General features: G+C 42.3%; 1 protein-coding gene across 1 annotated transcript; it reads left to right on the forward strand.

Annotated features, from left to right (window-relative positions):
- The first annotated feature begins 8,519 nt into the window (after window positions 1-8,519).
- Window positions 8,520-55,732, forward strand: LOC143375245 (uncharacterized). Its single transcript, XM_076824172.1, has 4 exons — window positions 8,520-9,990; window positions 45,009-45,181; window positions 52,981-53,184; window positions 53,813-55,732. The coding sequence occupies exons 1-4, from the start codon at window positions 9,618-9,620 to the stop codon at window positions 54,548-54,550; spliced, it is 1,488 nt and encodes a 495-aa protein (XP_076680287.1). The 5' UTR covers window positions 8,520-9,617; the 3' UTR covers window positions 54,551-55,732.
- Window positions 55,733-72,089: the final 16,357 nt, after the last annotated feature.

The raw sequence follows: 72,089 nt of genomic DNA on the forward strand, positions 1-72,089 counted from the left end.
CCACTTCATCGGGTTCCGCGCTGATTTCCGCACATCGTACACGGCCGGGCCACGCTTGTGCAGTCGCCGCAGATCCCCCTAAATAAATTCCCATAAAGCAGCACCGGTGGCTTGGTCACGTTGGCCTGGTCTCGCCACCGGCAGCCGTGCGCACTCTGCTATCGTATTCTCGACACGAGATCCTGCCAGTGGTACGTCATTCGCCCTGTCGCTAATCAGAACTAACCGCCGACGCGTGACTCGAATCCTCCGCGGCCCGGCGAAGTGAAGAGGAAGAACGGGGCCGCGAGGAAAAGCGGGGCGGACAGGGAGCAGACGGGACGTGGACGCGGGAAAAAGGGACGGAGGAAACGTATAAGACACGTCGTTTCGCCGCAGCCATCTTTGCATCTCCCTTTCACCAGCAACCCCATTTTTGCGCTCCTGTTATGGCCGTTCCCTCGCGAACTACCAGCTAAGTCTCCTCCTCGGCGTTCTCCTGCAACACATTTCCCCCCCTCGCCTTTCGAAGCTGTTCTTCCCCCCCAAGACTTTCCCCCCCGTCGCCCTTCGAAGCTGCTCTTCCTCCAAGACTTTCCCTCCCGCCTTCCACGCTGTTCTTCCTCGAGGATTTCCCTCCCTCGCCCCTCTTTCGCGCGCTTCATTGTGCCGGCAATTAGACTTGCAAAGCGACCGCGAATTCACCGCGATCCTCGACTTCCGCGGTGCTCGGGGTGGGAAGAAAGATTTTCCTCGGGTCCTCGAGTTACACCTGGATGCTGCGTGGCTTGGGGCTTGGTGCTGTTTGCCTCGAGATGACCGAGTTTTTGTGGTCGTTTTAGAAGTTAGCGGAGGGTTCGTGAGGGGGTTGATGTTAAATGTAATTTCGTGGAATTTCGAGGCTTTAGTCATTTTGTGTGAATATTTTTTCTGGCATGATGCTGAGAGTCTTTTATATTCATCTTGATTTTCAGATATTGAAATCACCCTTGTTGAACTTACTCAGCGGCGAATGACGCTTGTGGATTGGTCTAATACTTTTCTGTACGTGAATTCTGTAATTCATTCATTGCATCGCACTGGAGATTTCATTCCAAGTAGATAGGCCTTTCTCAATATCATAGTATTACGAACTACGATATCGTACACATGTTCTGATTAATGTAATTTAATTAGCGTTTTATCTGTGTCAGATATAAGCAAACGCTCCTTCTTATCGTCTACCAACTTTGTCCAAGTATATCGCGAGCTTCATTTCGAACGTATACAAGTTTCTTTTCCTGAGATAATATACTGTCAATCCTCCACTCATTGGAAAGTTTACTTTCAAATCTTCTGTCACCTCTGGAAACATAAAACTCGTTGTCAGAGGACAACTATTGGCTCCGGAATTTTCACTGACATAAAATATTTTCAATATACAATAATAATTCTTCGAAACGTTATATTGCTCCTGTTTATTATTTAGGCAATATCACCTCGAATGACAGTTCGAACAGTTTTCCAGAAAACTTAATAGGATAAAGAAGTTTCTGGGTTAGAAGAGCCGTGATTCATAACGAGTACTGAACGAGGACGAAAGAGCGTCTCGATGACTAGACGCGATTTAATGATCGCGCTTTAAACCCCATTCTTAGCCCCTGCGATGGTCTAATCAGCCCACTTCTTTTTTCGCTCCGTCGATCCTGTTTTTTTTCTCGGTGGCAGCACGCGATAAAGACGTCAAACGTCAGTTAACGAGCAACGAGGTCGCGACGGAACTTGCATTGAGAAATTTCAATTCATAAGCTCGCCAGGGCAACACTGATCCATTGATCGCGAGAACCATTATACCGCGCTATCACGCTTACGTAATATTTCATGAACGGGGATCGATTCAGGAAACACGAAACTGCTAATGCGCGCTTCAATTTCCATCGTTTACGGCAATTATCTCTGATCAGGTGTATCAAATGATAATCTTAAAAAATACTTCGCTGAAATTCGGAAGAATACTTGTTACATAATAGACATTATCCCCTCTTCGAATCAATTACGATTCTCAGTTCAAATATATTTTCATACCTTGAACACTTTACATTTTAGATTTCTCCGCTCCTTAAGTTTATAACGTATGCCATTATGTGGCAATTCTATGTAAATGGCACAGGATTTTCACATTCTTTTATGATTGTAATATCGTCTACCAATTTCTTTAATTTTCAAAAATGGTAGGATCAATTTGGAGGTGAGTTTAGAGAGATTTATGAACTTATTAAAAATGTAACATAAGGTTCTTATGATACGTATAAATAAGAAGAAAAAACAATTTTTTCAGATTTTTTTAACAAACATTCGAATTTTCTCATCGTCTTGAATTTTCTAGCAAAAAGAAGGAGAGTTTCGAAATGTTCGCCATTCCTCCAAAAATCAATATTTCCCCGATATCTTGGGTACTTTCCTAGTATTTATAGTGTAGATTGTTTTTATCCAACACGGTGTGGACGTGAAAAATAAAAAATACGTACCACCTGTGCGGTTATTGTGCCATCATTTTTTTCCAAAAAATCTGGAAAAAATGTTATTTCTTCTTCTTCTTTATACGTACCATAAGATCCTTACGTTACATTTTTAATACAGTTCATCAGTTTCTTTAAAATCACCGCCAAAGTTACCCTACTATTTTTGGCCTACCATCGTGGCATTACCCTTTATAAATTGAATTGGAAAATAAATGAGAAGAAGACAGCTCTGGTGCCGGATGAGTCAACATGATTGTTTATGGGTACCCTTAACGAACCGATATAATTCCGTTTTTCTCTTCGTTTCACTTTCCTTGAATTACCTACCTCTGTGATTTGCCTACACTTCCCTCTTCCCAGCTCTTCCTTCGACTCTGATATTGCACGGAGTATTGCACACAGAAGGCTCCGTGTATCCGAGCACACTAACGGAGCAACTATGTAGCACGATAAAGTCTCGAAGTAATTAGCCCGATGTTTACACAGTTTAACGTTTCCCTCGTATCTTCGGTTCTCCTCCTACGCGGCTCAATTAACTTACGGCGCACTTAATTAGTCGTCCTGACTCTTGGCACGCGGCAACAAACTGGCGAGCCGCTTTCGATTTGCCAGCGCCTGCTGAATTCTTCCCGGACTTATCAGCGAAATAATTATCCCGCCAAACGAGCGTAGAATTTTTATCGAAGTCCGCCTGCAAATTGACTAACGAGATACTTTTCATCGCAATGGAGGCTAAAAGAAGAGCGCCAGATCTGGTCTGCAATTGAATGTAACGGATAAATTGTGCGAAGTAAAGTAAGAGGAAGGTGTCGTATTTTATTAAGCGATATGAATGAATTTACATTGATCGTAATTGGCCGGACCTTGATTAGGAACCTGTATCACTGTACTATACGTAACACGAAGCTCCGGGATTTGTAGTCACGGTGAATTAAACGTACTACAAGCCCAAATAAGGGGAACGGGATGGGAGGAGAATGGAGAATTTATTGGGACTTTACTTTATTAGTTAGACGGTAATTAGCGCGAACAGCAACATGTTAATCTAAATTGAATTTATTTGTTCCTGTTCTTGTACGCCCCTGGGCAAGAAAACACCAAGCATAACAGTTGCATACACGAGCTGTATCGTTATCTACGCTGCTCGTGTACGTGTTTAGAATTTTTAAGATCGATAATGTCGGGCAATAACCTTCTCAGATAACTTTGAAGCGGAAATAGAGCCGTGAAAGGAGGAAGTAACAATTTAGAATTAGGGTGCTAATTAAAATCATTTCTCAAACGAACTTAATACACTCGCGATATGTACGGGCCTCGTTTTTGCATCGTTATTAAAAGTTCCATGTACAAATAGTGCACGGGCAAGCAGAAACCGGGGAAACATTTAACAATCAGAGAATCTCCAGTATTTCTTTGCGAATTTGCGCGGTCCTCGGATCTTCGGAGGCACAATGAAAAATCTAGGAAAAGGGAATAATTCATGTGTGCGATGGGGAATGATTTACGTTAAGAACTTGACTCCATTTCTTGACCAGAAACCACTCCCCAACGTTACATTGAAAATTTTGCTGAAAGATCCTGAAGCCTCTAAAGGGGTATGCCTATCAAGGGACCAGACGCGATGCGTCAAAAGTGGCGCAGTAAAGTTTGCAAACTGAACGGAGCGACCGGAAGACAGGAATTAATCGGTGGCTGGTGCAGAGGCGACGATCATGTAGAGGTAATTTGTAAAATCGCGGGGGGTTCTCAAATTTGCCGGGATCTCCCGGCGAGCCAGCTGAGCCAAGCACGCCCCGGGGAAGGACTTATTCATAAGATTATTTCCCATTTTCGTCATGACGCCGTTGTATCGTCATTTAAGTTTTATATTAAAGCACGGCTTGGAGAGCAGCCGGCTTTTTGATGTATGGGCCGCGCGTGTCCTGCTTCCTTCACCGGATTCGCCTAAACGTGAGATATCGCGGTCGATCAATTTTTCATGGCCCCAAACCCCTGTTCGCTCCTTTCACGGAATTTTCTACGGCGTCATGGAAATTCCCGTCGGCGGCGCCGTTTTTCTTTATTACCAGGATCGGGAGAGTCGACGAGCTTCGTTCTCTCACCGGCTACGCGATCGCCTCGCGTTACCTAGGCGATCTTCGGACACATATCTGTGTGAATCCTTTCTACATAATTGGGAGGGGTACGTAGAAACCTGAGGACAAATAATTTCTATCCAGTACCACGAGTTTTTGATCGCCGAATTGTTCTTCGGTATAGTTCGTTGACATCTTGGAGATCTTCAGTCTAATTTATCACAGCGTTGGAACTTCTCCAGAGGGGACATTTTTGTAGCCCGTTACTAGAACATAGAAAGGTCTCATGCGAACAGATCCACAGTTTTCTTAAACACAGCCCATTGCTCTTCAATTCCCCATTCATGGTTATTCGGGGACAGTTTTCTGCGCCGAAAGAAGCGTCAATCGCAAGCGTCTCTGGAGGCGATTTGAAATTTCTCAGAGCGTTCCCGCGGAAAGGCTCAGCTAGCAGTGGGGACGATATCCAGTGGAAACGTTCCGTACGAAGCCAGACTCGGCTTTAATCAAGGCCGAATGTTCATTCTCCGCGTCCACGGCCGGGCTATCAAATACAATCACCGAACGTGCGGCATCTTTTCCCTCGCACCACCCCGGGGGCCTAAGGGCAGCGTGGCTGCGCCCCTTTCCACTCGCGAGTCGATTCGTTCTCGCTCTCACGAATTGAATCTGCCCGTGCCCGCGGATGGTGACCGGGAGGGAAGATGAAGGAGAGGAGAAGGTTGCCCTGGTAACGACAGAGGGCTTCTCGACGTGGTTGCCCGGGCAACCTCTAACCGGCGATCCCTAAATATGCGCCAGCAGGCCAGAAGTGGCGCGAAAGGGGGAGGCGAAAGAGGGTGAGAAGGAAGGGAAGGAGGAACGGAGAGAGACGCTTTCTCGCCACTGGTTGGTAGAAGGAGGCCGCTGGTGGGTTGGTAACTGTTACCGCGGAAGGTGAGGAGACCCAGTTAATTACTAAAGCGTTTTAATCGTCGGCGAAGTTCCGACGGCACTCTGGAGCCTGGGCCAAAAGGGCTTCGGAGAATGTGGCGGCTGTGTAAATTAGGAACTCGCCAGTTTCCTCTTCGCGCCGCTCCGTGTGTGTACATGTACACCAGCTCGAGGGCCCTCCACTGAACGGGGGATGGTGTGAAACGTTTTCGCTAAGAACTTTCAGGTTCTTCCTCAGTTTGGCGTAACCATTCTTTCTCGACGGATTATTGGTGGCGTAGGGTTGCGCGAAGGACTGGGATTTGTTTGGAGCTCGAAAGGAGATATCTGTCTCTGATATTCTTAGGGTCATTCTAGTCCGATGGGCCGAAAAATTATGCGATTTCTAAAGATTTTGTTCTGAGTAAATACAACATATAGTGAAATAAATCTTTTTGGTATTTATTAAGCTAGTTTTATATTGTACAAAAAAAATTTAAAAGAATTTTTGCAATTTGTTTTAATTGTTTTTTTACAGTGTCAATATGGCACCTAAAAAAAGGTATGTTCGCGGCGTAGGCCGATACAACAAATTTGGAAAGATTATTAATCTGCACGAGTGTCGCTATAGCCCCTAGCTCAATTAACAATTTTTGTCGAGAAATAACCGAGAGTTTTCTCATGGAACACCCGAGAATACATCCTTTTGGGTGTTTTGTGAAACTTTTTTTTCAAACCGGAGCCATTTTCTTACTTTTCGACAAATATTGTTAATTGAGCCAGGCTATAGCGACACTCATACAGATTAAGAATCTTTACAAATTTTTTGTTTCGGATAAGCCTGAGCCGGGAAATCACCTACGCCGTGAACATACCTTTTTTTTTAGGTGCCATATTGACACTGTAAAAAAACAATTAAAACAAATTGCAAAAATTCTTTTTATTTTTTTTTTTGTATAATATGAGAGTAGTTTAATAAATACCAAAAAGATTTATTTCATTACATGTTACGTTTACTGAGAAAAATATCTTTAAAAATCAAAGTAGGATAACCCCTTAAGAGCTTAGGGTTATTTTATAAATAGCAATTGTATTGGTATAGGCGAACGCGAATGAAAAGTGTACATAGGAATTCAAATAGGTAATAATGTAATGAGAAGTAGCCACCATGTTGCTGTTGATAGCAAACGATATTAAATGGATAATAGGGAAATTAATTGTGGTATTAAATGAATTACAATTTTCCTCTGCCTTCTACAAATACAGACAGTGTTACCTGTATTACCAATTTCTTAAAAAATCTATTCCTGTTGGCACCACCTATTTGCGTATCCACGCTGGGTGCACAAAGAATGAGCGACACTGTATAACAGATAATAGAAACGCATCTGTTACTAGGCAAATTGACTGCAAACGCGTTTGTCAGCAGATAACGTCTCCCTCGACACGCGCACGTTGCTCGAGCATAAATTCTGCAAACTGGAGTTGCGCGACAAATAGGATGCAGCGAATTTTTAATTTCAGGAGGACGTCACGACTCTGTTGATCTATCAATTCGTAACAAAGTGACGTATGAAAATAGGAATTCGAGATGACTGACAATTGTTTATCGTAGACATACCCTTCTGACAGGGCTGTAATTTTTAATTAAACGAATATTCCTCTGTATCTATTATTAAAAATATTCCCATAAGTGGTAACGTGATCAGTGAGATGTAATTTTTCAACTCAGTGTACATCTTTGTGAATTGTACACGTGATCATCAAATTGTCAAATTTGCCATCTGAAAAACAAAGCCACAAGCGGCAGTAACTAAGAATTTCTGGAAATGGGGCATCGTGGAATGGAGCAGAAGAAGTTCCTCGGCCAAAGCGAAGCAGATGGATCATTGGAATCTTTGAGAATCGCAAGATGGAACCTCATGATCGAGATTGTTTGGCCGAATATATGGGGGCAGAGTAGTTTCCGAGCGAAATAGATGGGGACACGCCGGCAACTGGGCTAAGCCGGCGTCACGCGCTAAATAACTTTGCTTAACAAGGTGCTGCCGCCACTGTAAAAAGATTACGTAAGCGGTAATGGCCGCCGGCTCCTCCTAAATTCGAGAACGAAGAGTTCCAGCGGAGTGCGCGAGGCTGAGGGGCAGAGAGAAAGCGGGAGGAAGGAGGACAGGAATGGCAAGAGAGGAGAGAAGAGGGAGGGGTCGGCCGGGCGCTGGTGGCGGGGGTTAATTTTAATTTCCTAATTTTTCCCACCCCGAGGCGCAGGTAATTTCCTCCCCAGAAGAGAATAGATGTAATTACTTAACGCCTCCGAGCTCTGAGCTCCTCTTATTAAAAGAGGATCGTGCCCCCGAGGGCTGGAGGGGTGGAAGATACGCCTCTGGTGGGGGTTGCGCGGAGTGGTGGAAGCAAAACAATCGTCGGAGAACGACCGCGAAGAAAGGGAAACGTTGTCGTGCTCCTTCTTTGGAAGACGAGCAAACGAAGCTGACTCATAGATCGTCTCAGACGGTCACCGAAGTCTGACCATCGGTTCCGCGAGCATATATTCAAGCCTCCGCGGAACCACCCTCGCAAAATTGTGGTGCGAAAGAAACGGAGGAAAAAAGAGGACCGCGAAGGACCCAGTAACTGTTTCCCCGTTTGAAAATTTCGACTCGAGGACAGAGCGAGTCTATCTCGTGGCGCGAATTAAAGGCTAAGGTCGACGGTGCCGGGTCCACGGCAGGGGTGATTTTCCGAATGCTGTGGGGTAGGGAGGAGCCATCTTGCGGCCGGTTTCAGGGCAGCCACCAATTGATTCATCCCCACCAGGCTGCTGTTACTGGAAGGAAGGGGCGTCGATTCAATTCCAGGGCAAAAAAACCGTGCATGAGGCGGAGTTCCCTTCGTAATCCATCCGCTCTCATTGGCCAGGAATGGAGTGGCACCGGTGAACCCACCATCTGCTCAGCCAATCCAAGGCCGCTGGGTGGCGACCGAAACCAGTTTGGTGTTCATGGACAGAGGGGAGCCGTTGACTTGACTCTCCAGGCAGATAGTGCTGTGCCGTTGGCTCGTGCCGTAGTGGTCCTAACACTAACAGGACCTTCCAACCAAGGAATCCCTGGAATCCGTTTGTTACGCCGCCGAATTCACCGCACCGAGCTGCCCGTGTTTCCGATCACGTCAGCTGATCAGTGTTTTCGTCGTTAACGGTTGCGTAACCCAGCGCCCAGGTGCAACGACACATCGTCGAGTCCTGACCCTGTTCAGAAAGTGCGAATCCTTCAGTGTTCCGGGACCGGTGTTTTCCCCGATGGTCCAGTTCGCTCGGTGACATTCATTCCGTTCGATGTGCTGACTCCACGGCAGAGGATGGACATACGGTGCAGACAGCGATACCTGGACTGAGCGTCAAGCAGAATCGAAGACCGATCGAGGCGAGAAATTTTTGGAGTGGCTGGAGTGACGTTTTCCAGAGACTGTATTCGTGGATGAGACTGAAGGACCCGTCAGACTGACTCACGTCCGTCGTGTTCATCAAATTGGTGTTCCTTTAGCTTGACAGTTCTATAGTTTCATAAATCTAGGAGGAAATTATTCAGACATTCGCTATCAGACAGTATATCCCGCGGTGCGTTGATGCAGCGCATAAGAGGATAGTAGAAAGTCACATTTTTACTCAGCGCAGAAGAGAAATCGACTGGAAACGACAAGGGTCTTAAATCACGCTTTCCGACGGCTACCTGCCGCAGCTCCCTTCGAGCAGACAGGTCCCACCAGTCGCTCATACTCGCTACACCCTTTCCTTTCGGCGTCATTAAACTCCAATGAACCCCGGCAGTGAACGTCATCGCGGGAAGCATTTTATGAGCCTCGAATAACGCGAATCTGCAGGTTGAAAAGATGTAAACAAACAGCACAGTTCGCAGCAGCAACGACAAAACTTCTTCCCCACCGATCAATCCATGCTCTTCCGACTCACCATTCCAAGTGACGCGACTTGAGAGGACTGTTCTCCAGGGATAGTCAGTTCCAATGGTCACGAAGAGACTACAGATACCTGAGGAGTAGCGTCGATCGTAGCCAGGAGAGTGTCCATAAATGCAAAGGAAGTGAGGCCTCTCCGACGGAGAGACAGATAGTCAGCAAGTTGGTACCAAACATGGTCCTGGAACCAGGAGGTGGTCTGTCCTTCCCACTGCCTCCTGGTAGCGGCTCCACTGGTTCCGGTGGTTCTCTCCTGACGCCGGCCAGGCTGTTCCAGAGGGCGACACCAGTGTTTCCGTTTCACCTGACAGGATGGCCACCGCATCATCCGGTTCTCGGGCAGGTTCAAAGTCAGGTACAGCAGACGATGCAGGCGCAGCATCAGGCGGCCGCCGCTGCTGTCAGGTTCCTCAGTCATCATCATCCTCATCATCAGCATCCGGCGTTGGGGAACCACCCCCTGGTGCCGACGATAACTAGCCACCATCCTGCCGCCCATCATCTTCATCACGGTGCCGATCACGCCGACGAGGATGACGAGAAGAAAGGTAAGGCTGCTTTTCCAGGTTACTTCACCGTTAAGTCGCGCGATGGCTCCAATAATCGGTGCAGCTGCGCTATATATCGCGGCGAGGAAAATGGCAGTTGCACACCTTCCTTTTTGCTCCGGTTTGCGAACGATTTCATGGGGACACCTGGGCTTCGAGTCGAGGGATCCTTTTCTTTTGTTTCTTTGTGCAGTTTATTTTGCTTCGTGACTGAGGTACATATGTATAGAGGATTGAGTACTGTAGAAGGCTTCATCTGAGATATAATTGAGGCGTTGTTGTTGGTATTTGGAGTACAGTTTAAGCGAGTGCTGTTATTGGAAACGATACCTTAAAAGGGCTTTTAGATGTAGCGGAGATTGAAATTACAATGTGTATACAGAGCTTGTTTTGAGAAAATGGAGTATGGGAAGGGATTAGAGAGGAAGATAAAAATTAAATGCTTCTTAATTTGTTGGAATAATGTTTCTAAATGGAGAGCAGGGTGTTTGAAATTTGTAAGTTAGATAAACGAATTGAGGAAGACTAAAACTTTGTGAGAAACTGAATGAATTACGGAATTGCTGATAATATCACGAATTGCTGTAGAGTATAGTTGATAGTTATGTGAAGAAGAAACACTTTGCTTTTTAGATTCACCTGAAAGGCAGTTCTGTATTTGTAGCCACGTTCCTTTCTGCAATATTTTCCATAGTTATCGCTTTCCAAACTGCAATCTTTCAGCACGAGCAGCAGTGAACGTGCAGATTAGTCGTTACTTTGTTACTTGATTTGCAATTCGAATTAATCTGCGCGGTAACGACACGATTATTTATGCCAGGAAGATTAAGTTATATGTTCTGAACATTAGTGTTTAAAAAAAACGAAAATGCGCGATATAGTCTTTAATGAACTTTCTTTTGAACGTTCACCTTATTCTCTGTAGAATTTGAAAATATCCTTATGACACTTTGTTGAAAATACGCGTGTACACGAATTTCTGTTTAGAAAGTTATTCCCTCCCAATATTTTCCATTTTAGACGAGTATTATGGTTGAAATAATTTAGTAATATTTAAGACGGTACTATAATCTGACAACAATTCACTTTCCAATCAGAATATCTCAATTATACTCCAAATCACTTGCGCATTATGGCTGCTAAAATGGTACAATACTACAAAAATGAATCCTGACTGGGAATCCTGTCTTCTGGTTGCAATACAGAAGTGGACATCATTACGAGACAGTCTCCGGCGTGATTTCTTGCACGCGCAGCCTCTCGTTCCTATGTATTTCGAAGATACGCCCTGGAAATGGTCTACAGGGAGTGCCGTAACACGGTCAATCATAAGATCGTTCTTGACGAGCCCCTGGGATCGCTTACAGGGTTAGCCCCAATCCGCAACGCCCTTTTTCCACCCTTCCTTCGAGCTGACGGGCAGAAATCACGTTTCGTGTACGAGATCGAGGGTGGAAATCTGTTTTTTACGTGATCCCATTCATGTCCCTAACGCTTGTTTATGCCTCGAAGGGAGTGCCACTTAACTCTCTCAACTTTTTCCCTGCTGTTTCGTGGAAATACGCGGCGATCTTGACCAATTCTTACCTTTGCCACTTTTGGGATCTAAATGTAGCCGATATGCTTTATTTGCCATTACAGAAGCCTTCGTCATACGAGAAAATAATAATGAAGCCATTAATGCCTTTGTGGCTCACTTAAGGGACACTGATTTTACAAAATACTTTTCATCTTCCAAGCAATTTCCTTTCTGGCAAATGTATTAAAATATTCAACGTTTTGGAAGTGACTTCAGTAGCTCGGCCATTGCTTGCATAAACTTAAAGTATTTCATGGTGGAGTGGTAACATTCGTCATGAAAATTCTTCTGATCGTCGCTGCTATTTGCAACCCTCAAGCAACAAATTCCTCTGTCGTTCCCAGTAGCGAAAGCTTGCCCGCAAAAGCAAGTTTAACGCAGCAATTTTTCTTCCCAGAATCAGCGATTCTTCTTCCAGTATTCAGGTAGATCCCCTGCAGTGGAGGCAAGCAACATTCGAAAGTAATTGAGTAGCAAACATTGAGAAAAAAAGTAACCAGGAAACAGTCGCAGTTGAATGGGATGTACAATTTTATTGTTTGCTCCGCATTCATTACGTCCACGTTTAAAATCCTCGTCTTCTAATTTCGCTAATGGGGCAACTAGCCCAGCAAACCGCACGTAGCGTGAACTGCAAGTGGGCAACCTAACTAATGAGTTCAGCGAGTATTTAACGTAACACTGTTTAAGATAAACCTGTCACATCTGACAGACGTGAGGGATCTCCTTTTTTGCCTTTTGTCTTGCAAATTCGCGTGTTTGAAGTCTTCGACGTGATTAGTCTTCAGTGAGGCTGTTACTCAAGCTACCATGCCTGATCTTCAGAAAAACTCGATTTGACCTTTTTGACGTCGTTCGTTTTCAATGAATCTGTCAGTCACTTATATAGTCAGTTTCAACTGGTTTAATGAACGGTGTGACTGCCTCATCAAGACACTCCGGTTTCAAGTAAACTCTTTGGTCATCAGTGCAGTCTTAGGTCATCTGCAGGAGTGCTTGATCGTCTTCTCAATGCGTTCGGTTTTCCATTTTATTGATCACCAGTATAGTCAATCTAAATTAATATTTACGAACATTTGAAGACCCAATGCCAGTTAATCCGCGATCCCTCAGTGCATTGTTTTCAATCTATAGTCAGCCTAAACTCTAACTTAATATTTAGAAGTATTTGATCTTCATCTCAAGAAGATCTGTCTTCGGTATATCCACTGAGTGTGTTTAAGGGCTCCTCAGTGCGACAATACTGCCGCAAAAAATTGCGTCCTAACTCTCGACGAATACCCCTTTCCGTAAATTCGCTCTTCAGCAACATAGTCAACCTGAGATAATCCGCAGAGGCATTTAGTCTCGGTGAAAACTGAGCTGTTGACCAATGTCTGGCCAGTGAAAGAAACGCTTCAACAAGATCGTCAGACGTTCAGGCCTAGCGTAGTGGTTAACGAGTTCACGGAGTGTAATAGGCGAGAGAGCAACTGACAAGTATTCAGGGATTATCAGCAACACCGGCTCCCGTCGACATTTAATTACACGTGGCGTGTAATTGAAGTTGCTTCGTCGATGATCGCTCTCGGCCTCATTGTTGCGGTGGGATTTTATCGTTCCAGTCGATGCCTTTTATCGGCGAGTCACGTAAGATTCTGTACCTTGGCGTAAACGGATTGCTCGATCTTCTATGTCCAGTTAATTGCAGGAGATCATCGTGATAAGTAATTATTGTGAACTGGTTGTTGACGTGGATTGAGAATTATAATGATAGCGATGGTTTAAGGAGTTATAAGGATTCTTGTGGTAGAAAAGGCAAGTTGCAAACGAAGATAGTTTTGACAAAATTTGGTATAATTATTGATGGAAGTGATCGTTAATTTTTGATAAATAATTGAACAGTCTTTGAAGAAAACACTGTAACTGCCAAAAAGTCAAGTTATAATTTTTTGGAGCAGACTTTTCCACTCTTAATTTACACAATTTCTTAGTATCCGATTCCAATGCAAGAACAAAAATACCAATTACTAATTTTCTTTAAAGATTCATCGAGAAAATTTTCAACCCAATGACTCGCGTAAAACGAGACACAGTTGTTCGAACTGAAAATTCCCTGATACCCATGGAAACAATACACATTCCAGAATAACAATTTTCGCGATAAACCGTTTATCGCACACTTGACTATATTATAACCGTTTAATCTATCCCGGATCGTACTTGCCCCCCACGTTATTCAAAAGAGTGCAAAACAGAACGTGCGGAAAATTGCGCAAATTGTTTCCAGCTTCCTTATTTACTTATTCCCGCGACAAGCCGTCAAGCGCGACGTGTATCCGGTGTAGTTTTAATTAAGCCAAGATCATTAAACCCCGTGGTTAATTAAGTCCCAACCACTAGCGGATAGCTCATAGTTGCGTCGTCCACGATTTGCAAAGCTAATATTTCGCCTCAACCGTCCCGCGACACTTGTGCTTTATTATTGCCAAACGAAGCCGTCCGAAACTGACTCCTGCGTGAAGCGAGGGGAAAAAAAATTAGGTCGTTTTAACGATCGTCATTTATTACGTCGAGCGGAAACCAGGTATGGGAGGCGGGCATTACGATCGTCAGTTCAATGAAGCGATCTGGACCGTTTATCTCAATCGGCCGATGGAATCCAATAATTTTCTCTTTATTAGCGATGCCATGAGCGGCGGCTAATTACAGCAAATACATTATAGGAAATTAACGCTCGGAAGAACGTCGAAGCGTTGGCCACTGACAGGGGCTAATTAATATTCCGCGGGAGAATAAAATCGAGATAAATTGGCGAGCAAGCGTTCGCTGTCGAAAGACGATGCGAAACGGGAAACCAACCGAGGAATAATCTATTGGCGATTTGTGCATTGGTTTTCAGCAAGCGATAGTCTCAAATAAGAAACTGTAGATCATAAATTAGGTGCCATGTTTGATCGTTCATCGGCTTTTGTATCGCTTGACAGTGTCAGCATAGCATTCTGCTTGGCTGTTTCGTGTATTCGCTGGGATAAAATGAATTACGCATTAAAAAAGCTATTTTTCTCTGTTTTGTGATTTTTTAAAAGAAGAACAATTTTTCTGGACCTGTAGAATATTTTTCGAAAGTGTTTTGTAATCTTTGGGGTGCAAGAGGGTGAATACCATGAATTTTATCATGTTCTCCATTTAAATTATTTATTTTATTTACTTATAATTTACATTGCTTCTCTCGGTTTAGCCTAATTACATTAATTAGAGGGATGTGTTTAGCTCTGAAGTTTCTAATCTTGGGTTTCATGATCTGTTTGTTAAACTCCAAAGGTTGTGTAGAAAATCTACGCTGTGTTTAGGAAATTAACACCCTGTAATGAGTGACACGACAACTAAAATTTAGCGAATAGCCTTTGTTAGCCGTGACACCCTGAGTGCTTGGAAACGATAATCTGTCCCGAGTTCCCTCGGATGGCTAAAGTTGCGTCGTTATTGCCACTAAAAGCGTTTGTACAGTCCGTGAAATTCCTGTTCAACACAGTCTGCAGTCACACTTTCGAGTTTTCATCGAATTCGTCGCCACTCTTCATTTCAACTCAAAAATAGTTGGGCTTACGCTCATCTACCTTCAAGTGTGTCCACTTGAACTATGAAAGCCGTCGATTCGTGGTGCAGCCTTAATAAATTGAATGTTTCATTTACTCTACAGGGGTATTAAAGTAAATTTCATCCTACCATTTTGGGTTACATCAGAAAACACTGAGAATCTCTCTGCTTACCACATTGTAATTAGCAATCAGGGCATGAAGATTCCTAATAAAGCAATTTTCAAGATTCTTGGCTTTGCTCATCCATATTTTATTCTCACAGGTAAATAACTTGGAGAAACGGAGTAGAATCAGGAACACTTTCAACTGTACATTAAGCTATCAACCCTTGCACCTAAACTTACAAATTTAATATAGGGTAAACTTGAAAATCCTTTAAGCTACCCTTAAACTATCAACGACTGAGGATGTCCACCAACACATAGACTTTATTTTTGGCTCTCAAAATGCAATCACCTACATTTTTTATCCAATATTCACCACCAAACAATTCCACTAACACTGCTTTTATTCGATTACAATTTGACTTGACTTGAGTTTTTCAATTAAAAAAGGAAGCTGAAAAATAATCATTACACTATTCTAAAGACTCCCCTCGCTATAAATCATAGTATTTCTGATATCATTAGCCTTTCATACTTTCTGTCGGCCGCAATCAACGATCCTCGTTCTTTAGATAGGTCGCGGTCGATCATTTGCAATAGAATTTGAAAAAAACACCAAACAGAGCGCTCTGCGCACAACTGGCCCTGCAAGATGCCCGTGGTATCGCGTGTGCAAACTTTAATACACGGTTGCTAAGCTTTTTCAGTGTTTGCTGATCGTTACAGCGGCACTTTGAAATCGCTGCCCTTTTGCCGTCGGTGCACGCCCATCCGGCATCCCTCTAGCTGCCTTCGTCGTGATCCGTTTTGATCGATCGATCCTCGGGTTCAGTCAATGCGCGGTGCACAATGCAGTTGGCATAGATCACCGGGATACTCGTGAATAATGACTTCGAGGAGACACAAGCTGGTAAGGTAAGAAAGTCGTCATAGATGAAAGGGGAAGCGCGCGTGGCACACGGGCAGGCATATCCCACGCGTTCATTCGGATGTAGATCGCGTTAATTACTGTCAGAGTTTGAATTGATCAGTGGTGATTGACGAGCGGCTTCTTTTTTAGTTGCGTTGGTAGTTCTCCGAATTTTAGCGGTTCTGCTTGCTATATTCTTGAAGCTTTCTTCGCTTCCTTATTTTAGAGTTGGTCTGTTCGAGATAATGAAGCGAATTTGTATGGGCCAAGGGATGGGCATAGTCTTGGAGTTTTTAATGCTCTGTTTTAAAATCGATGCGCAAGATAATGACGGTTGGAATTTGAGTTGAACGTGTCGAAAGTACGTGAGAATTGTGATCTGCAGTATGCGAGGTACAGGGTCGTTGATTTACCATTTCTTGTGCTGCTAGATCGATTAAATTATCCGTTGCTTTCGGCTTGCTCGACAAATCGGTGGTTTTTTCTCCACCCGCCTAATGCCGGTTCGTTCCGTCTAATCGTAAAATAATGACAGGATGCCACGATAACGCGGCGGTTTCTTAAGGAAGCTGAAGTCATTTGGACGCCTCGAGATATCTTTCCCAGTGCATTCCGTTGCACTTTCAGGTTTCCATCTTCAGCTATCGACGGTGCAAAGCATTCATTTGTACCGTGACTGGCTGGTTCGTTTTCTTACAAATTATCCGGACAATCTGAGATCCTATATCAGGCTTCAGGAACTGGACAACCAATAAAGTTTTTCTGTCGCACAGTTTCAGAATGGTTAACTGATTTGATCGAAGTTTGATGCGCCGTACAGTTTTGCACAACGCACGGACGCAAATGTGTGGGAGCAAAAAATTAATTTCTCGAGAACTATTCGCGATAGAAGGTCGAAACAAAAACTGACTCCTACGGCGTGCATTTATCTGTTCGTTAAATTTGTGAAATGACAGAGAGGGACAGAGCCGTCGTTGCGAAACGCTTCGTACTCGCACGCGAGTTTTCCACCAGAACTCGATTGCGAGGGAAACGTTGAACGGGAATGGTCACGTGACGAGCTGGCAATCGCTATGAATATCGCGGAACGCTATAGTATTTTGTCTCAAGGAACATCGAGAACGCATAAAACACTTCTCGGTGTAGAACACTTGCACATAGATGCTAGATAATCGCTGTAAACAGAGAAACTAGACGCGCCACGTCTTGAACCGTTTCTTCGCTGCATCAAAACAACTTCCGTCAGGAAGCGGGTACCTTTGGTATTAAATTAAATTACAATCAACCGTGTTAAGACACGGTGTGATGGGCTGCGAATCCAAGTCGTAGATTCGTATAGAGGACGGAAGAAATATAACTAGTTACGTAGGATGCAATTGGGCCAAGTCGTGCAGAAAGCTACCGACCCTCAATGATCTGAAAACGAGTAAAAGTTAGAAGATTTTAATTGTTAAAGAAAAGTAGCTTTATTTCTATTGGGTACATATTATTTCTTGCTTTGCTTTTACAAGGTTTTTAAATGGGTTATTTAATAGTGACTAGCATAATTATTGTCATTTTCTTCTGCAGTTTTTATTTTTTAAGCCTAAAATGGAACTATAACGCGGTAGTTTTAATAATTGTATAACGCAAGAAATGTTCCGAGGGTTAGTAATCTTTTGCGAAATAAAGATCACAGAATTATAAGATCCCTACTGTGTTTTTATATGTTTTTGTCATTTCGGGGGTTGGTAGGTTTCTGCATAATTTGGCCCAATTGAGATACCCCAAGCAACCTCTCTTGAGGATTCAAGTACTTAATATGTTCTTCATCGCACATTAGACAGCTGCACACATCTAAAATTATCTCTGCTCGAGCTCCTAATAAGCTAGTGCCCCAAAAATCATACAAACTGAGTTACCAAACTCCTACCTCCCCAGAATCCATTGTGCTGCCGATTTCAACCCCTACGTAAAACCTGCCTATACTTCTTCCACCCATAATGCACAGTCATCCCTTCATTTCACCCACAATACTCAAAGTTATTTCACGCGTGAGCCAGCAGATTAAATCCACGTAGGTAAAAATCAGTCTGCCATCTCCCTTTCAATCGAAGAAAGGCATTCCTCGAGGAAAAGTGTCGATCGCCCGCCGCAGAGCGGGGGCAGGATTTCCAGATAGAAAAGCATCGGGGAGGGAAGCTAGAAAATCGACGAGTTCCGTGAGGGAGCGAGACCATTGCAGGGGTCACAGTCGCGTAGAAAAGGGACGAGCAAGACGGGACGGCATCGGGTAATAACTTAATTTAAACTAAACTACAGTTTAATAATTCTCGGCCAGGTCGGCCGTAGAAGATGCAGCGGGCAACCAGCAATTTCAGAGCCGTCGTTAACTGCCGGTCGTTAGTCCCTTTTCAAAACTTCTTTCTTTCTCTCGCCCCCTCTATCCTCGTCGTCCCTTTCGCTCTATACTTTCCCTTCTGTCTCTCTTTCCCTCCCTCTCGCGCTATGCCCACCCCGCCGCCTTCTGCAGTCCCTTCTCGCTCTCGTTCGCCTCGTATCGCCGGCACCCCGGCCACGGTGTTACCACTACAAACGCTAACACCGCTGGCTCGGTCACGAGCTAATTTTCGAGCGTGGTTTGCGTGCCACGCCGTGAATCTCGCCACGGGCCCCCAGAAAACGCTCGCGCCGCGGCCGACAAATTGAATCGTCCTCGGCCTTCGTTCCCCGAGATTCCTCGCGAACGAGCGAGACCGCGCTCCCCTGGCCGATCCTCGATCGAGAAAGGGCGATACCTCGGCCGCTGCACGCAATTCTGTGCTCCGAAGTGGACGCTGATACCGCTCGACGGCGATAGCAGCCTGATCGTTGCCGGTGGACGCGGAAAATTGGGGGTGGCGAGAAGTGGGATCTTTAGGATTCTTGTGGCCTTATCATTCTGGGCTTCGTACGAGCTGGTGTCACTGCGATTAAGGGGGTTGTGTGCAGTTTTCACGGTCGAGAGGAATTTTGTGATTCGTGGATGGCGAGAGGAGTGGGATTGTGATTGGTGAAGGGGAAAAATTGAAAAGGGGTGTCGAAGGTGTTTAGGATCTTTTCTTTGGGTAAGTTTGTCTGTTGAGAGGGATTTGATTGTGGACTGTAGGGGAGCTTTTACTGATTTTAGAGATCTTTTCTGTTACAGCATCTTTCTTATCTTAATGTATGGATTATTTATATGGATTCCTTTAATTTTGAAACTCGCTGCTAATTTTCTAATAGCGACTTGTTTGGTATTATTAATTATCTTCGATTTGCGTCTTTTGCTTGATCTTCTTGTTATTAAGTCATAGAAAGAGATAAGCATATTGTGATTACTGTCGACATATGTTGATCGCATTTTAAAGTGAATTAACAGTGGATGAAAACTGTGAAGGAAGGAAATGAAATTAATCACAACATACACAAGGGTTGGTGGCTATTATTTATTTCTAAATATCTGAATGACAATTGTTTGAGAAAGAATTTAGACGACAAATGTGAATATTAAACTCGCAAATTTGGACGCTGTATTCAGAATCGCGGAGCTGTTTCTCCACGAAAGATAAGATAAAAATTTATGATTCCGGATGTTGTTCAGGGATTAAAGTCGTAAAATCCATCGACTGTCGCTTGGTGTACTGTTCGATTAACGATATCAGTGTGTTACGAAATGCTTTATCGCACGACGTCGTTACGTTAATAATTTCCAACAAAGTGCTACACGCCACCAGTCCACCCTCGTTCCAAATCTACATCAGGAAATTTAAGTGAAATAGGGACTTTATTTTTAAAATTCACGTGTACGCATTCCACACAATGCTATTAAATATTCAGTAAAAATTCACCATTATTTCCTACTAAAATTCAAAAGCCAGAGCCATGTGTCATATCTCATTACAGTCTGGAAACTATAAAACCTAGAGGCGTGCAGAAATAACTTTTAAACAAATCTTTTCGCATTTCATTGCCACGTATTACATCAACAGACACTCCATCCTTTATTTAAACACAAAAACATACTAACTCTTTTTAAAAACTTACACTAAAATGTCCAGATGTACTCACAAGAAAAATCCTCCAAAATTTATTAAACTCTACTTCAAGAGCCTTCATTAAGTCCAGTTAAACCGAGTCTGTTTGACTGAAACATGGTGCTAATTCTTAACTATCTAAATAATCCAAACCCACCCCGACTTCTCTTTCCAAGCAGGGCAAACTTACACATTATGAAACTGCACAAAATTCCCCAAACATCCAGCAGAAGTTAGACGAAAAAGTCATTAATGAAATAGCTTGAATTATGGCGAGGGAGGTGGAAGGGTGGGGGAGGAAGAAACAGTGGGAAAGATACGGCTGACAGACTATAAATACGTCGTATTTATATGCTCCGCTAATTGTCTTGGACGATAACGATCTCCCTTTTATTACTTTCCGAGTCGCTTCTTCGCGACTTTGGCCAGTTCCCATCCCCGCTGCCCCATCCCCCTCTGCGGATTAAAGCCTGGAGAAACGATCTAGCGATCATTCCTTCGAAGGAACTCGTGTCCCAGATCCGCGTTCACAAGAAACGACGTTTTCTACGTAAACGGCACCTTCGTGGCGATCGCAAAAAGCAAATTGCACGTCGAAAAACCGGTTCGAGGAAGAAATCGCGGAAAGACACGCTGCGGTCGGTGGATCGCTACAGACATTCGGATAAGTTCCTGGTTATTAGGCCGCTTTGGTTCGGGTCGATATTGTTTTTAACGAGTCTCGCACGCGGGGGATGAAAAACCGGGCGGACGATGGAACGTGCGATTCGTAGGCGCCTCGATAATCGCCGTGAACGGGAAGAGATCAATTTTCTCGAGGAAATTAAGGGTTGCTTTTAGCTGCACGAGCCAGCAATAGTAGCAGAATTTTTATTTACTTCCATGGCGATGGTTGAAGCGTTTAAGAGAACGCTTTTTGGTACACTGAATGCTCGATGTGCTTCAAAGTTTTTTTTTTTATAAATATCTGGTGCTAATTAATAGATCGTCTTGGAATTTTGAAAATTTCATTTCATTGTTTCTCTAAATATTTAGCACTTGTGGACGTTAGTGTCATAGATGAATTAATACAACGAATTATTAAACTGATTAAACTATCATTTTTAAATGAAACACTTTGTCAGAATATTCTGTATAAATTTTAGAATTTTTTGTTTCTCTGTTCACCTCTGCTACATCAATTCGATGTAACTTCCGAATTACTTATACTTGTAGCTTATTTTACTGGAATTAGTTCTATTTGATCCTTGAATAGACAGAAAGGGCACAGTTGTTTCCAAAGATTCGTGTTCCATGCTGTATTGATAAACATGTTAATAATAATGAAATGCATTCGAGCTGCTTCTGAAGTTGTTTCGCGCACGAACTAACCCTTTCTCTGGTGTGCTACGGGAAAGAGCGAGCGGTTGCTCGAAAAGAAGACTTTAAAGGCTGGAAACGTTTCTCGATCGTAATTGTGGTATGACGTTTAAATTGCGGTACAGTGGCAAAATCGTAGTGCAGCGGCATGATTGCGGTGCGCTCGCATGCAACTTAATAGCACGAAATTTATGACGGATCTCTTAGCCCCATTGCCTCGCTCAACCTGCTCCGACCTGGACGTGAGTTATCGCCACGACATTTCACGTTTACAATAAATTGAATTAGAGAATTCCGCAGAGCTCGGCAATTTTTTAACATTTCTGAAACCCGACAATTCACGGGGGAGCGAATCGCAAAGAACACTCGCACAAATATTCTAACAGTTTTTCATGCCAAGTGTAACAAATAGAAAAGCGAACGACGAATCACATTCATATGAACATTTTTTCTGACATTTTGGTTATAAAAGACGCTCCGAATGAATGCGACGTTGTCAGATCTGCTGCTCCAATTCGCTACGCTAACAAATTTAATATTCTATTTTAGTATTACAAATATTTATATTAACGTTGAACTTTTTAAAATATATTTACATGATGTTAAAAATTATTATTATTATTTCTATAGTAGCATACTATTTTATATTTATCATTTATTATGCAACTCTAATTTGACTAACATAGTTGGTTAGGAACTACCTTAAATGGCAGGAAATTCCTTAAAAGCAGCTTCATCGCTCTGTAAAACCTCCTAATCCGTCATTCAAGTCACCAAAGCAGAATCCCAAGATATCTATCAAAAAAACATACTGGATATATCTATAACGAATATTATGTAGCAACAAAATTGACCAACTTAAAAATTCTTCTACCTTTTTTTCCAAATTTTACCTTTCCTGCCAAATCCACCCTCCTCATTTACACCGCCTCGTCGAAAAATCGTCCCCCTTTTCTTCGCAGGTTTGCACCATTCCATTGATCCTAGTTTAGCTTGAAATTCGGTGTTTGGATCGGGGCCTGCCTCACCTGTTGGCCCCCAGAACAGCGTAGAACCAAGGGAACGATCGCGGGGAAAACGCCCCGGGACAGTTTAGCCGCGTCGTGGCCGTTTCTCGGCATCTTTCAGAAATTTTCAGGCTCGTTCGCTCGGCTGCTCGCTCGGCCTCGTAATTTTCGCGTGATTGCGTTGGCTGCATGCGATCTAATAGCGGCGCGTTTATCACGGGGCCTCGCTATCGGCGCGCGTATACGTACCAAGCGGATGTGAATCACCAATCATTTATCAAGCCGCGTCTAAATCGCGCGGCAACCAGCCGCAACGCTACCCTCGCCTCTGCTCCCACGTGCAATCAGTTATTAAATTCTGATTTACCCGGGATTTATCGTGTCGGCCGGGCCTCCGCTCTGTCCGTCGACGATTCCCGTGCTATCGTCGCGAGTCCGTCCGCGGCAGAAACAATGTTTCTCGGGTTAATTAAATTAAAATCCTCGCTACGATTAGATTGAGCCGCCTCGAGAGTGGATGCTGCGCGAACGACGCGATTGCAAAGACAGCGGGGCCATTGTCGAGGAGCGCGATGGATATGAGGATAGGGATGGTCAACGCCGAGGATGTGGAAAATTTGGAGGGTGAATAAAAGTCGGTTTTTTATTTGAAAATTTTGTATTTCGTTTCAATGGCCAGGTAGAGGTTGATTAGGTATTTCGGGAAGAGTTATGCATATAGTAATTACAGCAGATTAGTTCTTGTTAGAAAACTGGCCTTTTCTTGGAAGATTATTAGGCAGTTTATTTGCTTTTCTATTTATGATGCTCTAGTAACTACTTAATGAATAGGCAGATGTGTTTTGGAAGAAGCGATGACGGAGGATACAATTTTTGCTGTGTTTCAAGGAATGTATTTATATTTGTATGAGTTCTAAAGAAAATTTGAGAAGTATGCAGTACAAGTTGGAAAAGAGGTTCTAATGTGGTAATTGCAGGTAATTATCGACCGTGTGTTAGTTGATTGGAATTTAAAAGTTCCTTGTTCCTGAGTGCTTTTGAAATCTCAAGCTCTTTATTGTGCTATCACGGTAATACACCGTGAATAATTAACTCTACAATATGTTTTTTATCTTAAACATAAATCAATGTCACATTAAGTCACAGTGCGGGATCGTGATAAAAGCGCGGTGCATGTGATTGAACGTTGTAAAAAGAAACATATCGAAGGTGTTTATCAAAAGAATAAAGGATCTCGTTAATCCTCTTTTGTTATTTTTCAATTAATGAGTCTTATAAGTAGTCAGCCATGGTTGAGCTCGAGAAACAGTAATTTGATAACTAAACATCCGTAAAAGTCCAGGGATTAAATTTAGCAAAGAAAAATGGGCTTCGCCCTAGAATCATTCTAATCGCGACAGCTGTAATTAAAATGAATTCAAAGTGGACTGAAAAAATTCTTAATGCAACGACATTATCATTTTCCATTTATCAAATAAAAATTCTTCAAAGAGCACCGCACAATTTTGATTGCAGATTCAATATCATTTATCATTTTAAATTGCAAATAACAAAAAACCATCTCCATACGTGGAGTTCATAAAGAATTATCAATGAATATTCGCCAGTGGGATCTTTTAGGACCTCGTGCCATTTTTTCATTTTTAAAATTGTTATTTATTGAATGTACGACGTAGTTAACCCTTACGTAACGAGCACTAATTAAACCCTTCTTACTTGATTATTGCCTGAGAGGACTCTTAGCGTCATCCCTTTTGTTATATGAGCTACCCTTGTTAAGGCTCATCGCTAAAGACTACTTCAGACCTCGGCGAGTAGCCCATAAAATTTCCGAGCAAAAACTCCAGGCCAAATTGATTTGAATTACTCTCATAAACTGCTAATAGGTAACGAAGTGAAAGAAAATATCACGAATAGATTTATTTCGTTCCTAATTACAGTCCTAATGAAATCTAAAGCGATCTTCATCCTGCAGCACATGTTCAGCTTAAGATTCATTAACGTACAAATTTAATAGTTATCACCAGAGAATAGAATCAAAAAACTTTATCTCAAGCAGGGAATGTTAACGTTCAAAATATAGCAACTTGAACTTCGATTGTCCTTTGGACCTGGCACGAAATTCCAGTTCCTTAATAATTCAGCTCGTTTAATAATGCGTTTAATAATCGAGTGTCCCGCAAGTGAAAGCTTCGATCATGAAAAAATTCTCATTTAAATATTCATATCAGTGTGTTTACCCTTTAAAGTAGCCACGATGCGCGGAAGTATGTTAATAAGAGGCCGCTTCTGTAATACGTAAATCGATTCCGTTCGTTCCCTGTTCACGGTTTATTAAGCCGTCCTTAACCTCGCCGTTCGTCGTCGATTGTCTAATAGATTCTAGCAGACCGCTGGAAATGTTAATTTCACCGGCCAGCAGGACTATAAAACTGCGGATTTATTGGTCTGCTTGAATTAATCGGAATCAGACTCCGCTTTCTTATACACGCGACATATTTCATCGTTCGTTATAAGATCCGCCGACAAATGAAATATAAGCCGCCAGAAATTATGTTCCTCGGAGCCCTCGTTGGACCTTCGCCTACATATTTTTCATTTTCGTCATTCGACTGTTCGCTAATTCGCGAGATAGTATGATTAATTTGGAGGGGCACGAAGATGATGATGAAATTCGAAAAAAACTAAGTCGAAGGAATTATTTTTAACTGTTTTCAATTAAACTGATTACATTCTATAATTTTCTGTACCCATTTAATTTTCAGTACTACCAGGGCCTTTTCTACTTCAAAATTTGGAACCTTCACGTTCATTAAACCATAACATCTGAAACAATTAAACACCAAAGAACCTTCTGCTCCTGAAAGTACACATCTTTGGAACCAAGTTCCTCAAATCACTCAAAACCACAGGGAAATATTAAACTTTCTCAATGTCATTTCTTCTTTCAACTGCCAAGATTAATCTCCCACTTCTCCGAATACAAAGAGCAGAATGTTAATCAAATTTCACGGAGCACCTGAGAGAATGCTGGCCGGTTCCAACGAGCGATCCTCAAATTTTACGTCCGGTTTAACGATAAAGAGATTCGACTGTAATCGACACTTTAAAACAATCGACTCGGACGGGCTCGCGGCGATCGCACGCGAAGACGGTGATACGATATTGCCAGGAAAATAACACGCCATGGGGTAACAACCCGTGGTTAGTAATTAGAGTGGCGAGAGAGTGGTAGGAGCCGACGCTAGCAGCGGCACGCAAATTCTCATTTTTCCCCAAAGCTTTTCGCGATCGCCGGCTCGCTGGCCTGCTCGCGTAAGTAGGGATTCGATGATAAGCCCTGCACGTCGAATTATTTATCGCGGATCCAATAAGGGGCGATAGAAAGCTTTTACACGTAATAAAGTCGGCAACGACACACGGCGCGCAGCTAGTTTGCATCTTCCGCGGCGCACCATAAAACGAATTATTCTATTTATCTACTACGCGAAAATTATAGTGTTGTAACCCGAGGCTTGGGAAGTTATTCCATCGATTCGCAGCGTTAGGCTTCGGTTGATTTGCGGGGTAGTTATTGTACGGTTTTATTAATTAGCGGCATAGAATTTGCTGAATTGTAGACCGACTAATTTGTTGCGCGAAGGCTTGCACAGGAAGCTACGCCGAGTTCCGTGATTATTGCAATTTCAGGTTACGATGTGGGCTTTGCTTTCGCAAGGTAATTGCGTAAATTCTCTTGTCCAACCGGCGGACCTACGTTGCAAATGAAATTCGCACGTAAATTAGGCGTATCCTTCTGTCATGCGTTTCTCGATTTGTTCTTGGAACGCCTGCTTGGAATTCTCGGTTTAGATACTAACAGTTCCACGAACACCTCGTAAAAACCGTTTTGCTAATTAGAACATCCTCGAATTAATTTCATATAATTCAGTAAGATCCTTGGGGCGATCGTTCGTAATTCCACGGGCAGCACACCGTACAGAAATTGCCTTGCCAATTAAAATACGCTCGAATTAATTTCGCATTACTCGATGACATTTTGATTATTCCTGCGTCTGATGATCGGCTCTTTGAGAACTCTCACCTGAATACCCTCTGTCTCCTAGAAACTAATTTACTTCCTAAAATCCCACCAAAGTGGTTGGTACCATTCCTTAATCTTCCAGTCGACCTTCTTACTCCCACAAACACATTGTTTAAATTATTCATTGATCCACCTTGCTGATCAAGACCAAATTCAGCCAATTCCTCGCGATTTACTCATTAAAATTCTATCGCACTGGTGATTTAAAATCATTATCCTTTCCATAGAACAATACTTAAAAATTCCCTCGCACGAGGCCGCAGTTAAACAATTATTTTGCTAATTAAAATATCCTACGACCGATTTCATTGGAATCAAAGCCTTTTCCCTGATATCGAGGAACAATTGCTGGTGTCTTTTTTCATTATCATTACGTGCCTCTAATTATCAGAACGAATCAGACCGGATTACGCGGAACACGTGACCGCGGAATCGTCGCAGGTTTGCACGATAAGCCTCGCACGAGACGAATCGCTCGAGTCACGACGAAATTTCTCGTTTCGTTCGGGTGGCGAAAATAAGATGAAAGAAAAGGTTCGCCGGCAGTGGAAGAGAGAAGGACAGAGGGAGGGAGAAGCGCGCCCCCGGTGGGGTACGATTTCAATATTAGCCAAAGATCGAGATCTCGATCCGGATAAAGTTAACATGCGCATCGAGCTACTTATCGTGATCGTGAGCGTATTCGCCGCTGCGGCTTAATTTGTTTACATGACCGTCACTATCATTATGCGAAACACAACGTTACTCTATCCGTCGCTTATTAAGACTACACCGGGATATAATTTCGCGGCTTCCTCGCCGGAGATTATCGAATTTTCCTTATCGATCTAGACCACACGAGAAGCGGTTTTCGGCGAAGAAAGCATGACTTTCGACGACCGCCTTACGTTAGGCTGAGCATTTTTTGTTGACGCGTAATAATACCTGGTTTCAAAGCCCGCACCTTGCTGATTCGCTAGTAATTTTGATTTGCAAAATATTGAAATTGCTTTTTAGATTAATAAAAGTAGTGGTATTTTCTTCTGGTAGGACAGATAACTTTCAGACACTTTTGTGTGAATCGATAAGTTTTTATCAACGACGAGAAGCTTGAGGGATGGAGCTCACGTGGAATAAGTATGTAGATACGATTTGGATCTACACACGTTTTAAAATTAACAAATTGCTTAGATAGTAATATGTTAATTTTAAAACGTGCGTAGATTCAAATCGAAGCTTCTATCATGGCTTAGTTTAGGGGGGTCATTCCGGTTAGCGCGCTTAAAATTCAGCGATTTTCAGGGATTTATTGCGACGAAAATAATTATAGTAATGGTATAAAACTTTTTTCTATTTATTGAATTACATTTCTACTGTAATTAAAAAATATAAAAGTAATAAAATTATTGCTTTTCAAATCCTTTTGAAAGTGGTCTTCATGACATGTTCAAAAATTCATGCCTCGCTCGTGCAGGCGATTTCAGCTGTTAGACTTATCTGAACCCAAAAATCCAAACAGATTCTTGATCAGTATATCTGTCGCTATCGCTCGGACTATAATTAGAAATTTATCTTCAAAATTAGCGAAATGGCGGGCAAATATGCAAGAAGAATGTATTCTCGGTTTTTTTCTCTTGCTATTTTCAATTTTAAAAGTAGGTTAGGCTGAATGAAAATACTTGGTTGTAGGTCCTGCAAGAGTCACAGGTGTGCAGAATAAGCAGTAAAATTTACAAAGCAATCGGTTCGACAGATTTTGCGATTTTATCTTCGCGATGTGGACAAATGACGTTTCGAGAAAAATGCGTTCAAAGTTTTCATCTATACAGGCCGAACCTTTGCACTCCCTACAAAATGTCTCTGTAGATACTAAAATAATCGGAATATTTCACTGAAAATTTAACAGTAGATTCTTGAGGATATGTACCTTCGAAAGATCTCTAAAAACAAAATCGGTTTTCTCAACCCGTCTAACCGAAATGACCCCTTAAGAATTATGTTTATTCATATATCAAATCCTGAATTACAAATAATCTGTAAAACAGGTGCTAAGCCGCATCTCCACAAGTGCAACACGCGACACAGAAAGAATTTAAAATATCTCTTCAGTTTGCGTGAAATTTGGAAACAGGTCCTCTGTAAGAGTTTTAAGTGCATACCGCAGCGCGTGTTGGACACGTGGGAGCGTGGCTTAATATTCAGTAGCCCGGCGAGAGATCGTCGACAGCCGTAACCTCGCTAATCAGTCTGAAATCTGTGTAATTATGATTGCTGCATTATGCGAAGGTTGCTTTATTTAATTTGCCGTTTCCAATGTAGGCAGCCTAATGTTGCGGCCCATTTACGCATAATTAGCGATGATGGAGATTTAGACGAGAAACTGAGGTTCTCTGCATAAATTCGGGTGTTATCGTTCTAGATTAATCGCTCGCGTTCATTTAATTTTCGGTGCCCGCACTCGTCTCCCAATAATTCCAGGCAAGAAGCAGGAAGTCGAGCAGCATTAAGGGTATCGATCTAAGGAAGCCAGCGCAGGATCGATCTTTAATCGAAACTGCCCTCGACGGACGGCATATAATTTTTCAGCCACGTTCGGCCGAACGAGAAACCGCGGGGCTGGGGTTTTCAGGGAGCAAAACAATGGAGCGAGCGCACTTCCTCAATTTACGCGACATCGATAGGAACGAGCCGCGGCCGTGTATCGATTACGGCCCCCGGTAATCGGCCGCGCAATTATTACGCAACAATTCGGCCGCGTAATTTCCATACTCTTAGAAATTGCGACGCGCCGTTTCAATTACACCGGCGATTTATTCGACGGGGCGGATGGCACACGCACGCTTATCGATACCGGCGTAATTACGTCCCGTTGCCCGGTATAGCGTCGGTGGGCCATAATTTACAAAAATTGAGGAACCAGCGAGATCGTGACGCGCAGCTTGGCGAAAAAACGAGGGGGAAAGGAGAAGGGACGAGCACCGTCGATCCCGGTGGCAGTAAATCAATAACGAACGTGCCCGCGTCCAGCCTGCTGAAATATTCGGTGGACTCAGTGTCGGCTAATTAAAATATTCCTCAACGATTCGACACCGTTTTGCCGGCGAACTGTAACGGTTCACGCCAATTAAATTGCCCAGTCGGCCTGGAGATCGATCTTCGATACGGGAAACGGCAGCTTGGCCGAGTGATCTACGAGCATTCGGGACGGAAGCTTCCGGCGCGACAAGGCGATCGAAAGATGTTGCTTAGAAGGCGGTTGATCTTTTGGTGATCGCGAGGGTGGTCGACGATTTTCTGATTTAGGAATAAAATTGGATTGTACGACTATGACAATCTAAGAAGCGAAAGCTAAATTCCCAATTCTCCAAGTTTCAATTCAGTTTTAATTAATTTCACCACCAGTTTTGATATTATCTACAACTCACTTCCATCCTTTTCAATTTCCAAGGTAAACCGATCCTTGAAAGCTTCTCGACAGATGCACGTCGTCGGTTGGTCGTTAACAGGCTTAAACAATTATACGTTAATTGCGCATCGCGCGTTTAATCGTTGCATTCTTAATTTCGTACACTTGGACAATCGAGAAAATTAACGCACAGCTTGAACCACACTCGACGAGCTCACCTGTGCAACGATCGTGACTTCGCGTTGCCTGGTAAACAATTTTTCACCTTATAAGTATAAGAATTATCCGCAGCAGCGTGCGCAGCAGCACGGGCGAAAAAGAAACGCGATACCTAATTCTATTTCCATTAGATTACGCAGCCCTGTAATTAAAATGATCTCGCTAGCACGGCGACGTATCGCGGAATCTCGGACGGTCCCGCATGGAAAACCCATCGAACATGCTAATTATGATTTTTAAATTAGCACTTTATATATTCCTGTTAATCAGCGAGGCCTCTATCCGTAATTCATCTCGGCGTGTTCCTATAATTTTCGTTGGATCAAGGCACGATCAAAACAGCTCCGGTCTCTGATCCGTTGTTCATCTAAGAATCTAATTTTCACAAGGGACTAATCAAACGCTCGTAATCGGATCTCGATCAAAGGTTAAGTGTACTGTTTCTGGTGTCTCATTAGAGGAACGAACGTTTCCCTTGTTTCCTTTGCTTCTCCTCGCTATCACTTTGTACAGGTGCCCTACATTGTTCCCAGTGAGCACCGAAGAAGTGTATAATACCGATGCCTTTCGGATTCCTCTTGGAACGAGGCAACTAATTCTCATTATTTTAACGGCAGACCTTAATTGCAACTGGTGTTTCCGTAAAGTCGACGCAGCTATCGAATTATCTCATTAAAGAATTTTTAAAGAACTGAATGCGAGAACCGCGCTCCAAAATTATAACAATTTATAAAAGTATATTGGAGTATCATAAAGTTGCTTTCTGATTGATATCGGACCATGAAAGCGGCAGAAGAGACTTTGGAGAAGAAGATGGAGAAGAGGATACTTTCTTCTCCATCTATTTATAAATCGTTGCCATTACATCCGAGTGAATCTCTTTCGAAACACTTGTTCCAAGATGAATCTCCGCTTTCCTGCGAATACACCCAACAGTAATTTGCCAAGCAGGACATTGGAGCACGCTGCCGCCCAGCAGAGGCAGCCGAGCTTAATTTCTCAACGTCAGTAATAACGTGTCGGATAAAATATTCGTTTCGAGAGCCACGCTCCGATGCCAGTGAAGCGATACCATGATTTACCAATTCCATTAACTCGATCTGAACTGTCGGCACGCGGCGAGCTCGATCCCATCGCGAACCCTTTACCCAGTTCCCCGCAGAAGCGTAATCCCACAGGTAACAATACCTTTCTTCGGCCTGTCGAATTGAAAGAAAAAAAAAAGAATGGGAAGCTTCGCGAGGCGTCTTCGAAGCTCCCTTATCTAGCCTTTTTTCCTGCGAGCCTCTCGGATGAGTGGCTACCTCTTCCCATGCATTACGCTATTGCACAGCCACCCCCGGAGGGGCGCCCGGCTTCTTAATGCCAGCTATACGCAGCCAAGGATTGCACGCGAAGGTATTAATATATAATTAACCGGCCTGGTTGTAGATCGTATCTGAAAACCTCCTTATCGACCAGCAGGCCGCCGATACCAGGGCTACCCATATTATGCGAAGACCCTTACGTGGCTTCGTACCTCGTTCGACGAGCTGCTGCACCGCTGGCGGCGCTTGTTTTTCTTGTTTCTCCTCCTCTCCTTCTTCCTTTCGTGTCTTTTCTCCAGCCTTTTTCTTCGCTGCTTCTCTTTCCCTCCCTTTCTTTTTGGTTTTTCTGTATTTTTATTTTGGTCGGCGGAACATGGCGCAAGTTCCTCTTTCTAAAATCGTGGAAAATTGCCGGTGCTTTGTTTGCGGTGGATCAGTTGCGGTTTCGGTGCATCGTTGCTGCAACTGTTGACGTAATGGCACTGGACAGGTGTGAGATAGTAACGTGTGGTTTCAGTATTTATCCCTTCGTTGCTTGGTAGCTGTTCTTTTATTTGTACAGGAGTTCTTTTTGTGGTGAGCAGGGGGTGGTGCTGGGGAGTGTTTTATCTGCGAGGGGAGAGAAATAGAAGGTGGACTTTCCAATTTGATTAATTAGTTAGTGAAAAATTCCTGGGGTATAAAGTAAAATTGGCGTTGGGGGCAGAAATAATGTAAGGCTATAATTCAAAAGATTTAAAGAAATCCAAAGAAAATGCATGCAGAATTCCAACTTATTAAAACTACACTCCTCCCTTGAAACTTTCCTGGAATTTTTACTGTCCGAAGAAAGACCCGTTCCATTATCAATCTGTATCAGAACAGTTGCGGAGACTTTTGTAGCCTGTCGCTCTGGCAATGGTAATTCTAATTATGGGTATTTAACGGTTAATCGAAGGTAACCATCACAGCAAATTAAACCGAGCCGACTGACGTCCATCCCGAGACAACTGGCCCGCACCTGTCGGCGTAGCATAGTTTCGTTTCCACGTACGCAATGTCGTTCCCCGTTCCTTTTTTTTAATTAGCCCTGTTTAATACGCGAATTTCTACCGGCGTCTTACAAGGTGTCGCGTGTCCCAGTCCGCCTCACATCTGGATTAGTTGTCCGATTCGCCGATAAGATTTTCACCGAGGACAGACTGCTTTAAATCACACTGTCCGCAGAATGCTCGAATTTTCGGGGCAATAAACTTGGTCGTCCGCTTGAAACGTGAACCGGCAACCGGATAACATTGCGTTGGAGCAAAACAGCTTTAATCCCGCGTTTAAAATCAACTGAAATTTAGTAAAAGAATGTCCCCCGGAAAATTTCGGTTCGCTCATCAGAATTCATCGAATTCCCCGAAAGGACTCTCCCTCGACCAAAAAATGACGCGGCCGCAGGTTTTTTTTTTCAAACCACCGCTCGAATTACATGGTTTCCAGATGCACACCGGTTGCGATCAGTTCGACCAGCTCTCTTATTACTCTCGATATTTAATTCGAGATCGTCCAGCCGGAGGCACGGTGGCTCGGCAGGGAAAAGGGCGAGGGGAAGGCCTCGAGGGGTTGCTCGGAGGGTTGGAGGGGCTCGGAGAGGGGCACTGTAACCGGGCGTCAGGAGGATTGATGGCGTCTAGATGCAAATGCAGTCAGTCTGGCACGCAAGCAACGTATCCACCTACCGACGCCTTATGCCAGTTAACGCCTTACAGCTTAATAATCTTGTTCGTTCTTCCCCTCTCTCTCTCTCTCCATCTCTCCTTCCTTCCTCTTCTCGCCGTCTCTTTCAACCCTTTGAGTGTCTCTCTCCTCTCTTCCTACATCTGCACTGTAGACTTCTATTAATTTCTCTTTGCTCTTCCTCTTGTTTCGTGTTTTCTGAACTTTCGTATCGCTTCTCCCACCCCTCCGAATGTTTAACTTATTTTCTCCTTTATCTTTTTCATACGATTTCCACATTCGCCTTCTCCATCTTCCTTCGCTCGCCACCCCTCTGTCTTTCAAGCTTCACATTTCTATTAATGTTTCCTTCTTTTTTGATCCTCTCGGTCTTCTTGTACCACCACCTATCGCCTCCCTCGTCCCTTCGCTCTATCTTTCGCTTTTCTGCCTTTTTTTCTTCCTGTTTCTATGTTTAGCTCCCTGCACCCCTTCGCCTCCGCCTCTCACACCATCCTCTCGTCCCTGTTCTTCTTGCTGGAACTCGTTCCACGTCCTCCCTTCCCCGTCCCCCTTGCACGGTGCACTTTATCACTCTCTCGCGCCGGTTAAATTACTTTATTAACCCTCTTTTCTCGGGATATCCCCCCGGTGGCCCTCCAGGAGACTAGAATGGCCCCGGTGATCGAGGCCGACGGGAAGGTGGAGAAATGATCTAATGGACGAAGATCCTTCAGTTCGTTAAACACCGCGGTAATTAAGTTTATATTAATGTTTCGGGAGATAGGAGATATTGCGGCCCGTTTGTATATACGAGCTTGTAAGATGGCTGCTGCGGGGAATTAATTATCGGCCGCTAGGCGAACGTGTTGCGCCCGCGTGGTTTGTAATTAAAATGTTCCCCCGTAAATGTCGAACGGAAGGATGTCGATTGGCTTCCGAGCGTCGCGATACTTTTCACTACCGCGGATTATTCACAACTCGAATTGGATCGACTCGCTTTCTTGCTCCCGGCTGATACAGTTTGCTGCCGGCGGAGCTGCTCCTTCGAAAACTGATTGGTCCCGTTCGGCCGCCTTGTTAAATGACTGTGAAACGAGAAAATGAAAGGAGTAGTAGCCGCAGACACGTGAATGTAGCAATGAATAGTAATCAGAAATGTGTGAGAGTGAAGACGTGACTCAATTTAATGGTACACGTTTTGGAAGCTGAGGGTAAACTTGAGCGTGTCGAATCGTTTCGATGTGCTCTCTTTTTTTTATAACAGCAGGCTCATAGAAATCTGTAATTCACAGAGAAAAATTCAGATAAACATTAAAAAGAAATTTCCTCTTTTAAATATCTTGATAGAGACTTATATAGACAAAGAAACATTCTAAGAAACAAACCTAGGAGACCCAACAAAGCGATTTCGGACCCTTCGTGAAACAGTTGACGAAATGAAACCACTGACTCAGAGTCATTTCCAGCCACCATAACTACTCGAAAATTACACCACTGTCACGTAAAATGTATCGTAATACTTATACCGTCCTACGTGCCTATGGAACAAAGCAGTTAAAATGCGATCCCCCTGATGCCCGAAATTGTTACAAATACTGGGAGCCACAGCTGGCACCGCTGACTACTTAATACCGTTCAAACGTCTTAACTGGCACATAAAACTGTTGCCGAACCCCGTAATTTACAATTATAAATCAGACGGTCGTGAGGCCGGCAGTTTAGCCCGAACTGGCCGCGGACACGAGAAAGAAGTTCGTGCACGGTCACCGTGGAAATTCGTGTTGCATCCCTTTTCTGGGCAGAAAGTGGCGGTCTCACGGGTGCCAGAATGTCGTTCCTAACGCTAATGACGTCGTTGGCTCTCACTTAACAAGAGACTACCCTCTAAATGGAGGGTTGCGTCCTGCAGCCAACCGGTCCTCCGGTGGTGCTCGCCAACCCGGTGATTACGAAACTCGAGTTCACTTCTAAATTACATCCGTCGTAAATGCTGTTAAAGTACGTGCAACCGTCCAGCTCGAGGCATGTCGCCGGAAGTTGACCGCGAATTTTCGCCGAATCGATCCGCCCGCCGTCCATTTAATTCCTCGAACGCTACCCCGAACGCTGCTCCTCCGGTTGCGTGGATGCTGGACCCGAAACGGAAGCTAACTTTTACGGGATACTTCGCGGGAAAACGATCATTTATAAATAAGGAACGAAGTGAAGTGATACTACTTTAAAACACCCATCGTTAGTCTTTCGTTCTTTGTATTTATACCTCGTCGGGGAATTATGTTGACTTGTATTGGTCCAACCGTGTTTTATTCTGAGATTTCAGACATAAATTGAGGGCAGTTTTTTCTTTATTTTTTTTGTAAATTGTTCCTTTTCATACACTGATGTCCAGATGTCGAGATACTTTGGTCCGTATGCTTCTTTCGATGGGAAAATAGTTTAGCGAAAGAATGAGATTTTAAAATATGTTGGTGTTATGGGATAAATTTGAGATAGGGTTGGGATATCTTTTTGATGTTGATAACGTTGTAGAGGGTGGTATTGGCATTCAACCCTTTACTAGTATAGGGAAAGTGACAAATCACTGTGTAGAAAATGTGTAGGTATTTCTTATGTTTAAAATTAGAAGTATTCTAGAGACTTGACTATAATCTGTTATTCGTAACACAGTGCAGAAAATTACGAACATTGCTTGCACTATATAATAACATAGTCACTCAGTTACAAAATATTCTAAAAATTAAATACATTTTCCATCGAACACCCTAAGTAGAAAATACAATACTCTTCCAACGATTAACATCCCCCACCCTTCTGAATTCTATTCACATTTCATAATTCTGGTATCAACCCCTCATCTTCCATTCACCATGCTTCGACGTTTCATTCTCGCCAGCCTCCCGAAACATCAGCCGCAGTGTCCAAGCAGGGCTGGCTTAAAATTTCTTTAATTAAAAACCGTCTAGTTTACCCGCGCGATTCAGCCGACTTATTACAGGACGCAGAATGTGCGCGAGGTTGGAAAATGGGAGCCGGGCTATTAAGTTTAATGTCATTATGAAGGTGTCAAGGCATGGCGGCGTCGTAAAACGCGGCAGGGAAAAATATTCCACGCGCAACGTGTATTCGGCCTCCGTTTAATTACGCTTTAATTGCATGTTACACAGCCAGTAACAGACAGCCGATCGCGTTCTTTCATTAAGAGATAGACCACGATGGCTGGCTCGCGCTGCGCACTTTCGTTGGCGATATAAAATCTGAATTTTCTGCCGATCGCGCAGGCGCTCCGTCCCTGTCGGCGGCAGCGACGCGCACCGAGCTCATCTTCAGGGCACGCGAATGCATCATCCAGGGAACGGCGTGACGCGACGTTCCTGGGCCAGTTTCGCAAGATTTATTGCGAGCGAGCCCGCATGATGAAGTCCGAAGCGAAACGAACGACCCAGTTGTATCTCCTCGGTGCGAAACGGAATCATTCATTTCGCTGCGTTCCCTGGCATTTTGCGACTGTTCATTGGCCCGCGGTGTCAGCTGCAGTTGCGGAAAAATTTCCGTGAAATTATATTAAACCGCGGTTTAAAATTTGTGGTACGCGGTATTACGCACGATGACCCACTCCGTTGTTCGCGTGATTGGGAGCGATGGCTAGTTGGAGGATTGCTGTGTCACTATTGTTCTCCGTGGAACTTTAGATCGGAAAGCTGTGGCTGTGTTTGGTAACAAACGTGGCTTTCAGTTGATTTTAATGAGGTGTATGGTAAGAGAACGTTCATGAAATTTATTTGAGAATGCCAGTAATTAGGCACATTTGTAATAACGATATTCAGAGTCTTATTACTAAGTGGGTAATAGAATTCCTGATTGGTACAAAAGCATTTTAGCGAATATAGGTTCAGAATATATGCGTTCCGGACATATTCAATTATTTCGGTCGTAAAACAATAATTTGCTGTATAATTACCAAGATGCACACCCAGATGCATTTGAACAGTTAAGATCGTTCTAAATAATCGTGAATTCATGTTCCTTATCGTTTCCTTCACATTTATTCCCCTTATCTTCTTCTTAGCACCTGCGCTAATTTAAAATGGATCGTTACATTCATTCCGATGAAAAGATGACGAATATATACTTATTTTATGTATGGATGTGCAAACGATAACACGAGATTGGTGGTTCGATTCTGCTACGAAGTTCCGAAAAGGAACTCTTCACTGTTTAAGAAATTAATGTCTCGAGAGTAATTAGTATACGATACAATGTATTTTTTTTATGAATTCTATTACCGAGTTAAGTTCGTTTATACAATTCTAAGAAAGAGCTTGCTTATTTACAAAATTCTAATTTTCCTAAAACGAAGACAGGAATCGTTGACAGTCATGTGTGAAAACGTACCGACGAATGAGAACTGAAATTAATCGTGCCACTTATTTTAATTTCGCGAAAACAAGCAGATCTCGTTTTATATCAGCAAAATTGATGTTCCTTTTATGCTTTCCATCAGCCCACACGGACGGACATGCATGTATCGCTGTTATTACGGGTAATGTGTCTCACAGAAAGTGAGGTAATCGGTGTAATTCCCTCGAATTGCCACTGTTCAACGTCTTTTTATGAACGCAGATAACGCGTTTCCATTTCTTCGAAATTAATTTCAGCATTATTTCGTTGGGACTAATAAGTCAACCCTTACACAGAAATTTCTTGTTTCTGTAAATCCACTCATCCCCAGCCTTCCTCAAAATCGAAACCAGAAGATTTTATCTGTCTGCTCCCAAAGCAGTCCAACAACAAAATTAGTAATTCTATAAATTCTTGGCAGATATTGCTTTTTAATTTCTGCGCGTATATTTCGAATATTTTATTCTTATTTATCGAGGAATCATTTTAGTGGATTAGGAATAAGCTTAGTCAGGTGGGGCAGGTCGTCAGACGGATTTTCATCCGAGGAACTGGACTTTCTACTTTCTCGGTCATTTGAACGCGATTCTACGGACTGCGTCAATCAATTCCGCATCTCGTGCACTTAAAGGCACATTGCCACGCGAACTTTCGATGCGTTAAAATCGCCGGCTGCGCGGATCAACGACGCCGATACGGGATGCCGCATAAATACGCAAAAGTGTTCTTACGATTGGGGCGGGTACACGGTGTAATTTCGGTTTAATTGCTGGTTACTTTCGGACGTTCATGCGCTTGTAGGGCGACGGCCATTATTAAACGCCTTCAGCCAGAGCTTCGTCTGGTTCCTCTGCGGTCGTTCAACCGACCTTTAAAAAAAAAAAACTTGCCATTGTCAAAGCAGACGAATTGTAGGAGTTTCTGTCTCTTGTCTTTTCTTTCCTATAATTTTTCTAAACACCAAGGGATTTTCGCTTATTTTGCTGCCTTTTATTACAACCCTCTCCCTCCCTTGATCTATTCTTCACCTTTATTAACTTATTTACCATGAATTTCGTTCGCTCATATAGTTGTGCCTCGTCTTTTGCACTGTATTAGTTTTTTTTTTAATTTAATTTGAGAGAAATAACTTGACTACATGTAAGGATTTTCGTTCTAAAAATTAGAGAGAAGTAATTACAAATTTTAATAAGAAAAAATATTTTATTTCCGTAGTTATATTTATAAACTCTAGTAAAATGCAAGTTCATCGTCTTGCATAGTTTGCTACCTTTTTCGAAAATATGTCCTCAGTGTGCGGGGAAAATCGCGTTTAATGGTATTCCGAGGCTTTCATTCCTTTGTTCTAATTTCCAAGTTCCGAGCAGAATGGTTTTCAGCTTCAATTGCAATGGGAGAGAGTGTATAACGAGATTAGACTGAGAAGAGAAATTTAGTACGGTGTGGTGAATGTATTTGAATATTGATTTTAGTATTATTTAACACGAAAAAAGTCTGACTATTCGATTGTCACAGCCTGTGTTCACATTTTACACAGATTACAAGTGAGAAACATTAGATTTTCTCCACTGTTTTAATAGAGCAACACATCGTGACCCACTAAAATTACAATTGGTGCGTAAAACATTTCCCGACAAAATTTGTTTTAACCTTTCGTTGACACACCTCTTTTTTGCATCAACATTGTCATACTGGGTGGCTCACACCCAGATCAATTTTTGAACGACTGCCATTCTCATCTAAAGAATCCAATCGTTATGAAACAAATCATGGGCCAATTTCAAAGTCTCTTAAATGTATTCCAACAGTTTTTTTATTAAAATTTTATCACAGTTTTAGTAAAAAATTCTAGATTATCATACGTCGAGAAAAAATGAAAAAAAAAATGTAACTTTCTCTAACTTCAATATTAGAGGCTAAAAATCTACAGAGTTGTTCTTCAGTTATAATATTTTGAGTAAAAAATAGTTTGTAAGTCGACTTTGGAAAAAAGGTTTTTATTTTGCACATAGAAGGTAGGGTATTTCAGTAATTGAAAAATGGCGATATTTCACGAATATCCGCGATTGGAAAAGGGTACAGAGCTTCAAAATCAGTCGAAATCAGCTTATGGGTGGCTCACACCCAGAGTGTCAACGAAGGGTTAATAATGGCACTTACATTATTCTCTGAAAAACTCTTCAATAAAACTCTTAACCAAAAGAATCTCTCTCCTCTTCGCCCTTTATCGCAACAGAGCCGTAAAAACCGCGGCTGCACCGCGAAAAAATCGTTTCACAGTACTCAATCTGCAACCGATCAACAACACTCTTAAACCTTCTTGGCTGATCCCAGACCGAAGGTTTCCTAATTGATCCCCGCATTGCGCGCGTAATTTCGCGGAATTATCGAAATCCGTCCGAATCATAGTCCGCGGACGTCACGGTCCGGGATTGAGTATCGATCATTACTGGAAGTACGTAGCCGATCGGCGCGTTATGTGCGCGTTCCTTGGCGTTTCGTGCGCGTTTATGGCGGCCCGCGATGGATATGCGACGACCAGCCACGTTCTTAGCGTGGCGTAATTGCATGATGATACGTTTCGGCCATGTTGGGCCCTTAACGACGCACGCGACCCTGCACGGTGCCCTTTTCCCCTCGATGCGGATGTCTTATTTCTTGGCCCCGTGGAAATGGAAGCCAAACAGGGCTCCCCGAATTGGCAGGAACGGCCACGAATTGCTACTTAGTTCCTATTGGGCGGTGTGTTCGTTCCCCGCGATTTTCTTCTCTTTTTACCAACGTAACGCTTTATAATCTCGAGCCGCTCGTTCTCATTATTACTGCCGCTACGACCACTCCACAATAGGTCCAGGTTAATCACAGCGCGATGTGCAAGCGCTTTTACACTGACGACGCGGTCAATAGGCAGCTTTGCAGTATCGATAGTTTAACTCATGACAGATAAATCTTCATTGACAGCAACGTGGAAGTATCTTCACTAATGTTAGCTAATATTCCTGATATTTATTCCGAATTTCTGGTGCCCTTTCCGCACTGAATATTATTTTACAGTAGCGTCTCTAAAATTTAAACTAATCGATGGGCAGGAATTTCGGACGAGTCTCTAAACTTCTGTTTAAACGTGCGTATAAGATACACTGAATTTCGGAATCTCTGGCAGGCCGAGCCCAGCCATTATCAGCGAACGATAATCCTTCAAGCTGCCACCGTGCACAGCTGGATCGGCCGCTTATTATGGAGTATAGATTATCAATAATGAGCGGACCGATCGATATCGATCGTGGTCTGTGTTGGTGAATTCAGGACGCCGGGGTGGGAGGAGGTGAAACAGGGGTAACTGTCGGATAAATAGCGTCTAATTACGCTGATTAATGTTCGGCCAGATGATTTTTCCCTGCCTCCTCGGCCACGTCGCCGACGACACGGCCGATTCGCGCACATTATCGTCGATTGGTAAATTTTAATTGGACAAGAAGGCTCTGATGAGAGAACAGAAAGGGCCTCGATGCGGCACGCCGCGATGAGTCGTTGCAGTAAATGCCAGCTGGACCGCAGCCGTGTTTGGACCGAAAGTAATTTCGGGGTATTTGTGTTGCATTACATTCGAGTCTGTTGCCAGAGCTTCGCTTTATCGAATGATTTCATTTATTGTTTGGAACGCTCGGGGGGAAACCTGATTTCTCTTTTCTTCCTTTCATGGATACGTATCTTCAGTCTTTGTTGGCCTGATACTGATACCACGCTTATTGTGTTCTGGAATGTAGAAGTTTAATTGTGTACAGTTCTGCGCGATCCTTTTGAAAGTAGAGTATGTAGCTCTTGAGGGGAGAAGAAACACTAGAATTTATACAAATTTTATTTCTCGTAAGTGCATGGGACATTATTTTTTTTATTATTCGTCTTTATTACTTGGAAATGTACAAAAAATAGTTATGCATAAAGAATAGCGAAGTAAAAGGCGAGGCTGCGGTATAATACTGTTAGAAGCCCAACTAAATAACTAAAATTAACACTAAAACTAGGAAAGAAAAGAAAAAACGGAAAAATTAAGAGAAAAATTATTATAGCGCATTAAGGTAGAACAGCATAAACGTAGATGGATATTCAGGGACGAGAGAAGGTAAGGAAAGAATATAGAGGTGACTGAGGAATAGTGTAGAAATATATATCGTCGAGCATTACAGATAAAATCAGGAAACGAATTTTGCCCTTGAATATCAGGTGGAAGGGAATTATAATAGTGAGCATAGATATAGGCGAAGGAGGATTCAAATTTGGATGCGAAGTGTGCTGGTATAGAAAGGAGATATTGAAGCAGAGTATGGAGAGAATTTAGACCCGTGGTACCTAAGAAAGATTGCGTAAGATAAAAAAATTAAAATCGAAATAATTTGTAATAGATCCATTCTGTAATAAATGTTACATGGATCTTGACTTAATCCTCTGGATAGGTATACGAAGTTAAGTTTGGAGACTCCATCGTCGATGCATGAATTTTAAGAAATTTTGCTTTCTAAATTGGAAGCTTCACTTATCCTCTATACCTACCTAAAATTGAAGCCGAAACATATTTTTATATAATGATAGCCCTCGGAACGTTATATTTATCGCTGACAATCTAGAATCGCGCGACGATAATGGCATAGTTACTTGTTCGCGAACTGGTCCATGGGAAAGTATAATTTCTGGCACGGTGAAGACTTTGCAACACTAACGATACAGAAAAACGAGGAAAAAGCGGGTTGCGTAAAAATCTTAAGAACCGTAATACGTGTGTTTGTCACAGGAAACTTCGCAAGCGGCGGCTCGTTCGTAATGACGAGTTGCTCGCGTTATGACGGATTCTGAATACAAATTACGCTCGGCGCCAACGTAATCTTAATGGGGGGTAATTTATTACGATAGAACGATCCATCGTAGTCGGGGCAGTATACATCTTTTTCATGCGAACGGCCCTAGAGTCCTTGCAGGTGGTGTTTAAGCTAATTGTCGCTGCACGTGAGAAGCGATATACATTCCCCAGCGCGCAGTCATGTCGACCGAGATGTCTTCTTTGGTAGCCCATAAGGGGACGCAAAAATTCCACGTCCTCGGGAAGGAAAAAGGTTAATTCGATAGGAATAAAGGCATAAATACGAATCACCTCGTAACGCAGCCTTTTTCTAAACTTCCGAGACTTTTCGACTCCGTTTCCTTAATAATTTTACTCTGCACTTCGTGATGCTGTATAGCAGCGTTCTAATATCCTTTTCGAAACTTCTGTCTTAATATTTTGTACCCCAGGAGTTGATGTTAAATACTTATTTCATTAAACCTTGTGGGATTATAAGAATTCGTGATTCCTAGAATTAAATGAATTATAGATTTTGAAACCACTATACTGTATTCTTTCCTGTTCCAAAATTCTCTATTTAATAACTACAGTATTATGCGAAAGATTAACGATCGAAGAGGATGAAGGGTCGAATTAAAATATTTTTCAAACAATTCTTATATATTTGATAAACAAATGTATTTCCTATTATATTGCGAATTACACTGTAAAGGTGTAAAAATACAATTTGAAAGCAGTCGAGCAGGAAATATCACAGTGAATCAGTTTCAGATCGGAACCAAGCCATTCACTGAAACTTGAAAGCTTCGAGCAATTTCCAATCGCGAAAGGAGCAGCTTCCCGCAGCGAGCATGACGACGAATTTTCTCCGCAGTTACACTTCTTCGCTATGTATAAAGTATTTTCTTCCGATAAACGATCGTGTGTCTCGAGATAAATCGAGAGATACCATTACGGAAGCGACGATTACGGGACGGTCATTGTGTCGGAGCGTGTCACGCTTCAGCCCGCGGAATTAAGCGAATCATTATCATCGTGTCAGGTTCATTATGCGGCGACTGCGTTATCGCGACGGCAGTGTTCCCATCCTGTGAAAAGGAAAAACGTAATTCCGCCGACGAAAATAGATTGGGGCGCGACGGTTGCCGATCAAGCAGGACGTGGAAATTGTTTAACCCGTCCGCTCATAAATTATTTAACGCGCCACCTGCATCGTCTATTAGGTTTGATACTCGTTTCCTATAATAATATCGTACTGACAGGCACGCCGGAGAATTTAGCACATCAGGGGACACGATCTGCCAACAGACACGTGAACATGTTCCAGATGATCACGTCGTGTGTTCTGAGAATGAAGGACTTAATATCGATTATTGCCACAGGCTTAATTACGGGTTAATGAAGATCGAGACATTCATTTCGACTCGACAGAGCCTTTAATGGAGTAATTAACCAGAGCTCTCTGGTTTATATTCGTGTTGGATACATTTTCAAATTTCACGATGCAGTCGTCCTGGGGGTTGGAATTCGATTAAATTTTGTACAGATAGTAAGATCATTAGAGTAATATATATATATGAGTGGGTCCCTTGAAATTTATTAAAGTGGAGTGAAGATGTAATCTAGCACAGTGTATCCGAGATTACCATTAACCTCGAATTACATTACTTCTTTCATTTGAATCACCACCCTCGCGACATTCGCGTCGAGCAACGTCGAGTTCCCTTCTTATCGATTGCACCCCCCCCCCCCAACCTTTTAACAATTTCATCGCGAAATCATAGAAATGGAATACAATTCTAGCGGAGAACGAAATCAACGTCCCGATACAAGCAACCTGCTTTCCCCCCTCGCAATCTCGATCTCGAGGAATGCTTCATCTCGTGCTATTTCATCCCGCGATCCAGATAACGGTCGCTCTATTGCGGAGTCAATCATAATTGGCGATCTTCTTTCAATTCCGCCAGACGGTATTAGCATACATATCTGCGCGTATCCCGCGAACGAGTCTGCCAAAACAATCGTGGTTCCGCAGATTCTTGCGTCCGATAGTAACCGAGGGTAGACGACTGCCCTCGTAAAATCACTGAAATTCTATGTTTATTCAATATGCTGGGATTCAGTTTCCTAGCCTTATCTACGATGACACGATTGGGGTAGGTGATATCCTAAGTAGAACAATCTCCGCTTCTATGCAGCACGTATCTCCGCGATTGCTACTGTTGTAGCTTCTAAGGGGGTTGGTGAATTCAATTCGTTTCTCGGTAATCATCAATTTCTCTTTGCCCTCCGAATAGTTGCTTACTTTGTGAACACCGAATATTCGTTTGCTTTTGTAATAATATTTCGACAGATTCACGCTGAAATCGGAACGCGGCAAGTTCGATAATTAATCCTGCACTGCGATCCTCTGAATATCTGAATTTATTCCAGAAGGCATCGGTTATTGGGCCTGCGAGTTTCGGGGAAATTTCAGGGAAGGTTGAATAGAGACGAAATCCCTAAAATCGACGATTTTATTATTGCAGGCTGCGACGGGGAATCGGACGAAGGCGGGAGCAAGAGGCGAAGGAGCAGGACCAACTTTAATAGTTGGCAATTAGAGGAATTGGAACGGGCATTTCTCTCGAGTCATTATCCCGACGTCTTTATGCGAGAAGCCCTGGCTGTGAGACTCGAGCTGAAAGAGAGCCGCGTCGCCGTGAGTATATATATTTTTTTCCCTTTACACTGTTAAAAACCCCGAGTCGCGAACCTGGGGATAATCCCTCTGCGACATCGAATAAAATAACGCCTGCGGAAAAGAAAGAGGAGAATTTGTCGGCACTTGCGTGGTAATCCTGCAAATGCACGGATACCTGCAACGATACGTCGCGCTTATTATCGCGTAATGATGCTTAAGACACTTATTTATTCCACTAATGGACAGGTGCATATGATTTACGAGGATGGTTAGCAATAAGAAGAAACTAAAGCTAGAAGCACCTAACCCAGAGATTGCATTAATTATTTGGGAATGAAGAATCTCAAATTTATACTTTCGTACAGTCCTGTATTATCAGAATTTTATTTCGTTCACCTCCAATCGAATTCGAGGTTTCATTTCATTAGAATGAAGAAACCAGAAAGAATATCAGAGGGGTGTGAAAATTTTGTTAAAACTTGCAATCGATTTCAATCGACACGCGTAATTATCAGTCCTCCACGATCTCACCCCGAAATGGCTGGGCGCAGGAAAAAACGCACTTTTATTGCGACTTGATTTCACGTTTCGTGTAGCTTTATCTGACATCCTAGATCGGCCGTCCCGATAGGCGTGGATTTATAGGGACTTCGCTGTCATTTTTCGAGGGTTGATGGCCGACAGACGTCGGGGGTGGCTCGGCCTCGGAACCTTCGGCCCTTGAGCTACTCTCCCGGGGGTAGTTAGTCCATCTGCTCCGCCCTGACTGTGGTTACCTCAGGAAAGGACCGAACTGTCCCTGTCGAGCGTATTCGGGGGTAGTAAACTGAGGAAGATCTATCTCGAGACTATAGTGACTTCGACTCCTTCACTGTGTCTATTTGAACGACGAACAGAATTTTACAGATATCCTTCCTTTCCCAGTATTTCTTTTTCTCAGGAGAATTTTCGATGAGATTTAAAAATTATTCATTTCCCTGTGCGTAGCAGAGTATTCCAAGGTATACGAATGTTTTTGATAGGGGATGAAATTATAGGATCCTCATAATTTGCTTTGTATGTTTGTTCTTACTTTTAAAAAACTTTGAAAGAGAATTAGGGAAACGTTAAATCCACTTGGGAAAAATAAATTGCCATTTTTATTTATTCAAACAAGAAACTAAGGCTCGTAATGAACCTTCTGCTTACAGCTCGCAGTAAAATTGAAGTTATGTGTCTGTAAAATCTGAGTAATGAGCGAAAAAGTATTGATGTCTCTGTTGAAACAGTCAAGCGATTCTAATACGCCTTTTTGAATCGCAGCTCGAGGTGTACACAAATGTCGTGCATTCCATGCGCAAGGGTAATTTGTCAGGGGCAGGAAATCGATTTCGCGGGAAAATGTCTTAATGTTATCGCGGCAAGGGTTCTTTTATTTTTTGCTTTAACACGTAACGTATCCGTGTCTCATATTTCACGGAGTAAAATCAAAGAAAATGATATTATTCTTAATTTATTCTTCCGGAAACCCGATGCCCGGATAAATCGGCGAACCACGCGAATCGTTTTCCGTGAAAGTCGTAGATTTACACGTAACAACGTATGTACGTACACGTTTATAACGCCGTTTCCACGACCGGCTGCCATTTCTCAAATAATCAGCGATGCTTCGCGTCCTAATTGGCAGGCCATATTTTCCAAATTCATATACGGTGATTCCTTGTATTAACATTTAAACCCTTATTATGTAATCCGCCTGTATCTTACCGCGAGCATTGTATGACTTAAGTGCATCTTCCATTTCGAGCTGCTCATTGGAATTTGAAAAATTGAGACATCAGGCTTCAGTAAAATATTCGGTTATCTGGGTAATAAATATTTCATTCTCCGCGCGATTGTGAATTTCGTTTTCTTGTAAATTCTTGAATTTCAAAATAGAATGGTCTGCGACTCTGAAGTCGTTTGGGAATTGAAATCCTCATTAAAGATTTGAATAACTTCAGCTCTCAGAAACATCATGGATTGTAATTCTTTTGTTATACATATGTAAAATGTACAGCAGCTAGTGTTTCCGGGTATATAAATATGGAAAGGGGTGCGACACTTTGGTCGAACTTTCGAAACCCGACACCAGACAGTGGAACATGACATGACGGTGTCCCTGAATGGCACCCACGAAGGGTGGACCCTCAATTTCACGGTCGATCGGCCACGAGGCCACCCTCATAGTCTCTCTTTACGATAAGATATTTATATTTATGCGCTTAGACACGCTTCAGGTGCCATGTGTTGGCGCGCACATTGCTGACTTTGCCGATACGATCTCGAAATGAACATCTCTCTGCACGAGCTCCACTTAAAACATAATTCAGATAATTACAGACAGTTTATTCAAAACTTCAACAATACTTATTAAGACTAAAGTAACTGAAAAGAGAAATATCTGAGAATCTTAAATAAGCAACGCGCAGAAACCATAGAACCATAGAAAAATATTCCACTCCATCCACGCAAACGTTATGTAAAATATGATCCGCTTAATTAAAGCAACGATGCGCAATTTCTCCAAAATTATCAAAGGAAATCCTCTAAGCTTCTCGTAATTACATTAAAAACATAGCTATTAATTAGAAGCACCAGGCGCAATCACTTTCTCTATCAAATTCTTCTAACAAGGGAAGATCCCGAACCCAGAAATTCAAAAAATTCTGGAACTTTGTGAATATGTAGGGAATTTCCTTCTAACTACAACGCAATTTTTGTTTCCTGCCCAAATTCACTCGAAGGGGTTAAAAATAACTCCTGAAAATTCGGGTATATTCCTGATTTTGTGTTATAACTCGCGAAATGTAAGAGATAGAAAAAAAGTTTCGAACAAAAGTTACTTCTTTTAATTAGAGCTATCATTTGGTAAAAAATTATTTTACAGTTCACGAGTTACAACACAAAATCGAAAAATAACCGAATTTTCAGGGGTCAATTTCACCCCCTAGGACTGAATTTTGGCAGCAAATTCACAAAAATTGCGTTGTAATCAGGAGGAAATTCCCTACATACTCACAAATTTTCAGAATTTTTAGATTTTGCAGGTTCGGGATGTTCCCCTGTAAGTAGTCCCACCCATAGTTCCTGTTCTTCACGAGGTTCGCTTAAAATATATATATAAATGAAGTGAACAAATCCTCCCTCTTTGAAACTGTTTATGGAGGACAGTATTTCCCAAGAATTTTACAGAATGAACCAAAGCGAAAAGCGCGCGGAACGCGGAAGATGATGCGACACGCGAGACCAGGCGTTGAAATCACCGCGCGGAACCGAGACAATGTTCGATTCGAGGGGCCCTTCCTCGATCGGGATTCCGTTGCGATCGAGCAGAGCCTGTCCCGCACCCTTTGTGCGGCCGAAAAGTGAGTGACCTTGATGACAGGGCCGATCCGTAGATAACCCGAGCTGGTGACACGATGTCATGCAGCCGGTGCGTCTTCTCGAAGGGGCGGGAATGGCCCTCAGATTAGATAGTTGATCCCCACGTCAGATAACCCCCGCGGCGCACGGGTGCTGGCAGCGCTGTTTAAAAAATATTGTCACACAGAGATAAACCGACGACACGTTTCGGCAAACTGGAGGCCAAAGAAGCTGCGGACGCATGTCCTTTTACACGTGTGCGTTTGAAAATGACTAGCCGCAAGTTCCAAGTCACGACGGATTTATTAACGTCTTGTGAACGGAGGATGCTGTGGTTTCATTTTAAAGAGATAAGGGAAGGGGTGAGGAGGTTCGATGGGTTGTGAGAAAAAGTGGAGGAACATGGGGGTTGGTTTACCGTTGATTAGTTAATTGATTGTGGGGGAGAGAGTTGGAAGGTGTAATATCTTGTTTGCCTGCGCTGTGCTGAAGGGAAGCTGGAGTAAAGGGTTGTTGATTCAGATGGGAATTGTTATTTGGCGATTGTAGTGGCCATTTATAATATTTGTTTAGTTGAAGTAGACTGAATTACTATATTTTGAATTAACATTAATTATTATGTACACTCAGTCACGAAAGTGTTCGTACACTCTTAATTTATAAAAAGAGATCATAAATACAGTCTAAGGGAAAAACTCTGGGAATTATTAACACGTGACGCTACAGTTATTTACTCCATTTGAATAGGGCGTAATTCAATAAATATTAAGAACACTGCAAAAGCACAGTAACCCTGAAACTTGAATGTGTGATTTGTAATATTCCAAAAGCATACTCTTAAGTAGATAGTTTCACAATAACTCCTCAATTTATTAGCACAGTCAGAAATCTATATCCAAATCCGTTCAACCTTAAAAATTTGCCTATGCCAATAATTCCTTGATTGTAAAATATTTTACAGCTTGAGGAATCCTGTTGCCACTTTACAAAGATTTCCATAAGCTCTTCACTTCTAAACGGCGTAAGCCAAAGAAATCACTAGATCTGGCCATTCATGGATTCTTGTGAAAACACGGTGAAACATTACTCCTATTGTATACCATTTTAGATTTCCGTTCAACGAGTGTAGGGAACCGATTTCGATCACGTATCAATGCTCCAAATACGTTCTGCGCATTCGACGAGCGCCATTTTCTTTTCCACCATTCCCGTCTCTCGTGTTTTATATTCAAATGAGCCACCATATTCTGGCGTGCGTTGATCGTCGATCGTTGCACGCGTTGTTCGACGATCGTTGCTGTATCATTAACATATTTACTCAAAACCTCCGAACAACCTGTCTCCTTGTACCCGTCCGCAACACGGAGGACAAATGGAAAACGACGCACGAAAGCAAAGCGCCGGGGCGAGCAGGGAAGAGGGTCGGGATAATGTTTAAAAATCAATTGCATCGGGGATGGCAAGAATGGGATGCCCCTCTCTCTCTCTCTCTCTTTTTTCCAGGCTCCTTTACGACGTCGCGTTAAAACTGGTCCTCTTTGATCCACTTTATCGGCGTTGTCGGGTGATTGGTGTTGATTGGCCTGGTAGGGGACGATTTCAGTAACGATCGAGGAATTTTTCAATGGCGACTCGACGTTCCTCAGCCTCGCGTGGTTCCCTTGTAAGCGATCATCCGCGTCCGCGTAAGGGAACGGAATTCTTATGGAGGGGTCATCGAAGGAACGATGATTAAAGGGTGTTTGCTGCACTTTGGCGGACTAAACGATTGGCGATTAAGGCCGAGCAGTGAAAGAATAATTGTTTTACGGTCACCAGGTGCAATTAATACTCCTGCGTGCTTTGGTTATACGATCTCCTGCCGTTTCATCGGCGGGCAAACTCATTTGAGAGAATGCATGACACTTTAATGCTGGCTGCTCGCGAATTGGGAACGTGCAGTAAGCTAGACAGCAGGAGGAGAATACTAATTAGACTGAGGACGAGGTAGTTGTAGCAGTGGTATATTTTCTTGGTATCCCTCTTGTCCGTTGAACAATGTACGTGAGTTATGCTCACGTGAGGGAATGCAGTTGACGATTAGAGTTGGAATTTTATTCGATCGTGATTTGAGGTAGAAGTGATTTTAGGAATATTAAATTACTTAGTTACTTGAATTTTAATATTTTGTAATATTTCTTACAAAAAATTAAATTATTTTTAATATTTCTCATCGTTTGGTATTAAACATTTCTAATAAACATGTGGGAAAATCGTAATGCTTCCAATTTGTGATTTAATACGATCCCAGTAGCATAAATCCTTTCGGGACAGCTCCAGGCCAATTACTTTTACTACTTGTGTCAAATATCCACGAAAGAGGAGGAACAGTTGCCTCATATTTGTTTTTTATGTTTTAAAGCACACCCGTGTCGTTGGAGCTGTTTCTTTATCTGTATAGACGTTTTATGGACACTTCGCTCGGGGAACAGGGTGCTCGTAAGCTTACGACTAGAAAAAAGATGTAACACGTTTAGTTGAGACCCATGGTAATCGATGGGATATCTTGTTAGCCGTTATCAGTCGGCGATAATTTCTAACGGATAGTGGTAATAATGCTGAAGTAATGTTCCCCGCTTCTCAACTTAATGTACTGCAGCTGTTAATCGTTTTGTCTTCGTCTTCTTCTTCGATAATAGTGGCAACTGCACCAGTTACGCGTACGAGCTGATTTTTCGTATCAAGCACAAGAATATTGTAAACACCGCAGTTAATTTGCTTCCTTCTCGTTTGTATTGCTTCGATTTTACATGTGCGAACAGTTGCTTTAATATCACAGGCAAAGGGTTAACTTTTTATTTGCCTCTGCAGTGTGTCATATCTAAATATGCCGATGTTTCGGAGAAAATGTATATTTAACTCGCGGACAGCACCTTATCTTAGAGTTACAGACCCGCATGAAATTGAATGATGTACATGGTCAATTGATATTGTTTATTATTTCCGGTGACGATACTTTATCGACGTTGAACTCACGATTGTGACGCATTGCGATCACGCTATACTTTATCGAATACCAGTTTTTATAGCTTGAGTTGAGCTGATTCAATTTGCCATGAAGTTTCATCGCTAATAGTGCTCATAAAATTCATCGAATTTTCATATTTTTAATATTATCGTTAATAGTGTCAACTTACTCTTTTCTTTAGAATTTACTCAAGAATATCCCCAATTTCTAAGTATTTTACTGATGTTCACGAAAGAAACTTTTGGTTCTTGGATATAGTATTACTTCCACTCCGATTTCAAGGTAGTACATATAACACTTTAGTTCCTCGTGTAATATACAGATTCGAAAATTAGTGGAAGTTTAACTCCTGCACACGTAGAAATTATTTTTAATATTGCCCAAATCATTTCCAACTAAATCTTCCTAAGAGTTCAGCTGAAATCTGTAATTAAAAATTTCCCACCAAGAATACAAGTAAGTCAGGCGTTACCTACCTCCTCGAATGAACTCGTTTCACAGTGAAGCAACTGGCACCCCCTAAAAGGTTCGTAAGAAGTTCCATCAAGCCGGGTCAGTTTCGCGAGAAAAATGGCGAGCTCCGTGTACGTCAATCCGATGCTTCCCCGAATTCAATCTCATTTCGCCTGGAAGGCAAAAAGGTAAACAGAAGAAGGAAACGAAGATATCGCGAGGGCACGTGACGTGACGATGGTATTGCAAGGGTTGGAGGGGGTCTATTGATCTGTAGCTCGCGTGAGAACAGCGCCACATACCGGCTTCCAGCCGCAACTAATGTCTTCATCCTTTTCAACCACCTTTTCAACCCCTTTTAGCCCCTGCCCTTCTTTCTTTCTCCCCTGGACGATGAAATTCACGCCAGCTCTAAATCGTGCTTCACGCCACTGGCGTTCACGCGAGCACGGGGGTAAAGTGTTGAAACTCTCCATGAATCAAGACACTCCAGGGGGTCGTTGGTCCTTCCGCGTGGGGTAGGTTCCTTCGTGCAATGTCGATATTTAACTGTTGCGACCGACCTACCCTTCGAAGTCATCTTAATTAGTCGAAACAAAGAAAGTTAAGCGACTGCTACTTTCTGAAATGAACAATGCGTTCACTTTCACCTTTGAAATAGCAGAAAAATATTAAAGGGGGATTTGATGCTTAAACGAGACGAGAAATCTTGTTACTGTCCAGCAAAGTGCAGAAGTTGTACAAAGCTTTATCTTTGTATATTTAAGGAAGTGAGAGAAACTAATTTTTCGAATTACGAAATATCTTTTAATATTTCATGTGTTTTACGCATCACGCGTATTCCTATTTAATTAAAAGATTTTTTTCTTCTCTTAAGAAGAAAGAAGATTTTTTTTATTTTTTAAGTTACTGATTAATTGTTCTGTGAGTTATTCTATGAGTTCATAGAGAAATTTGATCTTGTTGGTTCCAGGTATGGTTCCAGAACAGAAGGGCGAAGTGGAGGAAGAAGGAGCACACAAAGAAGGGTCCAGGGAGGCCAGCGCACAATGCTCACCCCCAGAGCTGTAGTGGAGAACCAATTCCACCCGAAGAACTCAGAAGAAAGGAGAGGGAAAGGCGGCAGAAGAAGCTGCTGAAGGCCCTTGAAAGGCAGCAAAGGAAATTAGCCGCAAAAGTGAGTACAAGAACTTTTACACCAACCATGAAGTTATAAATGAACATCTATATTGATGGGGAGATCGGTTTTTTCTTAAGATACTTTGCAATGCACTTCACTCAATCTTGAATTTCATTGTACCGATACAATGTCTGATTATCCATACCATTAATAGCACTGAAAATACGAAGCTAGAAAATTTTTTAATACATTTACATTTAATTGTTTCCTTTCACTATATCGCCTCGTCGTCACTGTGAATATAAATCACGTGCATTCGACGTCTTCATCACATTTAAGTTGCATAAAAAATATTACACATTTCGCCAAGAAACGTCTTACACTCCTAAAAAGAAGAACATTGTAATTCAAAGCTACTGAAAGATCAAAGTGACTTGCTTATTCAGTAACTTAATATTCTACATTAAACATCCCTTCGCAAATATCAATTGAGCAATTTTCCGTCACAAAGATCAGCCCTTTCTGGCACAAGCTTTAGCCGGAATCATTTCGTTGCTAGTCTTCAGCCACTTGAATCTATTAGAGCACCTTTCAAATCAGAAGATCCGAATCCTGCTTCCTACACCGTCACGCGGACCCAGCAGCACACAGAGGTAGATCGAAGAGCGCGACCTTCTGCTTTCAGGGGATCACGGTCGACTTGTCGACACTTCGCGCCGAGTGGGAGTCACGAAGTGCCGCAGCATCCAGTGGAAACTCTTTGAACGGCGCCCTGGGAGGCTCGTTCAGCCATTTGAGCAACAACAACGAGAGCAGCAGCGTGTCAGGTTCCGGGAACGACGCCAACGAAGAGATCGACGTGGTGGGCGGCCTGGACTCTTGCAGCGAGAGCGGTAGCGAGAGGATCGATTCAGCCGCGGACGGTTCTATCGACGGTGAATGCTACCCCAGGTTAGCCAGCAACTCCAGCGAGCAGAGTGATCCGCGGAGGAGCGTGAACCAAGTGGCCAGCAACCTCCAGAACCCTAACTCGAGCCTGAGCCTGGACCACCTGAACCACCAGCAAGGTATACACCACTGGGGCCTGAGTCTCCTGGAGAGAAGGAGAGAGCTGGTGAGCATCAACAACGCGGCTGGGGCACGCCAGACGACGAACAACAGCGGCAACGGCGACAGAACGTCGACCAGACAGCAGATCAGCGAGGAGGAGGTGCAGAGCAGTAGCATAGATCTGTCTGTGAAGGGCAGGGAGGAGAGGAAGAGGCTGAACCCCTTCTCCATTGACAGCCTCTTGGGCAATCACAGAACAAGCACCCCAGGTATTCACGAGTACAGAGCCTCGACGCCCACGTTGTCGAACGGGAGGGAGTCCAGCAGCCCGACGTCGCCGATCTCCGTGCCCACTTCACCCTCCACGACGTAGTAATCCAGGGAACCAACCTCTTTCCTCAAGGTCTGACGGCGAACGGCGCCGCGAACGAGGCGTTTGATCGACAACGAAGCGACGGGCCAGTTACAAACCACTATCGAGAACAACGAGAGGGCTGCCGAGGAGACACTTTAGAGTAGCATCGTAGCATTGCAGTTCGAGGAGGGACGAGTTTGTGGGTAGGTTGCGAGGAGACTCAGCGTGACGAGCCCTGGGGGCTGACCTTCTCGGCAGGGCTCGCTGCGGTCTCGCGTCGATCGTTGGACGATGAGTAGCGACGATCGAGGAGTAGCTATTAGGAGTTAAGAAGAAAGCGGAGCCCTTGATCCTTCTTTCTGGAGAACGAGGGGGAAGATCGCGTGGCACAACGTGAAGGTCTTCGATTCTGTAGCTCGGGGTTGCGTTTACTAGCCAATGCAGTGTCGGTGGATCGATCCCTCGCGGTAGTCGAGCGATCTCGAACTAGCTGAGCAGCAACGTGGAGGGTAAAACGATGAACTCGCTGACTGAATACAGGAAGGCTTATATCAGTTTCGACATATCTGCATCGAGTGCATGAGTGATGATTGGAGTCTGTCCTGCGTGTCCGATTTCCTTCTTTTGTCCCGGTAGAAACGAGAATGTGCAATAAACAAGGACCGCTCTGGCGTTCGTCGGACGTAACGGGGCGATCCGTCGGTCGGACCAGGATGGTTCTGCTCGGGCGTAGAGGAGGAGCCGCGCGAGAGGGCGAGAACGAGCGAGTGGAGGTGAGTGCGAGAGCGACAGACTGCGCGTGTATTTAATTGTAAATAGCTCGAGGTATGGACGGTTCGTTTTTAATTTAATTCACGTAGCCGATACCCCAGTGTTCGTCGAGTCGCGGATATTATTTAAAACAATAGAGATTTCGCCTGGCGCACCTGCATATACGAAGAAACGACGATCTAAGCAGAGCGTGGAGGGCAGAGTGCGAAGGCGGGTACAAAGGCTGAGCCGGGATCTACATTCGTTTCTGGTGCGCGAGCGTGCATTTGCGAGCAACGAGATCGATGAAGCATTGAGAGCGAAAGAGAGAGAGAATAAGAGAGAATGAGAGAGATAGAGAGCGAGAAAGGAGGGATGTTATGAGATGCCATAAAATCTGGGATGCGAGACAGTATCTACCGTATATTCATTTCAAATATATTAATTTATTCTCAAGACTACATGGTGTCGTACGATCAACTTGCTCCGTCCCACGATTCCTCTCTTCCTTGCAGGCTGAGTCCATCGATTGATACGCAGGGTGAGTAACGTCGTTAGACAGTTTTTATACACTTTTTGGTTGCAAATGAAATTTATAATGAAATTGGTAAAAAAAATTATTTGACCCAGCTTTCACTAGTCATTCTACACACTTGGGGGTAGATCTGAGCCTTCGGGTCGAATTTTTTTAACGACTTCTACTCACTGAAAAGATCAAGGGCGTTAAAGAAACCATGTTTCAAATAATGGACCAAGGAAATGGCCCTTTCGATACTTGAATATTATTCCCCCTGCTATTATCTTTGTAAGGAACGAACTCCTGTTTCATTTGCAATCTAAAAGTGAGTCGTTTCGTGCTAGTGGGACGTTAACAAGATCTGTAATCGCAAGTGTCGATTTCTTGAAATTAATCAGAGAGTCGTGTGATTTGCAATCGAACAACGACGCGCTACTCTAACTGGAAGAAACTTCAGCGTGGTCCACTTTTATAATTAAATATCGATGTTTTACTTGGGATTGAAATAAAAATGTTTATTCTAATCGAAGGGGCGGTTAATTTGATATTTAATCACGTTTGAATATCAACGCGTTGGTCTAATTGAAATAAAATTTTGTTTGCGATAGAACGTCGGTGTCACGTCCTAACTCGGCATACAACGCGATCGCAAGGATGAGTTAGTGATTTTCGCGCGAAGGAAACGTGATAAAGGACTATAGTGGATAGAAAGTTCGATGTTTATCGGTGTTGCGAGGTTTCTAACATCCAGTGAGGATAACAGTCGACCACTTGGACATCTCGAAGAACTGCTGGCCTGTAAGTACAAATTACGTAACATTTTATTACATTTTTAAATTGTATTATCATAGGGGATTGCTCGTGAGTAATAGAGCAGTTATGGAAAGACCAGCCATTCACTATAATTGCACTATTATTTCATGGCTTCATAATTTACAATGTGCTACCCTGTAATGAGAAGAGATGAGAAATCCAATTATGAAAGTGGACACCGTTTGAGACAATTTTTCTCTCGAGAATGAGAGATTCAGGTAATTTTACCTCGTCTTAGGAAATTGATATTTAAAGTTTGATATTCGGTATAGAGAAATGGAACTCGATTACTATAATTATCCTGTACCCTCGTGTCCATTACTATGCATTCTATACAGAGATTGCAACTACAGTTTTCCATTTAATTGTAATATACATATAGCAATAGAAGAAGCTTGTCTCGAGTGATCTGTTTATCTGGTGGCTAGACCATTGACTTCCAAAATCATTTAAGAAATTCGTGTTCAATATCACAATGACATACCTTGTTGATTTTTTTTACGTGAGTATATAAGACTGCACTTTCAAGAATAAATACCTACAACTTTTCAAACAAACACAGATACCCTAAAATCTCGAATTAAATAATTTTTAGACAAATATCTAGTTCATCAATTTATCCCTTGAAGCAAAGGGCCGCTGCCTAAAATGCCTTCTCGTGTCAATATCGACAATAAAACACAGTAACTCTCCAAATGAGACTTAAAACAAGAACAATAATAAAAGCAGCATGTTCCCTAAAGACCAGTCACACAAACATCCAGCATAAAGACTATTACTAAAGTACTTTCAGTAAAAATTTTCTTTGGACTCAGCTTCTATACATCATCATTTCTATGAAATATTGCACGATTCGAAAAAAATTGAATAAGGAAGTAAATCTGTCGCCTGACCCCTACTTACAGTCAAACTATAATTCATTACGATTCGCCCGATGGAGGCGAGGGCATCGCACGCTTTGCAACAAATATTTACGCCGCTGGAGATCAAACGAGGCATTCGATCAGCGTCCCATTGCCCGTGGCCACTTAAACAGTTCGCGACACGCGTGGTTAATTACGCATTTATCGCCTTCAGCGTGTAAATCGGTCGTGATTTATGGAACCGCGACTGTGCTTCTACGCGCAGCGATGACTGATTTCGCGATGCCTCACCCTCCAGTCGAAACGCCCCCAGCCGCTGCGCGAAAGCGCCTTCCTTTTCCCATCCACCCACGATTCCATTGATGTTTTCGATCGGGGGCTTTGTCCCCGAGTGAAATTCTTGCGACACCTCGTGACGCACGATTTGTCGCCGCGTAGGAATTAAATGAGCTCGAAATTGAAATCGGAGCTTCGTCTCGGGTGGTTACTCAGAGTAGTAGTTCTTTTTGGTAAATGTAGGTTTAGATGGAGGATATTTATGTGGAGATTTTGAAATTAGTTTGCACAATTTGATGAAATTGTCAGTTGGATTTTAGAAATATGTTCTATTAGGGGAAATACACAGGTGGTTGAATTTGGGAATTATGAAGAGAGATTGGAATCATTTTGTGTATTTAGGGTTGACAAATGAAAAGAAAAAGTTGAAATTACTGTCGGGTGAGGGTGTTGAAGTGAATGCTTAAAGTCAATCTTTATGAAGAGAATTAAAATTAGTTTTAAATTCAAATTAGGGGGTGGAAATATGTGGAATAAATGGGGCTGGTTAAAATAATCGCTGAGCAGAAAAAATTGATGTTGCGAAGCTGTAGTAGAATCTATTTTATACAGAATACTTGGCTGTGTTAAGTAGAAGTGGTCGAAAATGTATTAATGATGATATAATTTCTGTTTAATAAATTATGTGATTTAATATTGTCCAGTTGCATAGAGTTGATAGAGCTTGAAACTTCTTTTCCGAATAAATAGAGTTAATGAAACGTCCTGTATGTTAATAAACTGCACAGCCCTTATAAATGTATTAAAATATATGGCTTGTATTACCAACATAAAATTTTGCACGCGGGATCATTAATATGTACCAAAATTAAAAAGTCATTAGTGTGAAAGCAATATGTAATAATACTATCTGACAAACAAAAATGCAAAAATTAATTAGGATGAAAACAAGTGGAACGTGGTAACTTAATTGGTGTAATTTTGATCGACCACTATTACAAGAATTATAATATTAAGTGTTTTTCAAAAAAACAAGAGAAACGAGAGAAGAAACGAAAACTGTGAAAGCAGATTAGAAAGTTGCATTTCGAATTAATCATTTCTCCGTGTCTCATTATTCGGCCGCTGTGAATAACATTGTCTTCGAAATACAATGGAAAGTGCACTTCATGCTTAGCAACATTGTTATGGAGCTATTTTCAGTTATTTTTAAAATATAATGCTTTCGAAATAGATCCGTTTTAAATCCTACTTTTGGCGCTAAAAACATAGAAAAATTTAGAATTTTTTTTTAAGAAACTAGTGATTCGATTCTTCTGAAATTTGGACCATGTTTTTATGCATCTTTGAAGAAGTTGGAGTTATTTTTTTATTGATTTCTAATAATGAATATAGGAGTTATGTATCATCATCGACGATCACGACGCGCAAAATTCGTCGTCCGCTGGTGCGCCCGATATTTGTCTTCTAGGTAATCTGAAACAGAAAAATATTTAGCTTCAGTTTGATGAACCAGAATACCGATAAGTGATATACATACTTCTTTTGTTACATAAAAAAATTGACGCAAAATTGGATATGCAAAAATTAAATGATCAAACCTTTCAATTTGAAAACATACCACTTTCGTGAATAAATTTTGTATTCTATGCGTAACTCCTACATTCACTATTAAAAATTAATAAATAAAAAACTGCAACTTCTTCAAAGATGTATAAAAACAAGGCCCAAATTTTAGATGAATCGAATCAATAGTTCCTTAAAAAAAATCCAAATTTTTGCTATGTTTTTAACCCAAAAAATAGGATTCCTCCCTTAAGTTATTCTAAAACACAGCAATCTGAATACACAAATATAAGTTGACGTGCAATAATGTGAACGCGTATGAAACACAGTAAAGACTTTGAACGTTTATGAATTGGTTGAATAGGAAGAATAATGGCGTCGTAGGTGTCGTCGTAAAACAAATACCCGCGACGTGCATGAATTCACGGATGAATATGCATTGCATACAGAATGATATATCAGCTACCCGTCGCCGTATATCAAATTTACGCGCAAACCATGATCTGCTAATTTTATATATGGCACTTTGCGTTAGATTACTTTCGGGCATATTTTTTATCGCGGATTTTCGTTCGGCGTGCAGGCGTCAGAATCGTCGTAAAAATTTCATGGAACACGAGGCCATTATTGTCCAGGAGAAAACGAATATTTATTTAACGCTTTTGGCCGCCAGCGCCGATTCTAATGAATATTTATGAATTTAATTTGCAGTTTTCGATTGAAGTAATTGCACACGCTTGCCATGCTGTTACTCCGTTAGTCGCTACTCCAGGGGAAACGAAATTGATCCTGTGTGCATTATACATGAACAAGAACAGGATTTTTCCTGGTATTGAATCTATTTCACAGAATCTTCCACGATTTTCGTCGATTCTAGAAACTACCGCATTTTAGAAAAGTCTAGTGATACACTTTCACGAAAAATAATCTTTTTAAATATAATTATTACTAAAAGAACTGCTACTCAAACTAATAAATAGCTACGATTATTATCCCAAGACATGGAACAGCACAAATGCTCCAAAGAGTGTTAAATAGAGTGAGAAGTGAGAAGGCAGCAAGCTTGCTATCTGCCAGTTCTCTTTCTCCTCTTTGACCACACTTTGCCATGATTTGTACTCCAAGAACTCATGCGATTACAAGTGTACCCTATACTTTGTCAGCAGCAAGTGTAACAAATGTTTCTGTAATTGTTTCACAGTCGGTGAACAGAAATGGATAAACATTATTCGAAATCTTGCATGACGGTTAGACATTACGTTCCCTGCTCTCTATTAACTGTACTCCATAATCGTTCCGTTAATACTTTCGCCGCCCCTGAATAGCAGCGATAGTAATTTACTCTGGAGCTTGCATGATCAGACGGAATAGACTGCATTGTACGCCTCATCAATTGCATCGCAATAATTATTTCCCGTGTTATTTCATAGCCCATGGACAGAGACGAGTAGGATTGTTTGTCTTTGCTGCCGCACGATCACGTCCTCCCCTAGATCAGCTCCGTCAGAGACAATCGTTCCGTTAATTGTTTCGCGCGTATCAACTCTGTTTGTCGGGGTTTCATGAATTACAATGATACCATTATCATCGTCCGTGGGCGGAGGCGCGAGGGGTTGGCTCGTTTCATTAATGCCGCGCGGTGGACGAGGGAGGTGGAGGAGAGGAGGGTTGCGAACGGGAGCGAAGGAGTAACAGTGTCTGACAGCGAGACGTAATCACTGATCGCGGTTAATTTATGCACAAACCGATTCCGCTTCATTCTCACGCGACCGATTGCCAACTTCTGTTTTCTATAATAACGCGTAAGTGGCGGAAGCGCGGCCGCAAAATGGAAATGCATAAGTCGCGCGCCGCATTTGCGTCAGACAATGGGACGCCCATAAATCACCGCGCGACTTGTGATTACGTGTTTTTGAGAATTTCTGCGGGTGAAGAGAAACGTGAATCGGGACATGGTCTTCTTAAATTCATTAGAACGGTGGGTGGAGCGCATTTCAATTTTTTAAAAGAAGGATACGAATGTACCCGACCTGGCCACGTTTGCCCACTCTCAGATTTCATTTGCCCACCCTCCAGAATTTGAATAAAAAATAAAAACCGCGAAAAAATGGGTATAGATGAAGCGATGGCGTTAAAGTTCGATTTTTCTGGAAAATATTATCGAAATCGTTCTTTCAACGACGCAGTCCGTTAGATTAGACGTAGAAGAGATTTGCAATTCTAGTATTAGTTTCGTTAGAAACATTAATGCTATCCACTATTTATTTTTCTTCTTCTTCCACTGGAATTTTGAAATGTTTTTCATATTTGTTAGCCAATTTCAATATTTGTATTTAACGTAAGAGTTTAGTGTATTTGGTGACAACTTATCAGAAATGTTTATAAACGCGTAGTTACTCGTTCGATGACGGCACGCAGCGCTGTTACCCTAAAGGGCCGCGCGCCGAGTGCCACTGCCGAAACGTAAACAAATGTCTGCGACACACTCGAATTGTTTCCAACGACGCACGAAAGTCAGTCGGTCTACAGAGTTCGGGCACAGCTCTTGTAAGACCGTGCGTTCATTTACGGTTCGTGAAGTAACTGTGAGATTATATTATTTTCCGTTGTGCGGTATCATTGCGGTAATTAGTGAAAAATGACTAGAAAACCACTCTGGTGTTATTCTGCACATGCTGCAGATGTGTGAAAACTGTGAAGTATTCGATGAGCGATACAAATTGAAGTGTCGTTCGAATAAAGTGAGAAAGAAGTGTGTGCAACATTTTTTGGATAACATGTCACCAAACACCTTCAACCTTTACGGTAAGAACAATCGATTTTGATAATTCATTCGGAAAAAAACGAACAGAAAGGTATTCGGTTCAACGGGTGCCGCACTTCTTGGCTATCTTTATTAATAATTCGTTTCTGGAGGGTGGGCATACGAAATTAATGCATGGGCAAATCTTTTCTATATCTAAACTAACGGACTGCATGGTTGAAAGAACGATTTTGATAATATTTTCTAGAAAAATCGAACATTAACGCGATCGCTTCACTTGTACCCTTCTTTTCGAGGTTTTTATTTTTTATTTAAATTCTGGAGGGTGCGAATTTAATAAAATTCTGCTTTACTTCATTAGAAAATGAAATATTTCATTAAAAGGCAACTCTTATATCATAGTAACAACTTACCCCAATGCGATAACAACTTGCCCCATATAGGGGTAAGAAGTTCCGCTTCGATCAGCCACAAATAAATTACTTTCTATGGGAAACCTATTACAATATATTAAACACAAGCTTAAAATCAGAAAATATAATAAATTTAACAAGAAATTAGTCAATAGTGAAGAGAATAACTACATTATTTTCTAGTCATTTGTTATGATCTATCGAAATCGGAACTTTTAGCCCCGGTCTCCCCTACAGTACGTTTTGCTGGATGTATGCTTTTATTAATTACTTATTTATAAATTTTGTTGAAAGCTTTCAACTGAAGAAAATTCTTCATAGTTCTGTTAACGTTTAAAACGCAGTAGATACTCTGAGTAGCTTATCACAAATCTTTCTGTTCACTATTCACCAAAATTAATCAAGCACAAAAGTCTGGGCACTTCTGATTCCTCGTGGAAGGTCCAAAAAACCCTCAGCATTGGCACATGTAACACAGAAACATCAGGAACCACAAAAATGACAAAAAAATCATAGAGTGATCCCACGAAACCCCAGCAAAAACACTTTGAATCTCTATTAGCCGAAATCTACAGATCAAATAGCGCCAGAGAGTTTTTAAATCCAACCACGCCTTTCAGCAGTCCGAATTTACAAAGCTCTGGATGTTGTTTAATTTTCAATGAACCTGGATCCTGAAAATCGTGATTCTCCCTCGCCGTCCTCCACCGGCGAGGCGTGAAACTTTAAAGCGGCGCGAATAAAATGCTCAGTCTAAAACGCGTCTCGTAACGGCTTTCGCGGAAACGTGGACACTTGTTGAAGGCAGGATTCATTCTTTGTTAATATTGCAGGCGAAAGAGCGACGGAATAATAATGATACGGTCTTGAGTCGCGCGCTGTCGTCGTCGCGTGACGAACAATGACTGGCGTATAAATCATAGACGATGCATGCCGTTGCGTGTGTCGTTATTATCGTTCAGGAACAATTTGCGCACAACGGTGTGCTCAAAACGCTGTAAAAATGCACTCGCCGAAGAGGCCGTGGAATAAATACGATCTCATTAATTTCGACGCGCGCGAGGGCGACTTCAAAGAGGAGAAAATATTCGCGCACTTGCGTCAGTTATAAGGGCAGGAAGATGAAAGTGGAATTAATTCCTTGCTGGCTGTATGGGTGTTTCGAGGACTGTTGCATATTAAGCATCGGAGGCCACTTGCAATTTAACTGCAAGAATCGTGAATATTCCTCTCTGTGAATATATTTGCAAGATTTTTAGGTTACTTGCGTGGGTGTATCTACTGCTTTCTAAATGTGAAAGGCGTGGATAGCTGCACGATTTTATTGCGATACACTTAGATCTTCGAGATTCGTTCATAAATTTGCAGCGGGAAGTAATAAAATTCTGTTGCGACGAATTATATGCTTCAATGAATTCTATTCTGAGGCACAAGTAGAAATGACGCGTAATAGACAGACACCCAAGTCATACTCAATTATTCGAGATCGAGCATCTCGAAGCCTCGCATGAGGAAAATTTATATTCATTCATTTCTAATCTACTCATTCGTCTCTTTCGTCTTTCGTTTTTAAATGAAAAACCACCCCTTTTCCGATCATTGTACAAATTCGACCCATCCAGAGGCATTAGATACATTTTCTGTCATTCTGTGTACTTCTAATACAACTTACATATTACACAATTGAAGAGTACTTGTGGAAAACATCTGTAAGTTCCAAATATCAATTTCTATACTAGAGTATTACCATTGGCACGTAGAACATTTTCCGATAAATTTTTTTTTTAATTTTGACACATACAGTGTTTCCTACAAGGACTCTTCAATTATCAATTACGCATTATCAACCCAGACCCACAGACAATCTACCCCTGGCTTCATTCAGCATTTTCCAATAAAACTACGGCGATAATGGTAAGAGTGAAAGCGTAGATAACGGGTACACGATACAGTTTCAAGCACATGGCAATAAGTTTCCGCTTTGATAATTTGCGTGCACGAGCTCCATGCAGGCGTGTATTCATATTCGCGCAGAATACTTCTGAACAACAAAAGGCTATTGTGAGCAGCGCTGGCACGTGGTTAATATTATTAGCCGTGAGAAGAACCCTGTTTAAGGGCCGATGTTTTCTGCTTTCGCGTGGCTGAGGACTCAATTAGAGGGTCAATCCTCGAATCAGCTACCTCCTACTTCTTCGCCTTCTTCGGCCTCGTCTACCTCCTCGTTTTTTAATTTTTTTGCTATTGTGTGCAACACTGACTCGCCATAAGCGTTCCTACAATGTAGTCGATATCTTGGATCTTTACTCGTGGATATTTGGCCTTTTGTTACGGAAGGCGGCGGGTGAAGGGTTCAGTTTCAGAAATTACTGGGTGGGAGATCCATTTGGATATGCTTAATCGTTCGTTTTTGTACATGTACGGTGATCATTGTGGTCGTAGTCATTAAGTTTGTGGAAGCCTCGTGAATTTGTGACGCCGTGAGAGGAGTTTAATTGCTTCGTATTTCTGCTTTTCATCCTTAAAAATTGAATTTGTGAGTTCTTGAGATAGGAAGGAATGATTTTGCTAGGTACTGTCATTTGCCGCATGCAAAAGTGTTTTACTGTATAACGTGTAAATTCGTCGAGGTGAAATCTTCATTCCCCCCTTGAATTTATTTTTAATAATTGGTAAAGAATTTGTGAAGGGTTTCATAATTAGCTTTAAATAGTAATAGTTACAGATTTGCATAAAAATACTAAAAATCATAATTTCTCTTAGGAAATATTGCTTTAGCTTGTACTGAATTTTCGAAAGCCTATGGAAATCTTCCGACGGCCCCAATTTTAGTCACTTGTATCTGAGATCTTCGATTTTCAAACGCTTGCTCCAATTAATATGCAACAAGATCAGGGACCCCTTTCCACCGCGAAAGATCCTTCCAGTAGTTTCAGTCATTTGTACTGTGGTCTTCCAAGTAACTATCTTTTATTCATTAACTCCCTTGCTAGTAACGTCGGATACGAACGTAGTCATTTAGAGCTGCTCCCTTTCGCGTTCCGACTGTATAATTACAAGAATGTTTCGGATGATGCGGTTAATTTATGTGTGTAGTTCACCACTGAAGTATATCTATGCATCGAAATACGCGAAGTATACGCAATTGAGGACCGTGCGGCAAGAGGGGTACAGCTTTATCTTCACCAACTTCGAGTAAATTAAAAAAAAACTGTTTATAAAATTATTGCTTTGACGTAACATTGAAAAAACTATACTAATTGAAAAATATATATCTTTAAACAATATGTAGTAGTTACTGAAGGTTTTATTTCTATTTTTGGCGAAAAATATTCTATAATAAAAATATTAATAAGTAGTAATACTAATATTTCTAAGAAAATTATATTAATATTTCTTATAAAAATATTAATATTAATATTTCTAAGAAAAATAAAAAAATTAATATTTCTAAGAAAAATTTTAATATTAATATTTCTAAGAAAAATATTAATATTAATATTCCTAAGAAAAATATTAATATTTCTAATAAAAATATTAATATTAATATTTCTAAGAAAAATATTAATATTAATATGTCTAAGAAAAATATTAATATTAATATTTCCATTTTTATTTATTTGCAATAAATCGCTCATTTGTTATCGGATTTGCATCGAACATGCACCAAACGATGTAGAATTTTTGTTTACATATAACTATTACACTTCATAACTCAAGAACTGTCAAAAACAAGCTGCCCCCCTCCTGCTGCAAGGTCCTCAATTATATTCGTGTTTAACGATTCTCTTCCATTAAACATCAATTATCGCACTCACAGTGGTTCGTTTCTTTATTTCATCCCTCGATCAAGAAGGAGAAATAGAATCGAATGGTGTTAGTCATCGAAAGCCAAATCTTCACTCATTCGAATGCCACGCAACCTACTAACTATCTACTAGTAAACTTTTAACACAAGAATTTGAAATCGCATGGTTTAGTAGAAAATTCCCGTATAATCAAGAGCGGGCATCAACTTGAACTTCTCCGCTCTTTCTGTTCAGTTAATGTACACGTTCTCGTTGCTTTGTTTTCATGAATATGAAATGGACTCGAGGTTTTTCAACTATGCGTAATTTCACGTGATTCCAGTCAAGTCCGGCCGTCTTCACCCGAAGTCGGCAATTTCTGTATTTAATGGGGTGTTGAAACGCGATTTCTTAATTAGACTGGTCGCTTTGGGCGAAAATTTCTGGAAGGAGCTTCCTCCGCTTTAAAGGGATAACTCTTCTCGGCAATTACGCCCGAGTATCATGCATATTTATGCGCCAGCGTGCGTTATACCCTGGAATAACGAAACAATTAGAAATTGTTACAGCTTGTAACACGCACTCGGTAGGTCAGCGTGTTAACTAATTACCAGTTAATCGCGCTGCGTACTACCTTCCTTTTCTTTCCACCTTCGTAGACTATTGTCCAGAGTCACGAACACAATTACCGACTGTTATCTGCCGCTCACTAAGTTGCAAGGCGAAAATCACCGTTCTCAAAATTCGCGTCTTCGAAAATGTGCATGGATCGTTAAGCAGCGCATTCTGCTGACTTCATTCGCCGCGTGCAAAGTGTCCGTCATTTCCTGTATTAAGGTGATATCATCGGTAGGGATTTCGTGCAACAAGCGAACGTGGTATTTAAGTTCGTAGGGTGCAACTGGAATGCGAACTCTCCTTGTATCTTCCAGAGAAACAGTTTTCATGAATTGCTTAATACCGTCGCTAACTAAAACTTCAAAGTTCCTTAAAACGAAATTCGCAAGTCAAACATGTGACACCAAGTGGCCCCGTGAAATCTCTCATATAACAGAAATTTCTTTCCACGCATTGAAACTCTCCTCCAAACCCTATCAGTGCAATACAATCACTCTGAATTCAGCTTCCACGAAGCATCCCGCTACTCCACACAGTTCCACCGATCTCTCCACCGCAATTAAGCCATCAAGCCGATCCTCAGCCCATATAGAGCCATTCTAATTAAAAATCACGGATCTTGTCCACTTACCAGCGTTGCCCGCTATGGGCGCCGGTTGCCCGTCACCTGGTCAAGCGTTCATCTCGAAGAAATCGCGCGAAAGCGAGGCTATAGTCGTTAAGGATCCCGATGGCTTCCGAGGAGCGCGAGTGTAAATTATTCCTGAATCGCGATTAGAGGCCAGCCAACCACCTGCCGGATTCACGCACCAAGACTGCCAGGTATTAATAATCCGACGATTTATGGGACCCACGATCGCTTCGTTAAGAGGACCCGTTCATTGTCGATCGAATCGTACGCATCGCCCTTCCATTTACCGCGTCATTATTGCAACACCGTGAACCATTTCACTGTCCGTGGCCTCGCCTCCGGAAACTCGCCGGAACAATAAAACAGTAGCCCCTTATGCCCGTTAATATTCCGACCCGTTGCTCGATTGTCGCCCAGTGTCACGTCGATTACAAGCCTTCATCTTTATACGAGCACCGTGAAACGATCGTTGCTATTTCTCTGGGGGAGGGGCGGGAGGGGGTGGGGGATATATCGCGCGGTTTTACGACTGTCTGCGTTATCGTATTACGTTACGTTTGATCGTGTGCATAGAAGCTTCAACAGGAAAAGGGATATTCTTCTTGTGCCTCTGCGTACATGTTTTAAAAGATGGAGGTTAGAAGGTCTTCTCTTTGGTTCCCTTGTGGTGGGTTATAGAGGAATGAAAGACGCAAGTTTTCAGGGTAGTTTCTCGTAGTAGTCCACGTTTGATTGTGTGGAAGAGGATATTATCCACATTAAGGGAACCCTCCTGTTAAAATGCTCGAAAAATACGCGATTTTCACGAATTGAGGAAAAAGAAACTGAACGACATACAGTAAAAATGCTTTTTGGACTTTATTACATCATAGTTGAAGAATAAACAAAAAAATTATTGTTTGAATTTTATCAATTTTTGCCTTAGATATACAGCCTTCATTGTACCACTGTAGAAATTAGTGCTCTTGATGGGCACCACTGTAAAAAGATTAATTATGGACCGATTTCAAAAAATCCTACGGCATTCTATTCATAATTAGACTCGCTATCGCCTTATCCACAAAGAGTAATTTTGGATCACCCATTTTTTTTCTAGACAGATTTATGCGTAGAGAAACTGCTTTTTTGCAACATCGTGTTTCAACGTGTGCTAAAAATCGCCGGTTTGTTTGTCGGCAATGAAAACGGATAATACGATAACCATTCATATATATTTTAAGAATATATTTAGTTTTTTTATTTCAAACGATCCTGTCACGAGTTCTGATGGCGCCCGTCAGGAGCTCTAATCTCTACAGCGGTACAATGAATGCTGTATATCCAGTGCAAAAATTGATAAAATTCAAACAATAATTTTTTTGTTTGTTCTTCAAATATGTAGTCATAAACTCCAAAAAGCTTTTTTACTGTACGTTGTTCAGTTTCTTTTTTTTTAATTCATGAAAATCACGTATTTTTCAAGCGTTTCGACCGGAGGGTACCCTTAAGCTTTCCTTTGTAACTGTAAACGTCTGAGAACCTCCAACTCCTCGTTAATTGCGAGGAAATGATAATACAAAGTAAAGAAGAGTGTCCTATCTGCACCGGGCCTCGGTAATGACATATGCAAGGAAACATTAGCTGCATGCCAGTTAAAAAGAAAATATCCAGGATCAATTAATCCTCGAATCGCCGGGAATACAGAAAACGATCAATCTGAAGGACGCGGAACTCACGGAGCGACTCCGATGTCCAATTGCTTGGACTCCTTGCAGACACTGGCGTTGCGCTCAGATTAATGACGCTGATTAGTTACAATCAACAAGCACTTCCGCCGTTCCATACGCTCGGAACGCTGAAAGCATCGTAGCCGCGCCGCGGACACTGTTAACCAGCAATCAGCTTAAAGCCCGATAATCTTATTCTTCGCCGGAACGACGGCGTTATAATTCAATCTTCGCGACAGCCTAATCCTCTGCCGGCTCGTTCCAGGCCCGCGATACCAGACGCAGGATCATCGATCCTCGTGGAACACCGCGGATGGGGCGAAGCGGGGCAACGGGAACGGCGGAATGAAAACGATCGACCACACCGAATCTCCTCGTAGAAAGTCGGCTCGGAGCCGTGGCTCCGTTATCTGGCGTGCTATCCGCGAGCAGAGCGGATCGAGAGGGGTGAACACGGATGAATCTTCGCGGACAAGGTGCAACTCGATCGAGTTCGATCCAATAGATCAGGCGGCAGATTCCTTGCCAGTTATTACAAGGGGTCGGAGGTCGATCGCTCGCATAAACCATTTAGCCCTCGATCGACTATCGATACCGATATTTCCCAGAGGTATCGGCTATCTACCAGCTCGATCTTGGCCCGACAAGGCCCAGCTTTCTTTTCGCCTGGCCCACTGTTCTTCTCGCTCCCTCGAACCAGCCCCACCCACGCCGGACCAGATTAAATGCCTGGGCCTGGCCCCTATTCCTTCTCCCTTCTAACCGTCTGCCCCTTCCTCAACCCTCTCGTTTTCACGGGGTGCCCCAAGTTCCTCTGTCGTACGAGAAACCACGCGGCAACTAGCAATTTCGCCTAAATTAATATAGCTTCGGCGTGGATCGCGGTGATAGATAAGAGTGTGTAAATTTCGAGGCCATTCTCGCAAGGTACCTTTTCTTCAGGGGTGGAGAGTGTAAAGCTTGCGTCAAATATGTAATCGAATCTGAATAAGCAGTGGAATATGGAACCTGCTAGCTGTGAAATTTGCTGATCAGAACCGAGTCTTGTCTGCTTAAGAGTGATTAAGGATATAGTAAATATTACACGCGACGTACCTAGTATTGCATTAAGTCCTCCGGAGTAATTACAATTTCTCAACAACTCGTCTTGCTCAACGCGAAGATATCTTGAAACCACATTCTAACTCCTGCTTTTTAGACACTGGATTAAGGAATTTGGTGGTGTTTAATGCCTATCATAAGATTAATATGTAAATCTATATATATAAAAGAGGAAGTCCTGACTGACTCACTCACTCATCATCGTCCAGCTCAAACCGTTTAACTTAGGAATGTGAAATTTGGAAGGTACATTGTTTTCATGATGTAGGCGCCCACTAAGGAAAGATTTTTGGAAATTCCGTCCCCAAAGTGGTGAAAAGGGGTAATCTGTGTTTTCACAGACTTCTCAATACCTCTTAGGCCCGATTAGATATCAACTTGGTTTCTACTTACAAATGTTACCCACACAAATGCCTAAAACTAATTTCAGGGTTTTGCTCTAATCAATCCCTAAGGGTATTAAAAGGGGTAATGTGTTTTCACGGACTTCCCAATATATCTTAGGCCCGAAGCGAAGCGCGGGGTGTTTTGCTAGTCCCTATTATATCTACCCCCCGTCTTAAGCTAGATTTTATTTAAAAATCGCTCTTCCATATCATAACCTCCCCTGTTACCCGTCGATAATTATTACAAGAAACATCCTGATGGGGCAATATTTCTTAGCAGAAGCTAAGTTTCCAAATCACCATCATTGCAAAAATCCACCTCGTTTCTTTCACACCAGCAATGCGAATCTCAAGCCTCTGCGATGATGAATGAATTCCTCGACTATCTTAGAAGTCTCTACCCATATTTCCACCGCTCGCAAATGTTACTCAAAACGTTGGGGCCCGAACGATTCGTTCGCCCGAAGGGAATACCCTATTGAATTAACGATGGCTGCTGCGTGTACAGCACCTTTCCCCCGTGAAGATCGCCGGGGCGAATTAAGTTTTTGCGTAATGATGCTATAAACAGTAGCCAGTTCCTGGAAATTGCGATTCTTATGCGGCAGCAGGTGCCAGGCGTAATTGAGTGATAGCCGACTCGCTGGCCGCTTTTTGCTGCGATCATGCAAACGAGAAAAATGATAACTGTGCACGCTTCATGACTTCATTTTTCTAGACGAATCGCCGCGGGACGCGCGACGCACTAAGCGTACCTTGCGGCGGCATGATTTAATAGATTTGTCATTTGCATAATGAAGTTTTTTCCACTGGCTAATGTCGCGACCATTTGTAAATGTCGCGTGTAATCATACGAGGCGTGTGTGATGTACGTATGATAATGATGCCTGGGATGAAAGTGAGACGCGGGATCTTCTTCGGGGCATTTTTTCTTGCGAAGGTTGTGGCGGGTTAGTTGAGTGTGATTACTGCTATTCGAAGAGATTAGAGATTGAAGTGGATGCTTTATAATGTTTGAAACGTGGGCTAGTTCTTTGAGAGTTGATAAGACGTATCCGGGGATGCGTCTTTTGAAAGTAGAAGTGTGAAACCTCTAATTTTATCGTTTTGCACGTACAGAACTATAAAATGCTACTATATCAAAGGGACAAATGAGGCTTTTCTAGTAGAGGTTGCCCAAGCTAAAGCCTCGTTCACATTAGTCAGGTTACTTGAATTTAAGTCGCTTGAATTCAAGTAACTTGACTAATTTGAACGAGGCTTAAGGAGACTTGGCAGTCTTTTTCCATGAAATAATTCACGTTTTTTAATATATTTGTAAAAAAAATGAAAGCAAATGCAGATGTATCCTTTTACGCAAAGTTT

The sequence above is a fragment of the Andrena cerasifolii genome, chromosome 12 (assembly GCF_050908995.1).
Source record: "Andrena cerasifolii isolate SP2316 chromosome 12, iyAndCera1_principal, whole genome shotgun sequence".
NCBI classification, from domain to species: domain Eukaryota; kingdom Metazoa; phylum Arthropoda; class Insecta; order Hymenoptera; family Andrenidae; genus Andrena; species Andrena cerasifolii.

Coding starts and splice junctions, on each gene's coding strand:
- LOC143375245 (XM_076824172.1), top strand. CDS start 9,618: ATGGTCCTGGAACCAGGAGGTGGTCTGTCCTTCCCACTGCCTCCTGGT. Junction 9,991..45,008: donor CGAGGATGACGAGAAGAAAG/GTAAGGCTGCTT, acceptor TTATTATTGCAG/GCTGCGACGGGGAATCGGAC. Junction 53,185..53,812: donor AAAGGAAATTAGCCGCAAAA/GTGAGTACAAGA, acceptor TTCTGCTTTCAG/GGGATCACGGTCGACTTGTC.